This window comes from Parasteatoda tepidariorum, chromosome 5, assembly GCF_043381705.1.
Source record: "Parasteatoda tepidariorum isolate YZ-2023 chromosome 5, CAS_Ptep_4.0, whole genome shotgun sequence".
NCBI classification, from domain to species: domain Eukaryota; kingdom Metazoa; phylum Arthropoda; class Arachnida; order Araneae; family Theridiidae; genus Parasteatoda; species Parasteatoda tepidariorum.
Window position 1 is genome coordinate 16652799 of NC_092208.1, and position 72089 is coordinate 16724887.

The 72089-nt window shown below is 30.1% G+C and overlaps 1 protein-coding gene across 4 annotated transcripts; it reads left to right on the top strand.

Annotated features, from left to right (window-relative positions):
* The first annotated feature begins 13655 nt into the window (after window positions 1-13655).
* Window positions 13656-57219, top strand: LOC107456960 (suppressor of cytokine signaling 2). Of its 4 annotated transcripts, none has more exons than XM_043044823.2 (2): window positions 13656-14132; window positions 52004-57219. In XM_043044823.2, the coding sequence occupies exon 2, from the start codon at window positions 52094-52096 to the stop codon at window positions 52922-52924; it is 831 nt and encodes a 276-aa protein (XP_042900757.1). In that variant the 5' UTR covers window positions 13656-14132; window positions 52004-52093; the 3' UTR covers window positions 52925-57219. The 4 variants fall into 4 exon arrangements, with proteins under 4 accessions (XP_042900757.1, XP_015930448.1, XP_015930449.1 ...); XM_016074962.3 differs by lacking the exon at window positions 13656-14132 and adding an exon at window positions 41577-41733; XM_016074963.3 differs by lacking the exon at window positions 13656-14132 and adding an exon at window positions 49049-49201.
* Window positions 57220-72089: the final 14870 nt, after the last annotated feature.

Consider the following 72089-nt stretch of genomic DNA (forward strand, 5'->3'; position numbering starts at 1 on the left):
CTGAAACATGTAGTTATAAATTACTTACTCAATACCACAAATCGTAACATTTTATTATTTCCAGTTTTGTGGAAGAATTCAATGAAGTTATTCAATTCAATGAAGCTAAAATTCAATGAAGCTAAAATTCAATGAAGTAAAAATTCAATGAAGCTAAAAATTATTATGTAGTTTTAAATTGATTATTCAATACCAGAAATCGTAACATTTTATTACTTCAAGTTTAAAGAAGAATTCAATGAAGTTATTCAATGAAGCTAAAATTCAATGAAGCAGGAATTCGATGAAGCTAAAAATTATCACTTGCTATTTCTCGTTATCCAATAAAACGACTCCTTTATTTTTACCTTTTTTGAAAGGTATTGTGCTATCTAATAATAACATATAATCCAAAATTTGTAAAGTATTAAAAATATATACATCAACAAAACACAAATTAAATATTTAACCTAAAATCCAAAATTGCGAGAGTAAAAGCCTATTAACTACCTTCTTTCACTGCAGTTTTTTAATTACGAAAAAGCGAAAGCAAGCAAACGATAATTCGCTAGGAAAATTTTTGCAGCGTTATATTTTTACGATGAAACTTTGGAGACGTAAAAGCGAATAAACTTTGCTTCGGGATAATTTATTACTGAGGAAAAAAGAAATATCTTTACTCTTCCAAAAATAAAAAATTTATATTTATTTTAGGCTTATATAAAGAAAGGTGCAGGTAATTAAGATATTTTCCCAGCGGGAATTAATTTACTTCGAAAAAAAATTTGCCGGAAATTCTTAATTTTCATTTACCTACTCCATGCTGAGGTATCAAATATCTTCTTTCTTTTTTCGTTATTATTAGCTTGAGAAATCCCCCCCCCCCACCGGAAACATGCGAAATAAGACCTCTCAAATTGATCATCTCTTCGTATCTTGTGACTTCTTTTTTCCCCCCATTCACCCCCTCCTGAAACTAGATTTTAGCTGAGAACATCTGCATTTTCGTGTCTAGTTTTCTCTCAGGGGTCTTGCATAATTGTTTCTGAAAGAATAAAAAGCATTAAGTTTTAATGCATTTTTTAATTATTCATTCAAGGTTTCTAACTTCAGAGCCCGTTCATACGAAAAAATCGTTATAAAATTATACTAAACTAGTGAAAGAAATGTTTTTTAATTAGAAAATGAACTTAACCATAACACACTAAATACAACTTTATTAAATTTTCAAGAGTTTGTGGTCGGACCTCTATTTAACGAAGTCGCTAAATTCTGAAAATAAGTTCGTTATATGGAAAATTCGTTAAATGGAAAATTACCTTTTGAAATACTTAAGCAACACGAAACAGGTTTTAAATTAATAAACAATAGACATAATTAAAATAGCGATTGGTACACCTTTATCTTGTAAATTAGTATTATTTATTTATTTATTTTATAAATCTTAACCATGAAAGAAATCTGCATGGAAAGCAAGAATAGAGTAATCATTATCGAGTACAGGCTACCTACATTTTCAACTAAAAAAAAGCTACATTTAAGTATAAAGTTATAGCTGCATTTATCATAAAAGTAATTTTAAACATACATTACCGCAAGCATACCGCATTACCGCAGTTTAATTACTACTGATAAAAAAATTCGTTCATTTTGTTGGAGTTTTTGGTTTGAAATGCAGAGGAAAGAGGGAAAAGGATCTTACTGTTTTCTCTAAAAGTTGAGTAACTACGAAAAACAATTCAAGATCATTTCCCCCATAAAATGCGTCAACAAATTTAAAATGTTCCGAAATGTTTTGGAAAATATAAGGAAAGTGGATCTCAAAGAAAAGTTCGTTAAATAGAAAATTCACTTCGCTATTTGGAAGCTATTTTACGAAGAAATTAAGAGAAAGTTCTTGGTTTCTCGAAAAAGATCGCTAAATAGAGAAATTCGTAAAATGGAAGTTCGTTAAATAGAGGTCCGACTGTATTTCACCCTGAATAATTTTTCTGCTATTGATCGGATCTTTTACACACTATGAACTAAATCTTAAAGTGTTCGAAGGGTTGATCTCATTTTCTACATAATTACAGCTAATTCTTCATTAAGTTGATTTGTTAAGTCGTGAGATTCAGATTTTCTAACATCAAAATATGTAGGACAATATGGATCTATAACTGGACAATATGGTCCCAAAAGTATAGTCAGGACAGTGATCCAAAGTTTAACCCCTTTAATATTAATATTCTTTTTTTCGTTTTCTTATATAACATTTTAATTAAATCAAAACAATTTTGCATCCAATAATAAATTTTTATCCCGAAGTAATTCTACGAAAGAAAGTAATTCTGATAATGACACTCATGGACAAAAAAATTAGCGCACCAAGAAGGAATCGTCAAAATGTAACAAAATTTTACATACGTAATGACTACTTTGATATAAGTAAATGATTAGAAAATCCAAGATTATCGTTTTTCTTTGATTTTCTAATAATTTACTTATATCAAAGTAGTCATTACGTATGTAAAATTTCGTTTCATTTTGACGACTCCTTCTTGGTGCGTTGTCTATGAGTGTATTTATTATTTTTATTACTTTATTTTTATCGAAAAAGTTTGAATTGTAAGGTACACAAGTTTTCACACCACTTTGAATTAGGTAATTTTGAAAATGACGAAATACCGAATTTGGACGATTCGAATAGTGTCTGACTAATGAATTTTCAAAGAAATCGTATTTTTAAGTTTTCAATTTCTCAAGAACTAGCCGACCCATTTCATTGACATTTTCTATTTTGACATTTAAAAATATAGCATCGCTTTCTCCGCATTGCATTCGCAAGGATACTAGAGACTCGTAGAAGATGATTTCCATTTTTTTCCTCTTGTTTCTCAAACTTGTTGGTTAATTGGAAAATTATGACTTAACAACTTTAGCAATGTTTTGAGCCTTTTAAAAAAAATAATAAACATAGAAGCATCTTTTTTTTCCCACACGAATTCGACAAGAAAAAAAGATAAGCATCGTTTATACGACGCCGAAGGGACCACCGAAAAACGTCGTATAAACGATAACGTCGTATAATCGATTTTTACTTCTAAAACTGAAACTAACTCTCTTTTCAGTTAATTTTAATGTTTAACGTGTTGATTTACATAAATTTCTAAATTAGACAAAGCAAAACAAACAAATAACCAAAGAATAGAAATTGCAGTGAGCAATTTGAATGTATGATACCTTTAATTATATTTTCTTGCTATTTGTCTCTACAATGCTTTGAATAGCGAGTTGAACTTACTGCTTTCTATGATGCAATTTTAGATTTCTAATCATGGCCAAATCTAATGGCTGAAGCGCACTTGTGCAATTTGCAGGAAAAAGGAGAGCTTTTACATTTTCCGAAATAATTAGTATCGATGGGTGCGCTGGACATTGGTCGATGAATAGCAAAATTTTTCGTTTTTGCCTCTTCATAACATTGTCTAGTTTTTTCAGTCATCTAGTAAAAATTACGGTCGTCATCCAAGCATTCTTGTTGGCACTCTTTTCTGTATCATTCATGTTGGCAAATTCCGCCCTTTTTTAAAATACACAAGAAAAAATAAAAAATTAAATAAACGTGAACAAAATCTAAAAACCGACGTATAACCGATTTTGTGCGTCGTATAAACGATATATTTTTACATTAAAATGAATAGGAATGATTTGGGACCACACTAAAACGTCGTATAAATGTAAACGTCGTATAAGTGATCGTCGTATAAACGATGCTCCACTGTATTCACATCTGCCACTACTTCATTGAAGAATAATGGATAATGTACATTAAACAAATATACGACGACCTTGCAAAAGAATGAGAGCAATCATTAATTAAAGTAACGTACACATTTACGATATACAAAGCAACAAAGCAGTATTATTACTTCATAAATAAATATAAAAAAAGTGATTAATAAATAATTTGTAAAAAAAATAACTAACTGATTCATCAATACATCATCCTTTCTTATGCGTCGAATTTATTTTATTTTTTATTTTATAACTGTCGTTGAACAGCCAACCCAATACTATTAATGTTAGGCTCCGTAGCCTTGTAATTTTGAGCCCAATCCAGAAAACAAGGGAACTCTTGAATCGAGTATTCGGAGAAACTTACCTTCGTAGAGGACTTTTTTGATGGAGCTAACCCGCATTTGCGTTACATGGAGAGGAAGACCACGAGAACATCCCACGGTTAGCCCGACGGCAAGGGGACTCGAACCTATGATCCGTCTACCACTGAGGATATTTCACGTCAGCACTGTGGTTGGTGCATGCTGGAAGCGGAATTCGTATCGACTGGGATTCGAACCCGGTTCGCCTCATTGGAAGGCGAATGCTCTATCCCCTGAGCCATCGCGGCTCCCTCGAATTTATTTTATTTTATTTCATATTCGTCGTTGAACAGCCGACTCAATTTTTGGGTTTACGTCTACTAATGTTCAACTCCGTAGCCATGTAATTTTGAACCAATCCGGAAGACAAGGAAACTCCTGGATCAATAAACCAGAGGTATGGATTTGTTATGGGAACATGGAGGACTTTGCGATCCGGCAGATTTAGCGTGCATCAGTCACCATTTACTACACGGAGAGTCTTCGGCCGGCGGGGATCGAACCCACGAACTCTTGAACATGGGCCCAGCGCCCTACCGACCAGGTTATCTTGGCCTCTTCGAATTTATTGGCTGTTCGGAAAATATTTTTTGCTACATTTGGTAAAATAATGAAGTGCCATCACCTAACACAAAAAAAAGCTTTATTTTCAGTCCCGCCCTACATAAATACTATAACAAGTAAATAAGAAAGAAAAGAATCTAATGAAAAAAAAAGCAAAATAGAAAGAAAAGAAAAGAAGCTAATGAAATGAAGAATGATACTTTATGCAACACAAATATATGCGGCGAATTTTTTTTTAATAAAAGGGTAATCATTATTTTTTTTAAAAATTTAACTAACAAGGTTTCGCCCCATTATCTCTTTATGCATAAATAAAAAAATCTTCAATTAATAGTTTGTAAATGGAAATAACTGATTTATCGATACATTTTTCCTTATGTCTCAAAATTGTTGGCTATTTGGAATATTGTGAAAATATTTTGCACTACATTCGGGCAAATAATGAAACTCCATCTAAGACAGAAATGTCTTTTTCTTCAGTTTTTTTTTCCCACACACAAATACCGTAGCTAATCTATATTTGTCACTACTTAAATGAAGAATGATGCTTTGTGCAACTTGGCACACAAAATACACGAGGAGTAATTATTATATAAAAAATATATATATAAAGTAACAAGATTACGCACCATTATCTCTTTATGTATAAATAAAAAATATCATTAATAAATACTTCGTAAACAATAACTAAATGATGAACAAATGCATTATTCGTTACATCACGAACTTGTTGGTTAATTGGAAAATAGTGACTAACAATTTTGTCAATGTTTCGTGCTGTATGTGGCAAAATGGAGAGCTGTCAAACTCAAAAATAACTTATATTCAGTTGGATTTTTTTTTTCTTCGCGTAAATACCACAACAAGAAATCAAAAAGGAAAACACTTCCATATCTGCCACAACTTGAATGAAGAATGATGCTTTATGCAGCATGACAAATATACGACGAATTTTCAACACGCATTGAAAGAAATTCATTTTTTTTTCCTTCTTTCTATGAATGGGAAATTTTATATGCGAGTGGAGGACAATTGAAGTTTACGAAACAGACATTCAAAAGCTATTTACTAGGCATTTAGGTCACCAGTTGACTGCGGGATAGAAAACTTTCAAGGATGTGGTGATGATTCGTCACGAACGACTTTTCATTATTTACTGTATGCATTTATATATTTCATAAATATCCGTAGAAATCTTGAGAAATCTGTAATTTATATTGGTAATCGCGGAAAGAAAAAGTATAGTGGTTTAACAATTGCGCCTAGTAATCTTCTGCTTATGATAAATTCCGTAATTAATTCGTCATCCTTGTTTTTATTTTGTGTGTTATTGAAATCAATGATTATTAATTATGAATGATTGGTGATTTAATAAGAGAAATAACCGCTCCAGTGATGCTCAGAGGAGTGCGACTGTCCAAAGCGTAAAACTAAAAACAACAAGCGTGCTACCCTTCAGTTCCAAGCTACATCCCTATGAGAATTGGATTACGGCCTTTCGTTGTAGATTTATTAAGGTCGAAAATAAACCGTTGTCCCATCTCTCATAGTATATTTAATTTCTTGGGGGGAGGGAATGCCTTGTCCGGTATGCTTTACATTTAGGTATTGTCTGGTATTTCTTACATTAGTTTTATTAAGTAATTTGCCATTGCTCGATATTTACTTTGTTTTATAAGTATAAAGATCATTGCCTGATATTTTCTAAGCTGAAAGTTTTTTTGAATCTTAAATGTGTGAAATTTGTAGCTCCATTCGGGCAAAATAAATAAATAATTTCAGTTACTGAACAAAAACGAATGAATCGAATAATATAAATACAAATTGAGGCTAAGTTGAAGCGTCGAAATACTTTTAAATATTTTTTTATTACTAAGAAAGGTAATATTTTATTTTCGATTTTCCAATTCCGTTCCCGGAAATAAATTCTGTCTGCTCTATTTTTCACATGAAAAATGTCAACATGCATCCCTACTTTTCTCGATCTGAAAAAGATACGGATAAGTTTGCTCCTATAGGGAGGAGGATCAGAGTTGAAGGACTAAGCCAGTGTTTCTTAAAGTTATGACTTTTGCGTACCCTTTCTCAATTTTTCGTAACGCTGTGTACCACTCATAAAAAAATGAATGTATTTTTTACTATAAAAAAATTGCATAAAAGTTAAAAATCACAACTGGCTGTTGACACCACTCATTATTAACTGTTAACTCTGCAAAAAATAGTCAATACAAAAATACGTAATCTTAAATTTTCATGGCTAGCTTTGTTTTTAAATAAAATTTTAAAATTTTCGTTTGTTGCTAGATATTTCGCATAAGAACGCGTACCCCCACTAAACGCGTACCACACTTTGGGAAACACTGGACTAAGCGATGCACACTTCTCAATCTGCTATCTGGCAAACCGGAGATACGATGCTCCTGAAAAAAATGAAAAAATAAGTAAAAATAGTAATCTCTGGTGTAATCAAAGAAAAATTATAGAATCAAAGAAATTATAGAATTTCGTAATTGTTTTAGCAGTATTAAAAACAATGACTATTGGGAATTATTTTGGATTTAATGGAAGAAACCCTGTGCCAGTGGCATGTTGAGGTACGTGGGTGCCAGTGGGCCTAAAAACAACCCTTACTTCCATTCAATGTGAAGCGAGATTCTAAGCATCGTGATTGGATCTTTCGTCTACGTCAGTGATTTATCGCTAACTTCTTTACTTGATATTTTTAAAACTAAACAAGTTTGTACAACAGCCGTTTTAAACTTGAAGTGGCAGTAGAAAAACATAACCCTCATTGATCTATGAAATTGATTCGATTTTGATGATCATCGAATGCATGAGTCATTAAGAAGCTTTATCAATCCAATTTATTCGATTTCATTGGAAGAAAAAATTAATAAAGTTTTTTTTAAAATTTATTTAAGGGGTGAATAAAATAGTTTGAAGCTGAAATTTATCGAATAAAATTACTATTTTATTCATTCATCTTGCGATGCGGTTCTCACAATGAATAAATATGCATTTTAAGACTGATGTATTTTACATCTTTTGCTCTCTTTTAGAGAATCTAAATAAAAATTAAAGAATTTAAATAAAAAATTTACTGTAAGTTCAACTTTGTACTGCGCAGTTTAATAGTTCGAAAGTTCGAAAGTATTTTCGTATTTTTTTACCTCACTATGTAGTTTATGTTCATTACGTCGGACTGCTAAAGTGATTCCGTGCAATGGCCTTTTTTCTTATTAAGAGGTGTTTAATCAACCGTCAAAGGAATGAATACGGAGAGGAGAAATTCTAAATATGCTTTTAATCTTTTTATTTCATTGATAAACTGATGTTGCATATTTCCTCGCCTAGGCAATATCTTTCGAAACAAAGCATGCAAAATAAAAGGCCGTGTCAATCAACCATAATTTGAGATATAAAGGGTGCGCTATTTTATGTTCTCTTTTCTTTTCGGATAAAATGATAGCAATACGATTCCGGCATCAATAATTTTCAAAAGTGTGTTCAGTAATATACATTTGTCCATTTTTAAATATTAGATTTTTTTTTCTGTGTGTAATTTACGTTAAGATACATCATCAAAATCGATTTTCATCAGTAAATTTTATAAAATCTAAAAGAAAAAGGAGGAAAGAAAAGAAATGCACAGCTTTAAATTATCCATTTATAGTGATTGAACGCATAATTTTATTACTTTACATTTTTGAGGGAAAAAAATCTCATTGAAGTTTTAATCCATCGCTAAAAATAGTTATCCATTGACGAACTCAACTGTCGACGAGGCAGTACATGGAAATTTTAAATATGCTTGTAATCATTTTTTATTTAATTTTTACAGATAAATTGATTTTGAATACTCACTCTCCTTGGCAGCATTTCTCGAAAAATTAAAATGGGAGAATGAAATCATTTTGTTAGGGAATATCGGAGATTTCCCTAACAAAAAGCTGATTTTTCGACAAAATTATAGCAATACAAGTAAATAAAAATGACTAAAAGCTTGTTAGCATTTGCTTCTGGTCCATAATCCTTAAACGATTACAAGAGTCTCCGCCTCGTGGCTCCACACTGATAAATTTCAAACTCAGTTCCTAAAAAAATTTAGAGAGAACAAACATGAGAATGATTGTCACTAACTGCGTTGGAACGTTGCTAATATTAGACGAGTTATCTAAGCAAGACATTATTTTTCTCTCCTGATAGCAATTAGTTTTCAGTTAGAAATATATATATATAATTAAATTATTAAATAAATTTGAGTAACAAATTTAATTTGAATAATTAATTGTAAAATTTGAATAACAAATTTTTCAATCTAGATATAATTAATTATCTTTGCAATTCACATTTAGTAGGAAGATCTTCCTCTTCAGTGGAACGACAGACCTGTGTGGGCCCTCGTCTTCTTGAGAAGTCTTTTACTAGCGTCTCTCCATGTGACGAATGTCCTCCATTATTTGGTTTTCAGAATGTCGATGTCTTTTTCGAAACAATATATCCAAGCAAATCAAGGTGGGTCACTTCGCCTGGCTCCTGTTAGCTTGACTAGAAATAATTTCAAATCTTTCTGCATTTAAACTAAAGATCTATCGCCTTTTATCCTTAAGATTTTGAAGTGTTTCACGACATCAGGTTCTTTAAAGATTTTATATAATTCCAAATTTGTTCGCTTTCATCATAAGCCGTTCACCTGAGTTCCACAAATACTTTTTACGACTTTGTTAAATAAAGTAAAAATTCGCTAATTCTATTTCATTACTTTAATTATACATATATGCTCTTTACTTGAGTAAACAAATACTTCTTAAAAATTTTGAATATTTGTTTCTTCTAATAGATTTTGGAAAAATTTGACTCTTATTTTGTTGTTTGAAAAAAGTTTCAAATGATTTTCTCAATGCAAAAAATAATAAAAAATTAGCAAATTGTCCTCCATTATGTTAACCATAGATATGCTTTTAATGTGGCATGGTTTAAATAGTGTCATGGTCAAGAAAGTGTCTTGTGCTTAAAAAATACCCTAGATGTGGAGAAATAAATACCCATAATTTTTAAGAAGCTTTTGTTTAGTCCATACCAGGCCACGTTACGAGCGTATATATGATTAAAAGAATGGAGGACACTTTGTGAATTTTTTGCAATGAGAAAATCATTTAAAACTTTTTTCAGATTACAACGTCAGCGTCATTTTTTTTTTTTTTTGCGAATTTTTTAAATTTTTTTTGAATTAGAAAAACATTTGAAACTTTTTCAGATTACAATATGAGCGTAAGTTATTTCAAAAATACCCATAGGTGTCAAGAAATAAGTACTCAAATTTTTTAAAAAGGATTTGTTTACTCCAATCAATACTACATTAAGAGCATATTTATAGTTAACACATTGAAGGACACTTGGTGAAATTTTTAAAAATTTTTTGCAACAAGAAATTTATTCGAAACATGTTTCAAATTATAAAGTGAGCGTCATTTTTTTTTTCAAAAATGCCCATATGTGTCAAGAAATAAATATTTCAAAAATTTTAAGAAGAATCTGTTTGCTCCAAACAATAATGTGTTAAGAGCATATGTATAATTGACAATAAAGATAACAATTCGAGAATTTTTTATAATTTTTTGCAATGAGGAACTCATTTGAAACTTGATTAAGATTAAAAAATGAGCTTCGATTCTTTCAAGAATATCGACATATGTCAAAAAATATGAACTCAAAAGTTTTAAGAAGAGATTTTTAGTACAAACAATGCTACGTTAAGAGCATACATATAAAAATGAAGGAGGACAATTTGCAAATTTTTTGTAACTTTTCCCAATGAAAACTTCATTTGAAACTTGTTTCAGATTACAAAGTAAGAGTCAAATTTTTCAAAAATACCCATATATGTGAAGAAATAAATACTAAAAAGTTTTTAAGAAGCGTTTGTTTAATCTAGCTAGACCATGCGAGGTTAAGAGCATATACATGGTTAACATAATGGAGGACACTAGGCGAATTTTTACGAAACTTGCGAACTTTGCGAAACTTGCTTCAGGTTAAGAAGTTAGCTTCAAAATTTTTAAACATACACATAGTTGTGATGAAATAAATACCCAAAATTTTTAAGAAACATTTGTTTTGTCCAAGCCCTGCTACGTCATCCCTACAAAGAGATTATCAGTAGGATTGAACTCTCATCCATACTGAGGAAGTGGGGTGTAGTGCTCATTCTATAATAAGAGAAGTCATCAACCCTAAAAGTGGGGTGTAGCGCTCATTTTCCCCCTACTGGATGAGGCCCCTTAATGATGTTAGTAATTACAATTCACTTTATTTATAATTATTATTATTTATTATTATTATTATTTTATTTAATGAACTTAATATGACTGTTTCGATGAAAAGGACTCAGGAAGACCTTAATGGGAGGGAAAGATTTGTTGAAATATGAAAACGACTTTAAATGAATTTCCAATAAATTTCATTCCTGAATAAAAATAATGGCCTCTTTATTTACGATTAAACAGAAATCTTTGATGAATGCTTAAGAGAAATATTTAACATATATTCGACGAATCCTCAGTGAATTTTCGAATCACTAGTTAAAATAACAACTCCTGAAATTCTTACATATGAAAATAAAGTTTTGTTTGACTATATCAAACGATAATCTTTCAAATATTTTGAGAATTTTGTCTACACCAGTGTCACATTTACACTTAATGTAATGTGACAATTTTAATTTCTAATTTTACTTAACCTTTAATTTTTCTGTAAACGTTATTCTTTTTTTCAATNTGTGTAATTTAAATAAATGTCTATAATTATAGGCTATAAAACTTTCACGTAAGAGGTTTATTCATGATCTAAAATAGAAAGGGGAAAATGAAGATTGAGGTCATCGAACCATTTTCTAGTCGTTCGTTCGATTCATAACAAAATCAAGCAACTAAAGAAACTGATGATCATTCTTGGAACTCTTTTTCTATTATTAAGAAGTAAATAATTTTACCATTATGAAAAAATGCTTTTGCAAAATGAGACTCATTAATTCATCTGTTTAATAAAATATTCTAAAGGGTTCTATTCGAGGTCGGTTATTGAACACGGAAAAAGTCTGTTCCTGATTAGGCTTTTATCCAAAATGAAATCTCCAATGAAAATTGTCGTTTGCTGTGCAAGAAATTTAATTTATAATTGGAACAAAAAATTACGGTTACAAATAAAATATCAAAATAAAAAATATTAAAAAACATTAGGAAAATACTTTTTTTTAATGATGTCTTTTAAAATTTCTGGATTTCTTTAAATAAAATAAATGCAACTTGAATTTCATATATTTATTATTGAGATTTTTACGTTAAAAACAACGATTAGTGAACTGTTTTTAAGTTTGCGTTAAAAATCGTTTGCTTATATTTTAATAACTTTAAAGACAAAGCTTTCAGTACAGGGAAATTAAAATCATTTATATTTAAATTCCTTTGAATGTATTATAATCAAAAAAGACATTCGAAAAGGAATTTTATATTTCTGTGATTGACTGTTGTTTTTATTTAGAAATATAAAAAGGAAAGACGTTCTTATTTGATTGTAAAAAAAGTTTTTGCTCTAATGCTTTAATTTTTTTTTAAAGTTTAAGTAATTCTTCTCCAATATTTAGTAGAAACTTTAGACTTAAAAACAGAGTTATTTAAAAAACTCATTTTTAAATTCTACATTAAATTAAGTATGAAAAATATCGTCTGAAGTGAAACGTATAAAATAGAAAGGGGAAAATGAAGATTGAGGTCATCGATGTAAATTTAAAAAAAATGAGCTCTACCATTTTATTACAAAAAATTTTTTTTCTTTTATATAGTTGTAGCATATAAAATCTGTACTTCCCTGCCATTGAATATAAAAAATTTGTTCTTTCCTATCATGGTAGTACATAAAAACTTTACTTTCCCATCATTCTAACGATTAGACTGTTATCTTCCCAGAATCCCGACCATTGCCTCTTCTTTTTTAACCATTACAGTTAATAATAAATAAATAAAAATAAAACCGCTTTTTTTCCTTGCAGAGTATGAAATCTGCACTTTTCTACATACTTTATTCAGTCGAGTTTAGTGTCAGTGTAGTATCTTTAGTTCGACGCAACTTTTCTTATATTTTCCAGTGACATTATTTTTCGAAAAATCTTTATTTTAAGCAATTTTTATCCCTATTTCATTGCAGTTACAGAGCCGTCTGTTAACCGGCATACCTGTTTTCAATGGGATTAATTTTTTTTTTTATACATAATCCAAATCTGCAATAAAAATCGAAGAATTCGATTTAATTTTATTTGTTTATCTACTTGCATGCACGCGTCGGAAATTTTTGAAAAACAAAAAGAAATTCAGCAATTTATTTAATAAATAAACCGAATGTTTTTTGCGTCAAATTTTAATTTTTAACCTTAAAATTCTAAAAATAAAAATGAAAAAATCGTATTATAATTATGCTTTTATTAAAGTTATTTTATTTTAAGCACTATAAAAGGAGATCTATAAAGTTTTATTATTATTTATAAAAATTAAAAATAAATTTTTTTTGGGGGTATATATATTAATTAATCATAACGTTGAATTTAAAAATACAGCTATTTCACTAATTTAAGACTAGGTTAATAACAATTGCACATCATTATCTAAACTAAAATGAATAATTGTAATTATTTCAAATAATTTTTTTAAAATTAAGTTTTGAAAAAAAATTATTTTTAACCCTTAGGATTTCCAGGGGTTACGTGTGCACCTTTTCGACACACTCGCGGTTCATTTTAGCCGCCATCTATCTTTCTTTTTATATAGGGAAAAAATGAGAGGAAAAAATGAGAGGAAAAAATGTTTTTAGAGAAAAATTAAAGAAGCGCCAAAACTGAGATAAATTTTCCGCGATAGCAACCTTCAACAATCTTTTTCGTCTGCTTCTCCAACTTTACTGTTGTGGTAAACCCATATGCCTTTTCGAGTGCGCCTAACCGAACGGACAAAACGAACGAGACGCATGCTGATAGTGGAACTTGTCGTAAATGAAAACTAGCTGCGGAGGGTTTCTGAGAAATAAGACAACCGGCTTTTCTGAGTAAAATCTCAGCGAGTAGAATCATTGGAAGTGATGAAAGCAACCGTAGTGTAGTTTTTATATTACGTATGTACAGCATTAAATGTTCCTCACTTTTGTTACTTTAGCGGCAGTGGCGAGACAAGCTAGTTTTCAGACTTGAAGGCGCTTTCGGATTGGACTGTGATAAAAACTTCTTTAGTTTTATTTCAGAATTTCATTATTGGCAATATCTTAAAAATCGTCTGCTAGATCGTCGTTTGTGACAGTGAGAATTCTTTATTGAAAAAAAAATATTTTTTTTTTCTTCTCTTTTTGTTTCACATATTTGCGATGTGGAATTTGGATTACACCAGCTTTTTATTCCTTTAATGGGTAAGTTGAATTTATTTGGCACAATATCTTATTCGTTTTTTCTATTAATGTTATATGTTTTCAGCTCAACGTAGTTGTGTGAAAATGCTTTTAAATTATTTTTGTTTCCCAAGTTTTTTTTAAAATTTTTATACATGATGCTGAAATTACCGGTTTAATAAAGAAAAGGGGGGATTGGACTCAGATTACATGAAAATATATGAATAAATTTGCCATAGAACATTTTATTTGTTGATTCGAAACTCATGTAAACAAATTTAAATAATAAATTTCTAATACTTTCTAATTACATAAAATACTGTTATTTTAAGTAATAACAGTATTTTATGTAATTAGAAATTACATTTTAAAATCTTTTGTGTCGAAAATATATTTTTTCACTTAAAAAGGAACAAAAATGATACAAGATACATTTGTTATATTGTATGAAAGTATAATAATAAAAAAAAAATGAATTTTCTGTTGTTAATAACTAACAGTTAAAAAAAATGCACCTAGCATTTGTTTAGTATACTGGGTCTTATGAAAAAAACTAGAATAAAAAATATTTTCTTTTACTTATAATAATAAATTTTATACCAGCTACTATAATTCTGCTGCAATATATATTTAAAGCTCTCCTTTTCTTTGGTATGTATTTATGTTTCTTTATGGTAAATAATTAGATAAATTTTGATAAACTATTGCCAAATTTTCGTTACTTGTTCTGATGGTTTTCTTTTTTTGGAATACAGGAAGTTTCTTTTTACCATTGAAAACAAACTTTCCCATATTATTTTTATTTTATAACCGTCCTTGAACAGCAGATCTAATTTTTTTGGGTTTACGATTACTAATGTTCAACTCCGTAGCCTTGTAATTTTGAACTCAATCTAGAAGACAAGGGAACCTTGGATCAAGTAATGGAGGAAATTTGCCTTAGTGGAGGACTTTTTGAGGGAACTAACCCGCATTTGCGTTACATGGAGAGGAAAACCACGAAGACATCCCGCAGTTAGCCTGGGGGCTCTAACCCATGATTCATCAACCACTGAGGATATTTTATGTCAGTGCGAGCCGGGTGCGGAATTCATATCGACAAGCCATGGCTGGGATTCGAACCTGGTTTATCGCATTGGAACGCGCACGCATTATACCCTGAGCTGCCACTGCTCCTATCAATATTATTACAATATTTGATCTATGAGAAAGTGTTGGAGTAAAAATTTCAAGGTTTTCAATTTTATTTTTCACTCTTGTAGAATTTTGTTTACGCCTATTGGCGTCAATGCGCCGTCCTAATACCATCAGTGTAGGCATGCAGCAAGTCTGTTTTTAAATATATAAATACAATACTTTATCTTAAATTAATAATTTTATTATGTCATTTTATTTTCATGAATATTATAAGAAATGAAAAGTTCTTCATATTATGTTTATTGCATTTTTGGGATTTTCATTTCATCCCAATGGAAATTGTAAAGGAAATTTTAAACTAAATTATTAAATCTTTGGGCAATGTAATGATAAGCCACATTGGTTATATTGGCCAATGACCTTTACCTATAGACTTTATTTAAACACACGTAATTTGGAGTGGCTTAAACAAATACTGAGATAACTGCTAATTTGAATTGTTTTAAGTTTAGCTTAGTATTTAAGTTTTCTAATTTACTTTTGATACGACTTCGAAATTATCAAAATTTGAATAAAAGATGGAATTGGAACATTGGTAGGAATAAGAAATTCTATGAAAATTAATGCGACTTGAATAATCCATGTTCAAATCAGCAAGGGTCATTCTTCATTCTAGACTTTTGTTAAAGGTCGTGTTTTTGTGAATTTTTGAAAAATCATCTTATAATTTCCTGAATATAATTACCGAAGGATCGATTAATTTCTGCCAAGGTCCTGTCCTGTTTTTAAGAATAAGTGAAACTATGTGGAAAAACAAGGAATTCCGTATCTTTCAAGGAGTTGTGGTTGTAAAAGAATGAATTTAACCTGTTATCGACTCTGTTTTTAAAGCGAAAAATTTTGTGAAGGGGCCATTTTTAAAATAAGAAATATTATAAACGGTCTATTTTTAGTTAAAATAATTTGTGATCCGCTACTGTTAACGGATCATGTGGCCATCTTGTGTTATTAATGAACCTATGTTTCTCTTAAATAATCCCTATTTTGTGTAAATTTTAATCTTAATTTATGATAAAGATTCTAAAAATACATGTAAAAGATGTTTTTTACGGAACGTCCTATTTGTATTTACACCAATTTTTCTCCATGTGACCTAAACTTAATTTATGATCATTTGCGCCGAAACAATGTTTTTTTTTAATTTCAAATAAATTTGATATTATGTAGAAAAAACAATCCTTCAATCTTCAAAACAAGCTGTGACATTTAGGATGGACGTCAGTTTGGATTAAATGTCAGACACAAGAGCTTTGTATTTCCAGAATAATTTGAAAATTCCTGAATAATTTGTATGGCATGTTAAATGATTAAAATTTCTCCTAAAATTTACCCCATCGCCGAATTTTATTTGGATCTTGCATCAATTATCTCAATATGAACTAAATTTATAGATATTAAATCACTGATAGCTTTTTTTTTTCGTTCTTCCTTTTTCGTTTCTTTTAATTTCAAATACATTTTAAATTTTTTTTTAAGTTGTTGTAGAGTTTTTGCTGGAATTAGTTGTAATAGTGTGAAATCACTATCTTCATAATAAGTGTGACATTTAGAATTGACGTCATTCTAGATTAAACGAGTTCATTGCCAGACTCAGAAGCTTAAAGTTGATGATAGACGGGTTCGTTTCGTGTTACAGTTATTTGTTTTATAGTGGCATTCATTGATAGATATTACATTTCACAATTTTATCGTCTTTTTTTTTACAGATAAAAATCGAACATCAATTCATAAATCACTAATTGAGAAGAGATAAAAATGAACCGTTACATGGATCTTTAAATGATTCCCTACTTATTGAAAGATTTTGCATTTTATCTCTCTTTCTTTTTTGAGCTTATATGTAAAATATATGTGTATACTTTTTATAGATTTGATGTCATATATCTATTTAAGTCCGACAAAGAATAAAATGGGCAGGCCACGTTATCAGAATGGACGAAGATCGTACCACAAAAAGAGTTTTCAATGCCAGACCAGTTGGCACAAGAAAAAGAGGCAGGCCGAATTTGAGATGTATAGATGGCCTAGAGCAGGGGTGGCGAACCTTTATACACCAACGCGCCATTTTCTCTAAAAAAATTTGGTTAATGAGGTCATAGACGTGCCGTCAAATAATTTTGACTTCGTGATTATTGAGAAAATAATAATAGTAAATATTATCAACTCAAAACTCTTTATTTACATTGAAAAAAAAAAACATTTTGCAATATCTCAGTTATACGCGTAATTCAACTTTCAAGTAACATTAGTGTGACTTCTGTTGATGCAGATTAGATGACAAATAACTTATATTAGGTTGTAAGATGTTAGTTTAAGCAGGACTGTTAATTTTTTTTTCGCTAGTTATTTATTGTTAGCTTGTTTTTTATGGTTATTAATTGTTTTTTTAGCATTAATTTTTAGTTTATTTTTGTTAATATTGTTTATTTTTTGTGAATTTTAATTTAATTGTTACATGTGCTTATCGGTGGAGTGCCCAAAATATTGTGTCGAGTGCCATAAATGGCACGCGTGCCATTAGTTCGCCATCCCTGGCCTAGAGAAAGACTTTTTGGTCTTAAAAACTGAAAATTGGGAAACACTAGCAAAAAAAAGGTTAGCCTGGAAAAAACTTCTTGAGAAGGCCCATACAGGGCTGTTGAGCCATTGATGATGATATATTTAAGTCATTTAATTTAAACTGTTAAAATCACTGAATCCTAACTACGTATAATTAGCTCTAAACAGGATAATAGTTTTACCTGTTTAACAGGTTACTATGTTAACGATGAAGATGTTTTACCTGTTAAACAGGATAATAGTTTTTTCCTAGTGCGTAGATATAGTTAACAATAGTTCGCTATTGTTTCACTACTTTGAATGTATTTTTCGCGAACACTAATGTCCAAATTTAAAACGGGAAGTGGTTAGGTCGACTTATAATAAAGAAATAGTCCGCCAAGAATTATACTTTAATTTTGGGCGAAGAACGATTTTAAACTATTTTATGGCTCTGAAGTCTTAACAATTTTTTGCGTTATGATGGCTTATAAAATTTAAAATTAGAAATTATTATATCTCTTGGCGAAAGTGCTTCGAATAAAACCTTTATAAAAATGATTAACTTTCAAAAAATCTGAATGAAAAGGAAAATGTGAAATTCCCTGAAAATATATATGATTTGTTTAAAGATTAAATTCCTTTTTTTTTTCCTCGATATTTTCAAATGAAATTTAAAATCTCGACTCTTTTTAAAGAATCTAAGATAACTTAAACGCATGGCTAGAATTAATCTCGCTTTCGTCACTTCTTTTGGCGGAAAGCAATAATTTTTTTTTCATATCAAATACGAGGAAATAACTTCAGATGAGGTTTTTGCGAATTGCTGGAGTTGTCTTCTATTCCTAGAAAGTCGTCAATCCGCCGTATTCGCAGATGCGCAAACAACAATTTCTGGCGATATTTATATACTTTTTCTGACGAATATTTTTTTTTTCACTATATCGTTCAATACACTGATATGTTTTTAATGTTTGCTTGATTTACTGCAATGCGGAAAAAGGGAGGAGAAATCTGAAATGTAAAAAAATGATTTTTACATTTCAGATGTTTACAATTTCTCTATTTAATTTTTTAATGCAACGCCTTCGAGTAATTGCATACTGTGCATTTTATTTTTTACTTTTACCGTTTTAATATGTGTTCCTAGAAGTCTTCGAAGGCTTTTATCACATTAAAAAACGTTTTTATGCGAATAAAATGCTATTTTCGTGCTGTGAGATTCGTGAAACAGTTATTCATGGCAAGTTTAACCAATCTTTTGCCAGCGCCGTCTGTGCTAAATAAGAAAATGACATAAAATGCTTAAGTTGTAATGGTGAAAAGCGTTTGTGATCTAATTTTTTAACATTTGAAAAGTTACTCCAACGCTGCATTATCTGAGTTATTAAAAAATTGCAAAGGGAACTATTTATTGATTTCGATAATTTTCCTCTTGGTGGAAAAATCTAAGTTGGCGTTTTTTGTAAAAAGTTTAATTTGATCAATTGGTATGTAACCATAGAAACCATGCATAAACACTCGTATTTAATAATTAAGAAAAAACAATTCTTTTTTAAATATTTATGATTAAAAAGACGCTGTCGTAACTTACAAAAATGTGGACACACAGCTATGAAATGAAATTTTATCTAAGAATCATTTAGGATATTATGGCAGATTATTTCCTAAGTGAGGGAAATTTCTTTATTCTTCTCTTCAACGAAACTAAGATTGGTTTCGAAAAAAACCTTGAGAAAGACTTAAGTTCTTGCGCTGGTCTAATATGTTGCTTTCCACACTTTTCAGCAACTTTTAAACTGCTTCATTCTAAGTTGAATGAACTTAAATGGAAATTCGACTCTCCAGGCACCGTGACTGTGCAACTGACCCGATATTCATTGTTTTTGTTTGTTTGTTTTTTTCGAATGGCATATCACGTTTTATCACCCATTTTTTCTTTGGAAGAAAAATTTTATCTTGGGAGATTGTGGATTTTTTTTTAAAGTTCAAGGCAGAACTGAAAAAATAAAAAAGGGTAAACATATTTTCTGTAAATAATACTGTTTTTTTCCCCTTGATTTATTTTTTTCATTTTTTAATTAAAATGGTTTCTTTATTTGTGATGGTCCTAGAACTACTAGAAAAAAAGCGGAGGAATAAATTCTTTAAAGAGAGAGAAAGAAAGCAACACATTTTTGCTAAAAATTTAAAATAAAAAAGCTGGTCAAATGTAGATTTTGTAAATAGGACAGCTCAATGTAGAATATCGCCGTTTTAAAGCATCCTAGAACTAACCCTAACTGTAATTTAGAGACAAAAAATTCGCACACATTAAATCTGTTCAATATTGATACATGACTCGTTGGTTCATTTGCCGGATACAACTAAAATTTGATTTAAACCGCTAAAAAATAATTATTAGTGGGACCAATATTTAGTGTAAAGAATATGTTTTTTTTTTCTTCTTTCGTTTTTCGTGTTTTCGTCTGATTTTATTGCTAAAAAATAGCATATTTCATCTTAATTTTGAACATTAAAAATTTATCGTATTGTAATTTTGCATTCAATTCGCTTTGTATACTTTTTTTAACCAAATAAATAATTAATCAAGACTCATAAATTGACCAATGAAAATCTGTGCTGATTAGTAATATCTTTTAAGTCATTGATTTTTTTTTTCTTCCCTTGATCGTTGATGAACAGTTTTTCCATGTGATGGGTTTAAGGAAATTAATATTCACCTTCTTATCCTCCGAAACATTAAATTAACTCCTAAATCTAGTAATTTCTTATGTATTTTAATAATATGTATCCTCACAAAAGGAATTGAATGCAGTTAATTATTTGTTGCAATTAATTATATTCCTAAACTTTCAAATGTCCAACATCTTTTTAAACCTATGTTATGTATTCGAAGGAAAGGAATTAAATTCAGTTAATTGTTTGTTGCCATTTTGCTATTTGTAATTTCCAACGCATAAATATTAATAGAGACATTTATTGCATTTTTCCTCTTAAATTTCAGCTTTAAATAATTATGATTGCGTAAATTTACAGATAAAAGAGTGCCGCAAAAATCATTTATTTCAAGAGGGATTATGTTTATGAAACTATAAAAAATTAAGTAATCATTCCATTGATTTCAAAGCCTTTCTGTTCTTCAAATTTTATTTACTAAGAATCTGTTTATTATTTTAATGATTTCGAAAAAATTTGTCTGCTTAAATGTAAAAAATTCTTTGATATGTATTGTTGCAATACATGGGTTTACAACGTTTGATTTATGTTTGCTGCAGTCAGTGCTGAATTCTTCAGTGCAAAATACAGCTTGTTTTATTACTCTTGTAAGTTAAATTGGTCTGTTTTTACTTTCAAACAACAATATATTGTTAATAAATGTATTTATTGAAGGAAAAGATTAAAAAAACGTCTGATATAATCAGTACTTGCAAGCAGTGTTATGCTTATTATAAATGCAGTAATTGAAAAAAGTGTTTATTCATAAGTTCATTATAGCGCACATTGAGTTTTATTCGTAAATGCATTATAGATCTTAATTTAAAAAACATAATTCGTTATTCATTGCATTACTTCTAAAAATATTATATTTAATTGCAGCGCCTTGTTCGTACATCAATACATTAAGGTACAATACCTTCGAGCAATATTTTATTAGTGGTTGCAGTTTCATTTTAAGAACGATGCGACATCCTGCTTACCTTTGGTACGACATCATTTGATACGAAACGTTCTTATAATATTTAGCACGAAGCCTGCAAACATTATTTAATTCTCGGCATGATGTTTAGTTGGAACAATATCTTAAAACTTAATTTGGATTTTAAAATGTTAATTTATTAAATTTTGTTGATCATAAATTTATGTTGATGTTAAAATCATCTTGTTAGTTTTCCTTGATATTTATTCTGCTTCAAATTTAAAAAAAGAAAAAAAATGTTCCTTTTTCTGTCTGTGACAGTTTAAGATGGATAGCACGAAGCACTATGTTTTCTAGTGTGTGTCTATCCTCAGAAAGAATAAAAATAAATTCAAAAATAAACACAAGCTGTTTCTAGAGAAAAAGTAATGCTATGCGTTTCCATAAATAAAAAGAAGCTCCATTTTTCCCTGCAAACGAACAAGATTGTTCGCAACGTTCTTCGAATTTCTTTCAATGACACTATTTTCGTCTTTTTATACTGCTATTCTTACTACTCAAATCATTAAAACTCATTCTAAGAAGAACCTTCAAACATCAAGTGGTTGTCTTTTTTTTCTTCTCCCAATTCTTACGAAAGTAATTTCGAATTTCTCATAATATCTCTTTGATTAGTTATTTTCTTTTACAAAATGCATTCCTGCTACCTGGGGAGAGTCCCTATTATTAAACTTGGTAATTTTATTCTAACTTAAGAATTTAATTGCTAGTCGCTTTTGGAAATGGCGTCACGTCATGTCACGTAATCTAGATGCTCGTGGTAATTAATGACCCGGATGTTTCTCTCGCACTTGAGTTGTGAATAATTATTTACTTAAACTGTTTTAAAATTCTAATTTTAAGTGACGTTAAATTAAAATTCTCGCAGGTAAGTCTGCGTGACTATTTTTGAACTTTAAGAATTTTGCTTGATGAATAGTTATTAGGGTTTAATGAAGTTTCTGAAAACGTACTGTGCGCCAAATAAACAAATAATAATAATAATAAATAAAATTTTGAAAAAACGGACCACCCTGAATAACTTTTGATCTAATGATCGGATCTTCACGATCTAGGACTCATTCTTAATGTTTCGAGGTGTGCTAATTAATTAATGCAGACGATATTTTAACTTACGAAATCAGGCTTATAAAAGTACTTTCCCTGAATGAACATACCCTTTTTTTTTTCAACGGATTAGGATTTCTGACCTCCAAAATATGGGGGTTAGCCGCAATCTGTGAAGTATGGTCTCCATAGTTCTTTCAGGAGGACGATCTAAAGTTTGGGCCCTTAATGTTAATTTTACTTTCTGCTTATTTCAGCCTATCTCGAGAACTTTTTAAGTGAAAGGAAAAAATTTTACACACAATTATAAAGATTGTTTAACCAAAGATAATTCCATGACAATTATAACTTGTAGTTAATATTTATTGTTTTTTATTATTTTATTAAATACTGTACATCTTGTTTTACAGATATTATTCATTATTTTCTTTTCCATATAATTTTAGTAGGTTGTGGCATTCTTAGTGCTAATTATGATTTGAAACAATACTTCTCATGTATTTATTTATTTTTATTTTATTTTGTTTTTTTTTTTTTTGCTTTCTGGTGCCGAGTTCCTATGGGCCAAAAAAGGTCTGGAATTATTTTTTTCCCTTTATTTTTTAATTTATTTATTTATTTTTTGAAAGATTGCAAATTTTGTTAGAAAATATAGTAATTTCAATAGCTTAAATCTGGAAAAATCTTGTATCTAATCAGAAAAATAATCAATCTTAGAATCGTGGCTAATGGAGTAGTGAAGTTAAGAGTAAGATTAGTACTTGTTCCTCAGTTTTTAGATTTAAAAAAAGAATCTAAAAATTGAGAAAAATGCAGTAATAAATTTCTTACTCATAACCACAACTCGTATCATTTTATTGCTTCAATGTTTTGAGGAAACATTTATAGAGGTTCTTAGAATTATTAAGCACTCTTTCGCCTAATTTAATAAAGCGACCTCTTTATTTTCTACTTTTATTGGAAAGCATTACGCTGTATATTAATACTATATCATCAAAAGTTTGTTTAGTGCAAAACAATATCGAGAAAACACAAATTAAAAATTTAACGTAATATCCAAGATGGTGAGGTAGAGGCCTCTTGAAATATTCATCAATCTCTCCCTTTTTTTTAAAAAAAATTACATTTAAAATGCTTGATTAAATTCATGGCTAATAAAAAAATTTAACCTTAATTATTTTACGAGTATTTACCTAATCCTTCTTTTTTAAGAACCTGTTTTTCCCATGGGAAAACTTTTTCTCTAACCTAACTATTTCTAATTGATCAGGTACTGAACCTATGGCAACGGTTGAAAAACTTCTAAATTGCGGAAATGACCTGAATTCGGAGAATTCTATTGGAGAAAGAAGAAGAAAAAAAATCACGTTAAATATTTATATGCTTTTAATGACGAAATGGCCTGGCTATATTTGACTTGTTCCCAAAAGTAGCCTTTTTTATTGATTGAATTGATCGTTCCATTTTTGATGCGTATAGATATATAAAAATAGTCCCCCTCTTAATATAGTCATTGATATTTTATTTTATCCGAATAGCTCTTCTTTAGATACTGGATGGGGGAGTAAGATTATTTTCTTGAATATTCGCTATTCGAAGATGTAGAACGCAAATATTATCGACTTTTTTATTCCATTACTATTTTTTTCCTTGGTAGCAAATTTCTTAATTTAAGGGGGATGGGCAGAGAGACAGTGTATGTCACATTTCAAGTGGCTTTCACTTCTGGATAAGTTATAATTTTAAACTATATACACCATCTTGCCGTGAAGAATTGTCTTGGCTTTAGAATGGTCAAATAATTTAAATATTTTATAAGTTATTTATATTTTAAAAAGCGCCTATTTTATTTTATTTTATTTTATAACCGTCGTTTGAACATCCAACCCAATTTTATGGGTTTACGACTACTAATGTTCAACTCCGTATTCTTGTAATCTTGAACCCAATCCAGAAAACAAGGGAACTCCTGGATCGAGTATTGGGAGAAATTTACTTTCGTGGAGGCCTTTTTGATGGAGCTAACCCGCATTTGCGTTACATGGAGAGGAAGACCACGAGAACCTCCCACGGTTAGCCTGACGGCGAAGGGACTCTAACCAATGGTCCGTCTACCACTGAGGATATTTCACGTCAGCGCAGTGGTCGGTGCAAGCCGGATGCGGAATTCGTATCGACTGCGATTCGAACCCGGTTCGCCTCATTGGAAGGCGAACGCTTTATCCCCTGAGCCATCGTGGAGAGATTTTAAGATGCAAATAATCAAAATCAATGAATAATTCACAAGTTTTGCAAATTTTTATGAGCTCAGATATTACAGAGCTGAGGTCATTTACTGTGACGTTGGTGGTTTCGAAAAGCAGCCTTAAAAGAGGACTCTACATATTTAGAAATAAAAGCTATTTTAGAATAAAAAGCATACTTAGAATTGTCTCTCCCCGTCTTCACCCCTTCTTCATCTTGGATTTTAGGTAAAATTTTTATTATAATTTCTCCATGTTTATGATTGATTGAAATTTGACAGCACAATTTCTGTAAAAGAAGGCGGAAAAATAAAGTCGTATAGGGAAAAATAGCACTTAATAACTAAAAAATTCAATTGATTTTCCCTAAGCGTGTAAAGCAGTGAAATTATGGGATTAGATTTTGGATCGGACTATATATTCTTGGATCTTTTTGAAAATTATTGTTATTTAAATTTATGATAACCGATTTTTATGATGCTAAAAGAAATCTCTAAACTTTTCTACTCCATCTTTACCCCTTTGACGGAAAAGTAGTTTGCTAGACTGATCATATATATCATTATTCTTATTTATTTTTCATTCGATTTGTTGTTCCTGTGCCCCAGTGCTCAAGCTTAATATTGAAATTGAATGATGTTGTCGTATACAACTCTTATTTACTTTATTTGTTTATTTTTATTATTAAAGCTACATAATTTCTTAAAGATTTAATGTAAAGTTCTAAAGAAGTGGGGTTTTTTTTGTCTTTCTTAATGATTTAAATACATTAAATGATTTAAATACATTAAATGATATTTAAGAAATTATAAAAAATACTTGTATTCAAATAATTAATTGAAGAATTTATTTACTGATGGTAAAACAGCACATTATTTTGCACAAGCTAATACAAAATCTCGTATTTCAAAAACGCATTTTAACAGGGCTAAAGAGAATACAAGGGCTAGTTCACTCCGCTCTTAGAGCTGAAGCTACGATTTCCCTCCTCATGACGTCACTGTGTCTACAGATCTCGGAGATCGCAAGCAAAGATATGATAACTTTGCATCTTTCTCTTGTAAAAATAAGTTAGACTTTTTCTGGTTATTAGCCTTCAAACTTTACGTAATTAACACATTATTTCCGTTCATAAACATAGTTCANTTTACTTTATTTGTTTATTTTTATTATTAAAGCTACATAATTTCTTAAAGATTTAATGTAAAGTTCTAAAGAAGTGTTTTTTTTTTTTTGTCTTTCTTAATGATTTAAATACATTAATTGATATTTAAGAAATTATAAAAATACTTGTATTCAAATAAATAATTGAAAAGTTTATTTACTGATGGTAAAACAGCACATTATTTTGCACTAACTAATACAAAATCTCGTATTTCAAAAACGCATTTCAAGCTGCTTCCATTTTCTCAAAAACGCATTTTAAGTTGTGTCCATTTTCTCAATAACGCCTTTCAAGCTATGTCAATTTCCCCCAAAACGCATTTTTAGCTGTGCTTTCTTTTCTTATTAATTTAATGATATTACATTTTTTTATTTTATTCAAGAACAAAATGATTCTTCGTGCACCACTGAAAAAGTACAACGCAAGGCTTAATGATATTACTTGACTTAGGAATATTTTCGATCGTCGACTTTTAGGGGAAAATTAAATTCTGGAAAAACGTATTGAATTCTTAATATATAATGAAAAATCATCGCCCTATTTCAGTTTTTTCATATAAGATCACGTGTATATTAAAAATACGTTAACAAAAAAAAATCGTCATGCCTGTAAAAGGAAATAGCTTTTTCTTTTTTGATACCTTTTAAATCAAAACTATATTTTAAGAAGAAATGTTTTTCTTTTCCTTTGTTACTTATTATTCTGGCTTTAAAAATAATAAAAAAGAAAGGAGCCATTTGACATTTAATTGTGCTTCAGTACACCCACATCCACAAAGACCGAAATTCGAACAAATACTCCCACAATACGACCTATAAAGCAAACGATATATTATTTATACTTCCATTTTATGAGTAGAATTTGTTCTAGGAAGTAACGATGAATATTTGGGAATGGAGATAGAGTGGGGGAGGGTAGTCGTCACCAGCAAATTCACTCAACCATTGAATGATGTGGTCAGAGTGGGGGTGGAAAAAAAAAAACCAAAATAAACAGAGATGTAACTGAAGAAGATACGAGTTCTTTCTTAAAAGTTCTTTTTTTTCTTCCTTTTTTTCTGCATTAAAAAGTTTTCATATTTTTCTGCATTTATTGTAGATTACTCTTATTATTTCTTGTATCTGGAAAAGTAGACACATTTTATAAATTCCTACTATTTGCAATCTTAAAAATAAAATAAATTATTTGAAATTATTTGTATTTACATGGTTTGGTTGTTGATACCACACTCTAACAATACGAGAAATACATTTTTCATTGAATACATATTATAAAATCGACATGCACATTATATTATTTATTGAACATATAATATAAAACGTAAAATAGATATGGACACTGTACAGAGAAGCCGTAGCGTGCGATTTGTTTTTCAAAAACTCTCTCTCATTGTTGCCACCGCCACAAAATTAAAGGGTTTAAGAAGAAAAAAAACTGTTAACAGTTTGAATAAAAATCATTGCAATGTCAATATTAAACTTAATAGAATGCATTCTATTGTACTTTACACACAGAAACATTCAGAGTTCCGAAATAAAGAATTCTAAATGTTTCTTTTTTTAAAAATTTTTATTGTATTTTAATAACAATAGAGAGCATCAATAGTAAAAATATAAGTATAGCAGTAGTGGGATTATAATCTTACATATTTTACGTTTTTTTTAATTGAAGGAAAAAAAAAACAATGTACAATAGTAAAATATTAGTATAAAAGTTACATTAATACATGGCTACATAATATACATATTGGAAACAGTAGCATTTTGAAATTGGATTTATTATGCTGTAATAAATCTTATGTATACTGTATTGGCACAAAATATTTTTAGCAGATTGAAATAAAAAAGAAATTTTTTTTATCGTATTAATTTACATGAACAAATATTCTCGTTCATCGAGTATCGCTGGACATTTTGACAGGTACTCAAAATTTATGAAGCTGGCCGGCGTCTAAAATGGAAATATCCCGCAAAACTTCCTCTTATTAAATTTAAACTTCTAACGGCAGTTTAATTTTAACCCTAATCTGCATGGGAGTTTTTCTATACAAAATAAATCAAACAGAGAGCAAAATCATCAGGAGAAAATCGAATTTTTGTCTTTTTAAAATGAACATAAGATGAAAAAACTGATATAAAATATTTCTTTAATCTGTTGATTTTGAAAGTTTAATCTTAGCCATAAAATGTAATGTCACGTTTCTTGTCCCCACTTCTCACGGACTGTCATTATCTCAAAAAACCCCCTCATTGCCAAACTATTTAAAATGTATTGCATTTTAGTTTAAACTGGTATTACTGCTTGAATTAAAATTAATACAAAACCAATTTTTAACACAGAATGGTATTTATGATATATGCAAAAGGTATTCACGATTTTTTGTGAAATATCCTGTTTTCGAGAAATTGTGAGGCGTGATATCACATTTTGGTTAAAATAAAAACATATTAAACCGCAGATTAGATTAAATGTTTTTATCTTATTTGTTTTTTTATTTATTACTTTTTATATTAAAATAAGTACTTCGAATCATTAATGTAATACAATAGATAATTTAAGTACAAAAATAAAATTGGGTGCATGATTTATGACATGCGGCAATGGAGGTTACGATAATGTATGACATGGTGACAAAAGGGAGAAGGGCCACAAATATATATATATAAAAAAAAGTGTGACATCATTAATGGGTTACCCAACCCAAAAAGGGTACATATCCCACAATGCAAAGAATGTAAGCTTCGAATTTTTTCATTTTAAACTCACTTTTTAACCAGATTTAACAAAGCGTATTTTCATTCTATCTCATTCTCTGACCTTATCTGCAGTTGAAGTTAAGTTCCTGTTTGATTCAACTTTGATGGTGACTAATCCATTCATTCATGCATCCGAACTACGAAGAGCATGCGATGAACACGCCTTCCTTTTCATGACCTCACAAGTGGAACATGGCGATATATTCAAAACTATCGATATTTCTTTTCTTTTTTTTTAACATCGCCAATACGATATTTTAAAAAAAGTGTTAAGATAAAACGAGAATATTGCAATATGGCAATAAATTTCGATTACGATTTTTTCGTGAATTTCATTTGAATAACGAAAGTATGTAAAGATATAGTATTAGAGTAAATTGAAAAAAAAAAATATATATATATATATATATTTTAATATTAATGTTTTCTGAATATAAAACACGAAGCTATAATTCCCTTATGTCAAAGGCGTGTCTAAGTCAAAGACTGAACTAGATCAGCCTTCCACTATCTCTCTATCAATTTCTGTCAGCACTATCCCCAGAATAACGCATTCTTAATGATTGCATCTGTAACTGATTGATCATTGATGGATTTCCAATGGACAGGTAATCAAGCGATGTCAGTTTAGAAATCTCTATGGCAATACTTTTAAAAAAAATTTATCCCTAATTTTTACGTCAGTTAGTAATTCTATAATATTTTTCTTTTTATGTGAAACGAAGCAAAAAATTACTTCTAACAACGTGACATAATTCAAATCCAATAGCTTAATAATTCTTTTTCACCATTTCAATTCCTGTAATCCTTTTATAAACATTACAGAAACTATAATTTTACACTCTACCATTTCCGATCACCGCAGAATCTTACACAATATACAATTTTATCAACATAACTTCTTATCTGACCGCACCTTTGTGGTCTAACTGCAGAAAATGAGATTCCTAGAAAGGCACAGCCCCCACAACCAACAGATGAATGCCCCACTCAGGAGCAGCTGTCATCTTTATACCTACAGATCAAGGTAAGCAGCAGATGGTGACTCCCTCCCCCCTCATTCACATTAAGTTCAAAGGGCGCCCCCTCCCCCCATCCCTAGGTGAACAGTAGACTGGTTTCAGATTATCACTAGAAACAGGCATGCAATTAAAACGTTCTAGGAAAAAATCTCTCTTTTTTTTCACTGAATTTCCTTCAGGTTTTTTTTCTCGGAACCTAGGGGGCTATACCTATATAATCGTTTTCACTTAATTTTGGAAGGTTTTCCCAAAATTTCAGGTATAATCGTGCAATGAACCTTTCTCATCTTCACATCCTTAAAACGAGCCCCTTTAATGATCAATTTATGTTCTGTTTGACTTTCGAAAGATATTATTATTAGTATTATTATTTTTGCCGTGTCGATTGTCGTTTTAAATTACAAAAAATGCATGAGCTTCACAATTAATTTTCTCTCCAATAATTATCAGAAACTAGTTACTTTATCATGATTAAGTTTGTGAAAATGTTTTTGAATTTTATTGAATTTATCTTCTTAAAAATAGAAACTTTAAACTATAGAAAAAATAATTTTTACTACCGCACAGATCCTATTTGTGATATATATATATATATATATTTTTTTTTGGAAAGTGATTAAAAATATTTCTTAAGTGCTTATTTTTTGTTGAAAAATCTTGCTACGGCACCCTGCTGTAATTTAATTTTTAAAATTCTTCTGGCGTATATAGCTAGGATAGATAAGCAATCCAAACCATAGTACGAGTCAGAACTATTCTTAAGAATGAAAAAAATATGTATTTATATTTCCGTTAATAGAAAATATTTAGAGATATAGAACAATAAGAAAACAAATAGTCTTTTCATATTCATATGTTGCAGAAGGGGAGGGACCGCGAGCAATTACAATCCAAATACAGGTTACTATAAATAGCAATTGACTTTCTTTGCCTGATAATAAACTTTTTAAAACATTCTTACAACGCATTTATAATGAGAAAACTAATCTAAATAATTCGTTGTTGATTGTTTTAGTTTACAAAAGTAATTCATTTCGTAGATAGTATTGGAAATTATATAAAGCTAAATTGGATATTAATAAATTTTTTACAAAACTTCAAAGTACAATAGAATTTAGAATAAAAATGTGTTTGCAAAGAAAACTTTAAAAAAAATTTGCATTTAATAAAATTCGAAATATGTAAATCACAAGCCTTTCAAAAATCGCTCCTATGTAGGACTCGTTTAAATATAAAAAATATCATGTACTTTAAATGTCTACTTTCAATTTAAGTTTCTGTGAAATCTTGAAATGTGATAAATAAAAGAAAAACTTAAACTAAAAACATGAATAAGTAAATGAGAATCATTGCACTGTATGCAAAAAATATCCCATTTCTATGTATTTTTTCATTTTTTACATAAAAATGTAAATGACTGTAAATTATAATTCATCCGTAAAGGTAGAAATTCGTGAAGAAATAAATTGAGTGTAACAAAATTTCTTTCGATTAAGTCATATATGTACAGCCCCTCGAAACACAGAAATGGGGAGAGGGGAGTTCAATACCCACAAAATATGGAACATATTCTTGTTCTAAGAAAGAAGCCCCTTGTGGCACACAGGGTGGGGAAAAAGGAGAAAAACTTTTCATTCTATCTGTTATTTCTACGAATTCCTCTGTCCTGATTTGTTCTGCTGCGTTTATGACTGAAGACGTTTTTGACTGAAAATATACATTTTTTTCTGGATAAGGCGAAAGATTATTAAGGTGTATTGTATCATGTTGTGGATATTTCTAAGAAAATAAAAATAAATTTAATTTTTGTTGAAACAGCCAGCCGAGGGATATTGTTTTTACCCGTTATGCTTTAACGATCTTCAACTGAAAGAACGAGTGATACTTTTTAAACGTCATTTCGTGGAATAATCTGAGCCATTTTGCCAGGTTTATTTCTGCATCTTTCATGAAAAAATAAATAAGTAAATAAAATAAATATGAGCTCTTTTATGAGTATACTTGTTCTGTTTATTTTATTCTTGCAGTAGTTACATAGTATTTTATGAGAAAAGTTTTAAGTTTTATTTTCTTCGTATTTTTTCAAACAGTTTGATTTTTCCAGATTTTTATATCGTGTAAATTTAATACAAAAAATCACTTTTCTTCACTATTGTTTAGTTTGTTTATTTACGCACTTGATACATTGTGTTTTAGTAAAATTAATATTTTAGGTTTGTTTTTCATATTTTATCAGAAACTTTATTTTGAATTATCGTCTGAATTTATAAATATAGCATTAGTTTGGTTTACGAACTTGTCTAGATCTCAAATTTCTCATCCAGTTAAAGTTAACTCTTCTTTTATTTGTCACTGCAGTATTGACTTGCTATTCGTTCGACTCTGCAAACGACCTTATAAATTAATACTACGATGTAACATGTTTTACATTATATATTCTGTATGCGATTTTTTAAACGTGTTGTAATGTAATTAATATTGGTTCCACGTGCAATTTTTTTGAATAGTGTGTGAATATGAAAGAATCTTTTACTGTTTCCTCAAACAGTTTTTGTAGACTTGGCAATTATTATAGACTTTTCATTCATTTATGAATGTTCCAAATTCATTTATGAATTCCCAAACAAAGTTCCAAACATGCAATTTAATTACCTGCAATTCATCAACTTTCCTAATCAGAATATTTTTCCATTGTCAGAAATATTTTATGAGAGATGTTTCCAAAAAATTAATCAAGCATTTTCATAGTTTAAAATAAATATATTATAAAGATTGTTGATATTTTATAGTTATTATTTTATTAATTAGTAAAATATAAAATTTGTCATAATTTTAAAAGAATAGCATTAAGTATTATTTTTATTTGTTTGTTATTAGTATTATTATTATCTCAGCAATCTCCGTTTTTGATAATGCTCCATTATTTTTCTTTTTCTCAAACTGTGATTTCCTCATAACATATTAAAATCCGATAATTATGTCAAAAGTTATTTGAGGTTCTGGTTTTGTTTCCTTTCATTGTACTAGCCCTGTACTAATTTTATAAAACACAAATTTGAACTACGTATGGTATGTTAAATTATTGGGAAACTCAAAAATAAAACTTTTTTAAAATTTTATTATTCTAAATCTAATTGATCAGTTTTTAAATTTTGAATTTTAGCATATAATAAAACGAAATTATTAATGCAATAAGAAGTACACCTATCAACGTATATTTTTTTTCGATTACTATTAAATTATATCATAAAAAATTAGTTGTGAAAAAGTTTTTGATAGTTATTATCTGTGAATTATCGAGTTTTATTTTTGTATGCAAACTTTCTATCGCTGTTATGCCTAAAGTAGTGTGACCATATTTTCCAGATTACAACTATCCCATATATTTCGTAGGTAAAAAATCAGAATTCGTCAAAAGTAAGTTTCTATCTTTTCTAAGAGAAAGTACTTTTTATGTCCAATTTTATTATACAGAATATCGTCTGAAGAAATTAATTAGCATATTTAGGTTCTCTTAAACCATTGAGAATGCATTTAACTGCGTATAAATCCCATCATTAGATCAGAAGTTATAAAGATTTTCTCATTTTTCATTTTGCTTTTTATATTTAACTTTTCTTTAAATATTAATCTCCCCACTTGCATAAAATAAAATAATGGAATCACATTGCTATAAATAAAACGATGCGTTCCTCATTTATATTAGTGAGGCCGATTCGTCAGCGGGAAAAAAATAAAATTCTAATTTGGCGACAACACCCATTTTTTTCCCGCCTCCTTTCAATGAATCTGGAAATCTACGTAATATATCCTCCAATTCTTCATTTCTGAGAAACCTTATGCAATGATTCCAATCTTATAAATAGTTCTGCCTTGAGAAGAATAAGGGAAGCAAAATAAGTGTACTACCCAGAATTGTCCGAGAAAACTATTTTTTATTTTTATATTTTTTCATCTGGCATCGGAAGTCTAATGAAACAAACAAGATTTTTGCACCTCTCTCCGTACTACAACTGTTGGCCGTTTGCCATGAAAAAACATCGTCGTAATTGTATTTCAAGCTGTTCCGGGAACAATTTTGTTTTCATTCAACTTTTTCGCTTAACTATGGGCGTTACGTTCATAACGTTACTTGTGCATTTTATTTAACAAAAACTCTATTTATATTCAGTCTGCTATTCATAGTCTAAGAGATCGATGCTTTTTTTTATTTGACATACCGAAAATCCTTTTAAACTTTTAGTCAAAATTTATTACCAAAAAAATTTTTCTTAAAAAAATACGAAGTAAATTGGAGCAGATTAAAAATTTACCGTTTTCCTTAAATAATAATAAAAAAAAAAGAACATTAATACATAGTGACATTTCAAAAATTGTGGAACTGCAAGAGAGAAAAACTGAATAAAAAAGCTTTGGGCCGTATGCAGGTTGCCAATTCATTAAACACTTTCAAATATGCAGAAAATTAATGATTTTAAAATACCAAAAAGCAATATTTTTTTACCTGTATTTTGTTAATAAATTTTTATTTCAGACATCTTCGTAACCATATAACAATTGTAACTTTTTTTGCATTTCATTTTATTTATTTAATTATTTTTTTCCAATACGCTGTCTCTTGAAGTGACAGCGTGTCGTTTGAAATGAATTAATTTTAAAGAAACCCCAAAGAAAAAAATTTATAAAAAGTAATTTCCCCCAAAAAATGATTAATTCACAGAAAATTTTTTAATTGTGAAATACATAAAGCCAGGTTTACCATAGGTACCAAAAATCCACCCCGTGGAACATCCAATTTTCAAGATTTACCCGCAATTAATATTAACGAATCGGTAAGGAGAAACTTTCTCTAGGGTTTTTACTCATTTAATTTAGTTCCGTCACTGTAAACCGCGTCTTTTTTTTTTTTTCCTTGTAGAAAATCCTGTGTACTAGGGAATATTAACTTCAGTTCGGTAAGAAAAACTAATGGAATTTTGCTTTTTTTTAAGTAAAACTAAGATATATTTTTGCTTGTCTTTAGCTTTCAAGTATTCCACTTGACATTCCCCTGCCAGATGCCGGAGCGGCTGTTGTGATCTTTATCTGAATTAGTTTTTGTAAAAATATTAAAATAAATAAATAAATAATAAAAAAAAATGCTACTTTAACAATAAATATTGATAGTGGCATACCAGTATTTAAGATTGCTAATAACATTATTGTAATCGCATTTTTTAATTTATTAAATGTTTACACGTTAGTTCTTTGGCTGATAAATATGATTAATTAATACCAACTTTTTACTGATTAATCCAAAAAAAATTTCTTTAAAATAAATTATAACATATCGACCAATTATATGATCGGCTTGCTTGCGATAGTCCTCAAATGTTACCGTTTCCTAATAAGACAAGTTACGACAAAAACAAAGTTAAGGTGACAGAATTATATCTTCGGAATTGATGTCTTCCGACCCTTCGATCCAATAATTCAAAATTTTTTTGTAGTTTAGGCGGATTTAGTTCTACAATTTACAAGTATTCTTGCTTAAGCAACCAACGTTCCGGCGTTAAACAGTCAACCCAATTCTGAGATTATGACTATCAATGTTCAACACCATAGCTTTGTAATTTTGAACCCAATCCGGAAGATAACTGAACTCCTGGATCAAGAATGGGGGCAAACTAGTTTACGTGGAAAAAATTTTTTGATGAAACTAACCCGCATTTGCGTTACATGGAGAGGAAAACCACAAAACCTCCCACTTAGCCCGGCGGCAAGGAGTTTCTAACCCATGATCCGTCTACCACTGAGAATATTTTATGTCAGCATTGTGGTCTGTGTGAGCTTGGAGCAGAGTTCGTCAACGCAGAGCAGCCAACGCAGAGATTCAAATCTGGGTCACCTCAATGAGAGGCGAAGCTGTATTCCCTGAGCCACTCCGGCTTTGCNGTTTACACGTTAGTTCTTTTGCTGATATACTGATTAATCCAAAAAAAAAATTTCTTTAAAATAAATTATAACATATCGACAAATTATATGATCGGCTTGCTTGCGATAGTCTTCAAATGTTACCGTTTCCTAATAAGACAAGTTACGACGAAAACAAAGTTAAGGTGACAGAATTATATCTTCGGAATTGATATCTTCCGACCCTTTCGATCCAATGATTCAAAATTTTTTGTAGTTTAGGCGGATTTAGTTCTACAATTTACAAGTATTCTTGCTTAAGCAACCAACGTTCCGGCGTTAAACAGTCAACCCAATTCTGAGATTATGACTATCAATATTCAACACCATAGCTTTGTAATTTTGAACCCAATCCAGAAGATAACTGAACTCCTGGATCAAGAATGGGGGCAAACTAGTTTACGTGGAAAATTTTTTTGATGAAACTAACCCGCATTTGCGTTACATGGAGAGGAAAACCACAAAACCTCCCACTTAGCCCGGCGGCAAGGAGTTTCTAACCCATGATCCGTCTACCACTGAGAATATTTTATGTCAGCATTGTGGTCTGTGTGAGCTTGGAGCAGAGTTCGTCAACGCAGAGCAGCCAACGCAGAGATTCAAATCTGGGTCACCTCAATGGGAGGCGAAGCTGTATTCCCTGAGCCACTGCGGCTTTGCCGAAAAAATTTAACTCTTTTTACGCTACCGCAAACCGAACAATAAAATCTATGATTTATTATTATTATTTTTAGTTTATGAAACTTTTGTCCGGTTGCGGTGGCAATAGATATTGCAGTCTTCTTTCCTTAGGATGATAATTCTGTAGACAACTTTGCCGCACTACCGCTAAAGATTTTAAATACTTCTGCTTTTTCAGCTCTCCCTCTCTTATGTAACATCTTCTGGGCGCACTTAATCTTTTTCATTAGTACAAGTTAGTGAACATCAAAATGTCTATCTCGATACTCTCGAAATACCATGAAGCAAACGATAAGTTCGACTTGGAATTTTTGTAGACATGGATTCCTGTAAGAACATGTTTTTCGGATATGTTAAGGGAAAGGAAAAGAAAGAAGAAAAAAAATCCAAGGACTTCCAGGGTTTCTGACCTTCCAGGAATGTGGGATGCTGTTGTTCTACTTCCTATAGTATGAGAGGAACAAAAGCAAAAACCATGTCCCCCAAGCACTGACGACACTGTTTTGCGGGAACTGAACTGATTTCCAGGAAGACACTATTCTATGCACTCTCCCTGGAACTTCACTGCCCATTTTCTCAAGGGGGGTGGAGCGTCATGCTGACCTTTTGAAAGGTTAGGCACACATAGAGTGATAGTCCATCAATCTCACTTTCTTAAAAGAGAAAAGATTGTAGAAGATTAGCTTTTTCCCAGAAGCCAAAAGGTGGTAAAAGTGCGAATTCATTAGTACATAATAAATACTCTTAAATGTTTCCCTCATGTTTGAATTTGAATAGTGATATATTCCAGATTTATGTCAATATCATCCGATTTTTTTTTTTCTTTCTCTGGGACTTTCTTATTTTTCTAATGCGATTAGGTTGCTAGTTGAGATATTAAATGAGTGGTTGTTGAGTTCTGGTTTGCTACAGTGTGGCGAAAGTTTATGAATCATCCGTTGATATTGGCGATTTTCATCTAAAGTATACTTATTACATCTAAGGTATATAGAATTAATTCCGTGCAAAAAATAAGTAATAATAAATAAAATAAATAAATAATAATTTATTTTAATATTGAAATAGAATGAGGAATTTTTAGGAGTAAAATTTTTTACACCAAAAAGTAGTTTGAAATAACAAAATTCACATTTAAAGAGGTTTAATTACGTTTTTTTTTTGTTCGATTTCTTAACACAAAGTATTGTCTAAACTATTTACTAAGCATATTTAAGGTTAAGTCTTAGAACCTAAGTCTTAGTTATAAATTATTTTCATTATTTATTAATATAAATGACTAATTTAAAAAACTGAGTCACAAATTTTTTTTAGACCAAGTTTTTATTTATTAATTTATTTTTATGATTATCTTGTAAATTGAAAAGCATTTCAATGCAGTATTTTGAAAGACAATGAAGCTGTATGCATATTTATGAATAGTTTAAAAACAAGCAATATCTCATTATATCACGAGATCATTATAAAAAATTCTAAACTCGTAACTATGCTAATGGGCATTGTTTTTCTTCGGGGCAATAATCATTCTCTTGTGGTTAAAGGCAAGACCTGTAATGTTTGTGGAATTTATCATTTTCAAAATCCACTGAATTGGGAAATCTTCTATCTTTGTAAAAGTCGGAGTGACTGATAACATTGAAAAGTCCTTTGCTTAATATAGCGTTTATTATTTTTGTTTGGAAAATATGAAAGGAAAACTAAAAAAATGAACGAAATATATCTCTTTTTAAAATCACATAGCTTTGTTAAAATTTAGTTGTTTATTTATTAATTTATTTTGCATTTTTCTTGCTTTATTGTAATTATAAAAATTCAACTTTGGAAATAACCTTCGCATTTAGACATAATATCAATATTTAGGTATTTTATATCAAATATTGATTTTTATTTGGCAAAAAAAGGCAATTAATTTCAATTGTAGCTGCGAAATATAAGATAATAGTTAAACAAACTAGCCCGTTGTCGATGCCTTAAACGTATGGATAGAAAACATTTAAGCGAAATATTGTATTTAAAATGAAAGAAAATAATAAAAGAATTAGTTTTGAAAAAATAGTTTTAAAAGAAAAAGAAGAAAATTATCTTTATCGATGTAAAAACCGAAATAAATGATTTTTTAAATTATCATACCTTTTATTCGACTTGGCGTAGAAAACTCAAACGATTTTATAAAAATAAAAGTTCATAGTTTTATTTTGCATAAAAAAAACAGAACGAAATTTTAGATTGTCAGGTACTTTAAGTCACCAAATAACGTATAAGAATTTCAAATCTGTTTCTTTCAATTCCTTTTTTCAATCAAAAATTATATATTTTTTTCTTGTTTATTTGGTATGTGTAGTGATATCTTTCGCTGTGTTTAGATGGAAATTTAAACGTGTCCATTTGTATCTTATTCGGAAAACTTGAAAAACCTTCCAAGGTACTGCTTGTGTTATTTATAAAATTCTCAGATATCTTTATGGGAATAAATTTGTTTATTTAAAATTGTTTTAATTGGAGAAAAAATCATGTTTTTGTTTGATACCTGTCTATATCTTTTTAGCAGTGTCTAAGCATAAATTAAAATGTGTTCATTTGTATCTTATTCAAAAAATATAACAAACGACTTCAGGTTTTGCTTGTGGTACTTTTTAAGTTGCCAAATAACGTTATCGGAATTTAAATCAGTTTCTTTCAAACTCTCTTCAATTGGTAAAATATAGTTGTTTTGTTGATGCCTGCAGTGAAATCTTTTCCACAGTGCCTAACCCGAAATCGAAACATGCTTATTTGTATCTTATTCAGTAAATTTAACGAACGACTCAAAGAACAGCGCTTTTTAATAATTAAAAAACTTCATATGATTTTATTAAATCCGTACCTTTCAAACAAAAATATCAGTAAGTCTTTTTTCTTCTTAATTCTAAAAAAAAAATTGTTTATTCAATATGTGCAGTGATATCTTTTTCGCTGTACTAAGGCGGAAATAAAAACATGTATGGTATCCAGAAAACTAAACAAGCGACCTACGCTCTCTGAAATAGCTAATAGATTAAGTATACCTTTCTCAGAATGCTTCCTTTTGTGTACATCCAATTAAGAATAAGATTTCACCGGAAGAGCAAGAAGGCTTTCGCTTTCCTAATTAGGTTGAACTTACTGTACAACATAGGCCAGGTCTGTAGGCGTTCTAGTAGTGAAAAGATGTTTTCATTGAAAGCCTCTAAAAAGTGGCGCGGAAGTAGTAGTGTAAGAGCAGCTATTACCAAATTGGGTTTCCTGGAAAAGTTAAAGGGGTTTCGAGAGTTAGGATGTATGTTTTAACTAGGAACTTTTAATTACAGTTGGATCCAATCACAATAATCCATTGCTTATTTCAAATTTTGATTCCTTTTATGAACTTCTTTAAAGAAAAACATTGATGAAAAGGAAATGGTTAATTTTTTTAATAAATAAAATTTTTCTAATTGCAAAACATTGAATTATGAACAAAAGTCATACATTTATAAAAATTTTCATTATTGTTTTCAATATTGATGAAAAAGTGTTGGTTAATTTTTTTAATAAATATAGTTTTTTTAATAAATATAATTTTTCTAATTATAATACATTGAATAAATTATGAAAAAATCATGTATTTATAAAAATTTTCATTATTATTTCCCATCGCGCTTTTCATATAATAAAAATAACGAAATTTGGTAATAAAAAAAATATGTTTTCCTAATGACGATTTTCAACGTTTACAACAGCTCTTTTTAGATCTCATTGGCAAAAAAAAAAGGGGGGGGGAAACATATTGCTGCTAATTTTATTCATTTTTAGTTACGAACATAAATTATACCAAAAAATTTTTTTATATCGAGACTAGATTTAGCTCCGTGACTTTGAATTTAACTGTCGAACATAAAAACTGACTCAAGTTTATTCCTCTTTCCTTTTATTAAGTGTTTCTAAAATAATGTCTTTTTATTGGTTGATACGTTTGCAATTGTCTTTGTTTACGTTGTTCCGCCGAAGGAAAGTTAATTATTTTGAGTTCCATTGCTGAAAAGAAAAATTTGGGAATCGCTTGTGTAGACACCCCTGTGTCCTCTAATAATGAATTAAAACTTCATTTAACCAAGTTTTTTACAACTTAAAATCTATATTTCTAAAAAGATGTGTATGTCAAAAAATTATCCTGTTTCGATTGAAAACTAACGCTTAATAATGAGTTATTTTACCGTAATTATTTTTAGGTACATATCATTATAACAACCCTTATTAGGAATGAATCTTGATATAGAGAGTGAATGAAGGAAGAAGGGAAGAGAACAAATGAATTAGAGAAGGGGTGGTTCAGAGAAATGACGTTATTAGTGAATTAGCAAATAGTCAAAAGTTAAAGTCAAATTTTCTCTATTTCCAACTGCTTAAATCTCTTTGGAATTGCTTTGACACTCAAATCAGTTGGCTGTCGATAAGAAATATATTGTTTTATCTTACTATAAATTAAGTGAACAATAATATGAATTAAAAAAAATTATGATACTTCTGCTTCAGTTAATTCAACAGTTTTCTTTGATTTTATTTTTTGTTTATGCTCAACATAACGATAATAATAATTTAAATTATTAATTCCATGCTATTAAAAAATGTCAACTCTATATGTATGGTTGTCAATTTTCTTATACATATTTCAGCCTTTAAATCTGTTTTATTTATTATTATTTTTTTTTAGGGTAACACAAAATCGAATCAAATTTCTAGATTTACATTTATATATAAATCATTACTTTACATTTATAGTTGAACGTCGATGAAGAATTTAGCGTGTTATCTTTATTTAAATAAAATATGGTATGGCTTTAAATTTTACGATTCTTTTTTTTTTCTCCTATGCCCACCCATAATCTGTATAAATTATTAGTAAATCTTATTAACTCTATAATTCTTATAAATTCTAAAAATTATTATTAAATCACCAGTATTAAATCTGTATAAATTTATATACATATATATTTTTAGTGTATCTGTATCACAAAAAACTTAAAACTAACCATCGAATCAAGTTTCTCACAGAAAAAGTTTCTTGAAAATGCGACCACCCTAAATTTCGAAGAAACATTCTCAATGCCTACCTCAACCATAACAAAGTAAATCAGGTATTCTAAAGTGAGGTAATTTCCGAAAATTGAACAAAAAGAACCCCCATCTCCCTTGCCTAGACTGGTTCTCATTCCCAAGGGGGTCACGTGGGTATGTCCGCAGTCAGCTGTGAGCATGACGAGTCGGGTTTACTATATTCTCATTCCGTTTCCCCACGTGTCTGCAGACGATACCTCTCTCTCGAACGCATGGTAAGTTTTAGAACTTGAATTTATGTTCCAAAATTGCAAATTAATGTTGTATTGCAATTATTTTATTTATCATAAAAATCAGTATTGAGTACTATTGATATTATCTCATATTTTAATCGAATTAATATTCGTTTACGGTTCCTTTAGCTTCTTTTTTTTAATATTATTTATTTCTTTATCTGTCCGAAACTTTTTATTGTGGCTATTATGCTAATTGCAAAGAGTAATCATGAATTTTCAATCAATCTTGCAATACCGCTAACATCGTCTGCTAGGGTCTAGGGATCTATAAATTATTAACTTGTGTAATTATTGCCCACGTGTTCTTGATTTATGTTCACATAGTGTCAATTAATGTTCCATTCTTTTGTTCTTTATTTCTTTTATCTTAAATTATCTGTTTTCAGCTATATTTATTTTATATCATTAAATTTGAATAGAATGAATCTATCTTATAATCATTCTTTTTGTATCGTTTGCTATGTTACCAACAGCTTCGTTGCAATAAATTATTAAGTTACTTATTATGCTTTTTAATGTCACATATTTGTTTTGTACTTTACCTTTCAATTTCTCAATTTTTTTATTTCTTTGATGTTGTTACTAAGTACAAGACTGAGCTTGGGTTTTCAGTCGAACTTACCTCTGATACCGGTACATAATCTCACTCCAATGTATGAGGAATGTTTTGTTTATCAAGATCACTTCGCTTTTATCGCATTTTATAGTGATTGTCGTACCAATAAAACAAATTTATGTGTCATCGCACTGTTTTGATGTGTAAAGTTAAATGTTTTCTTTATCGTATAATTGCTCACGTGCTCTTAATTTATTTTAACATCTTGTTAATGTTAAACTTTTCTTGCTTTGAATTATATGCAATATTGATTTTATTAAATATGTTATTAATTAATATAATATTAGTATCTTCTCTCACGGTACCTGTAACAGTCGCCGTAGATTGTTTTAAAATTTTTACTTATTAAATTTTATAGTGAATTGCGAATTTAAAGTATTTTTATTTAAATTCTTCATTTTTTTTCTTCTCTTTTCAATATGGATTTTTGGATTATCTTTCTAATCTCACTGATTTGTTTACGCTACTTTGATATTTTAAAGCTATTTGTTTTCTTTATGCCTAATTGCCCTCGTGTTTTTAATCTATGTTTTTATTCTGAATTTTTCTACTATACAATTCTGTTAAAGATTAATTAAATTAGTATTTATTTGTTTTATTGCGGTATTTGCTTTGCGTTACGCATTGAAAAATTATAAATCTATATAAATAAACAGAATGTTTGCATCTATGTGCGTGTTTGATCGCAATTTTGAACCTATCTGCACCAAACTTGGTGTAAATACATTCGACGTCACGGTAGCTTAGTTTTAATTTTCTATTAATTATATTGGAAGATTATATAAGATTTTTAAAAAAAAGAAAGAAATATAGCAATTTCTATAGATTCAAAATATTTACCAATATTCAAGTGTTAAAATGAATTTAAACAACATTCTATACTCAAACCCAGGGTTGGGGTTTTGGACAGGACACATGGGTTTTACTGTTCTAAACTGACTAAAACGGTCTTAATGTGTCCAAAGGTAAAAATTCTATACGTGTAACATTGTACACATAATAATTACATATAAATATTTGATACTTTTTATACAATTTGCTCAAACTTATTGAAAGAAAATAATATAACAGGAAAAGATTTATAGCTTTCGACTATCCACAATTCATTGAGCAACAAAAGTGAATACCTTATCCCTTAAATATGATGTATATGCTTTTAATACTGATAAATTATGTTTTTGCAGAAGGATAAAGAATGCAATATTAAAAATAATAATAAACTTTTTTAATGCAACAAAAAATTGTCTTCATTTTGTTTCTTGTTCAAAAATTAACATTCACAATGCTTTTTTTAAATTATGACATAATTTGAGCAAAAGGGTTTTAGACAGTTTAAGACAAAGGGGTTTTGAACAAGACCGATTAAACCGTGGATTACTCCATTCTGTCCTAAACTTTGTCAACTCTGTCAAACCAATTACCAAGTTTAAATTTAATAGTTTTATTAGACTTCGAAAAATCTTGTGCGCACGATGAAAAATTTTAATTTGAGGATAATGGATTTAAGGACAAATCTTTGAATAAATAACTTTTAAAAAAAACTTGAGTTTGCGTATGGTTCCAATATAGAAAATGAGTGTGTTATTTTCTGCTGTAAGTGAGTGGGTTTAATTATTTATGTTGAAACATTGAAAGATTTTTCGTATCATCTTATACTTGTCTATTTTTTCAGAATTAAACATGCTGTAACAAATTTTTTTTCCTTCAAAAAATTTAACATTTTGTTATGAAAAACTCTAGACTCCTTAATTATTGTCTTACTGTCACTATCTATAATTTATAGATTAATCTCGTATCCTGTTGTAGTATCTTGATTTCGTGTTGTATTTGTTTATAAAATCCATTTATTGAAAATGACAATTTTTAATTTAATATGTAAGCATGACTAAATAATTGACCAAAGGAAAATAAGTAAATATAATACTAGACAATATATTAGTTTTTATTTTGAGAATGACTAACACTAATCGATATTTAAAATTTATTTTTCTTGCTAGGGGCTGTTCATATATGTAACGTAAGCATTAAACAGTAATTGAGATAGGATTGTTTTTTGCTGATAAAGGGGGTGGAGTGTGAGACATTAATATAAAAGGAAAAGAAACACAATATAATTTCAAAATATATGGAAAATTTTTAAACTTGAAATAAAAGTTGAAAAAAAAAATATTCTAGGAAAGTTTCAAACACAGAACAAAACAAAAAAAAAAGATTCCCAAGGAGTATTTTCAAAATTTTATAAAATTAAGTGAAACACATTTTTTTTTTATGAAAATTTATATTATTTATTTTAATTTAATTTTACAATTAGAGTACTGCACTAAAAACCCAAGTTAAATAAAAGAACAAAAGGAATAGCGACTCATAGTAAACACGAGAAGGAGTTCGGGATTTGTTTATTTTTGTAGATAAGGTGGAGTCCCAAATTACGAAATATATGGTTACGTAATGTTTGTACAACCCCCTGTTGGTAGTTTAATGAGTAAAATATTTTTGAAACATGTTTAAAAAAGAGAATATGCGCTTTCTGGATATTTCTTATTTCATAATTATTTTTTATCATCTTTATTGTTACATCTACTACCAATAATTCATATTTATTTAAATCTTGTGAATTTAATTAGTGTGCTTTTGATTTTCCCCGAAATGCTAAACCTAATGGAAGATAAAAATACCCATTCCATTAAAGTTACAAGAATACCTATTTATTCCCGCTAAGAATGTATCCGAATGGTTAAATAACGAATAGAGATTTCTGCGAAAACTCAACAACCTGACCCTTTACGAACACCGAGTTTCCAGAACTCGCCCAACACAGAGAGAACATCCTAGGGCGTTATAGAAATATCGGAATTCTATCAGCACGATTCTCAGAAAGTATTAAAAACCAACTCTCTAATGCTACAGCACTCTTGCGCGTCGACCAGGGAAAAAAAAGCCAGGCAGAGTAAATATTTTTTTTCCACTCCATTCTATTTTTTGTTGCCTTTCATTGACCGTTTCTGGTAATTCTTCAATTCAGTAGCTTTTGGCGTATTTATATCACTCTTGGCGCCGTGTCGTGTTATTGATTTTATATTTTGGATTCAGTGAACCCCAATAATGTATATTTTTATATAACCGCTTTACATCATTTATTTTCTAAGTAAATTTATCACACATTACTTAATCACCAGGGGTATTATCTTTTTTTATCTGCTTTAAAAATAAAGAAGTTCTTAGAAATTTTAGTGCGAAGGAGAACAAGACGTGTAAGTACAACTTGTTTTTGGCACATGTCAAAAACAAACTATCTTTGAAGTACTTAAGGGAATGGATTTTTGGGTAAAACTCTTACTTTTTACCAGTCAAGATCTGATGATGCAAGATATACTACGCGGAGATATTCTGTTTAATTGGTTAATAATGATATTCGTGATGTTGACTGGGAAATTACTGTAAAAACAATTCGAGTTTTGAAAATTAAGTTTTTCTATTTTGTTACATTTCTCTAGTGCCTTTTATATTTGTCTACAATAAAGTAAGAAGAAAAATTAGTCTTGATCAAAATTTAATTTTCATTTTAAAAGTATTGAAATGTTTATTGCAACCCTTGCTTTTGATCAGAATCCAAATTTTTTCTTTGACTCTTTGTGAGCAAAACCAACTAAAATAGGCTCAGTAGTCCTGCATAAAGTATGTCCAGAGTTAGACCTACAGGTTTCATTCCCATCAGGCTAACCCAACACCTCCCAGAAGAAAGAAGGCCTCAGATCAATCTAGCAGTCCGACGTAACGGACATAAACTGCGCGGTGGATGAATTATAAGAAAGTTGTCACTACTTTCGGGCTACTAGGCTGCGCGGAAGTGGTAAATGCGAAAGATGTCATTACGTTTGGACTACTAAATGATCATATTTCTGGTTTATGGTAACCCGTGCTGATTCTAGAAAGTATTGGCTAACCGGGATAAGATTTAAAACTATAATCGTTCTGACAATAAAACTGCCGCAATAGCATTCGAAACATGTAAAATACAAAGCTCTAACACTATCAGAATTTGAGTATTGAAGCGCCCAGGCTTTATTACTATTTTAACAAAATAATACCAATACATTTCTAGAATCGACATTTTTTGACAGGTAGTTTAGTATTATACATTTGACCGTTTTTAAATTTTTGAAAAGCATCTTTCTTCTTATTGAAACTATATCAATAACAATAATATCGATAATATTACATTAATATTATTTAAATCTATTTTTTTCCATTTTAAATATAGGAGTTAGTTTTGATAAGTCCAAAAATAAATAATTGAACGGTATTATACAATCCATCCAAAAAAATATTAATGTCCCAATTTTATTGCTTTATACATTTTAAATAGTATAATTAAATACATAATATGGCGAGTTCTACTCAAATTATGCATTTTATTCAAGAACCTTTTTTTGAAATTTGATAGATCTTTTCAACCTGATCGTAGTCGAATTCCTGGTAGAAAAAGAAAGGCACTTTTTATATTGCCGAAGAAGAATAAAGGGTGGTCGTATTCACCTATCACAAAATAACCGCCAGCATTGTTCATATGTTTGAATCATTTGGGGGATACTAAGAAAAACTACGAACGATGCTTTCGTAAAAGTTGAGTTAGCAGACTGGAAATCCATAAATCTAATCCGTGCCACTGACACATAAAACTCCTTGGATGAAGACTATCTGGTCTTGCATCTTACTTCTCTTTTTTCTAAAATCCATATTATTTGGCTTGACGTAAATGATTGAAATAGTGTATCATTCATTCTCTCGTCTTTGTCGCCGGGGTAAGTAATTTAATTTATTTGCAAACAGGCTCTAAAAATTAAAAATAAAATGATCAATAAATAGAGAACTGTGTCATAATTAACGTGTCGTACTTTTTATAGCTCAGATCAATGGTTGAGAACGGTCTATTATTTTACGTCTTGTTAAAATCATCACAATTTATTTAAATTTTAATGACTAATTTATAAAAATAACATGAAATAGGAAAAAATTTAAAAAATATGTCCAAAAAATAAGTTGATCACCAAAACATCTCATGTGATCAACTTACGCAGATTTAATTTTCATTAATTATTAAATAAATAAATTTTTAAAAAAAAAACAGCTTTCATATGAACAGAACTGATATCCTTATTCTGTCGGAGACCCTTAATTTATTTATAATAAATACCAAAATCCCTAGTACTCTAAGAATAATTTGTACTTATTTCATGTCGAATTTTAAATATACCTTATCTTAATCAAGGTAATGAAATGGCACCAAGTGTAATAAAAAATTCATTATCGAGCAAAACTTTTAATAATATTTATTTTGATTATTTTTTTTCCAGAGCATAAGTATCTTTTAAACAGCCAATTTTTTTTATTAATGTAATCGAAAAATAACTATCTGTAACATGATACAGTAGTTTTGCAATTTCATTGAAATAAAAAGTTAACCGTTACGTTAATTGAGAAAGAGAGAAATAATAGAAATATTTGCATTCGTTGTTTAATATCAATTAATTTTTTTCAAATTTAATAAAAATTAATTGATTTGTTTCTCTAGAGAAAAGTAATACAAATAATTAAATGCGAATATAAATTTAAGAAACAAATGGAAATTAAAACATTAAGAAGCATGTAATTAATGTACGTAACAAACTTGGATAGAAATTTATGTTTTAGTATTGGCTGATGATATTTGCTAACGCTATGAACGCTAAAATAGAAATTCAAAAAACTGATGCATCAAAATTTATTTTTGAATATTTTTTTCTAGTATGTAACTTACCATATAAAAATGCGAAATTTATAAAAATTTCAATTTAGAGTTTTTTGGTCACTTACATTGATTTTTCAATTGCACAACAGTGTGGCTTTTCTCCCTATTTTGCGCCATTTTCAGAATTAGCATAGAGGGCGCTGGCTAAGGCATAGCTTGAGCTCAGTTATGAATAACTGTTTCGAACTTACAACAGTTATGTAAATATGTTGCACATTATTCGCAAAAAATCTTTCTTTCCTATGTCGACAGAGCTTTCGAAAAACTGTTCGAAGAATCGATGGAAATTCGACCACTGAAGTACGAAAATAAAATTCTTGCTGACTTTGTATTAGAAGTTAATAGTTTTAAATCGCAGAAAAAAACACCCTTTATTACAACAAAATATTTGATTATGACTTTTCAAAATCGTTTTCTTATTTTCAATTTTAAACATTTGTTGTTGAATCTAATCCAAATCACAGGAATAGACGGTATATTCAAAAGCTTTTTTTTTCTTCAGTTCTTATAAAAAATGTACAAAAATACAAAGTCAAGCAGTCAACGTCATGTTAGCGTTATTCCAATTCGAGAGAATACCACTAGAGAACTATTTTTTGCATGTGATCGCTTTAGCAAACATGACGGAATTATTCACACTAAAAACATTCTAATGCAATCGTTTTCTGTACGCCACTCGAAAATATTGTGTCACTTATTCAAAACCGCAAAACAGAATTGAGCCTGTCCCATTTCTCGTTATTGATATTTATTACTCTGGAAAAAAAACGTCTGAGATAAAAACGCCATTGTTATCATATACTGATAGGGATAACATTTATTTATTTCCCGAATTTCTCCGATAAGCATTTACTGTTTCTGGTAATTGTTCCTCCCAAATAATCTACGTTTTTCCCTGGAAAAACGAGACTTTCGATTAGGAATATCGGCGCACCAATAATAACATCTTATTAGTAAGTTTCATTTCCTTCTGTTCATTGACTTGCAATTGCGCCCTAAGTGACTAGTTCTGTATCGTTTGACATTACTAATTGAATTCGCATGTAAGTTTTAAATGCTATATTTATATCTCTATTTATTGTTGTTTGTAATCGAATATTGTAACTCTGTTGAACTAATTTCTGATTTATAATTTAAATAAATTACTAAGCAGCCGTTTTAAAAATTTTGTAGTTATACATAGGAATTTTATTTTTGACTGATAAATTAAAAGCAGTCGTTTTTTGTATTTAAATGCCTGAGTTGTTTTTGTCATCTATTTCGTCGAAGATTAATGATTTGTTGTTATGACAAAAAATTATTAGCAGTATAGTAATTGTAAAAAGCGTAGTTCATTAAAAAAACTTTAATCACAATAATAAAAAAATTAAACTCAATTAATTTTTTATATAAAATTGATAATCTTTTTTTAAAGATTGCCTACTATGAAATTTTGTTTAAAACTGATTTAAGTTTGATTGGAAAAAAAAAGTCGCCATAATAAAATAAAATTCTAATTAGATTGTAAGAAGTATTTTTTGATTTATAGTGTTTTGAAAATAATTTTCCATTTATTTTCATAATTAAATTGAATTTATAGGAATTAATAAATATTTTTTTTTGAATAAAATTGTGGGAATCATAGTTGTGGTTTTTATTAATGTGCTTTTCTTTACTTTCGCTTATATAAACCACAACACTACGTTTTTTTTTTTTTTTTTTTTTTTTTTTTTTTTTTTTTTTTTTTTTTTTTGATCGTTTTCATTACATAGAGAGAATATTAATAAAATATTCATTTTTAGGAATATGTTTGCATAGATATATAAATATATGCTTTCTTATTCTGTGAAACGCAATAATAGATTTCTAATAATTACATTTTTCTTCTATGTTTTCTTTGGAGGTCAGAACCATATTCTGATTTATTTTTATAATATATAGATAAGAAAGTAGATAAAAACTAGTGGGCTGTGCCCCCTGCTCGCTAACGCTCGCCAACCCCCAAAAATTGCTACGCAATCTTATATGGTTTGCTTCGCAAACCAAGCTCGCTTTGCTCGCTACTAACTTTGGTACATTGCAAATGCACAAAATTCTAAGAATTCAAAACAATCATTCAAATCCATATAACAACTTTTTTTTTTAAAAAAAAATTCATCTTTTTTGTAAATACTAAGTCATTAAAATAAATTTGAATACAAATAAATGACATGTAATGCGTTAAACCTATTAGAAATGTGCTATAGTATAAAATCTTAAGATAAAATTTCTAAAACTGATATCTCTTTAAAAAGATTAAAATTTTGGCTATAATTAAGTCTATTAAAAATTTAAATAAGAGAAATTGCAATGGAAAAACCCTGCATAAACAAAACATTGAATTTCGGAAGAAATCTCGTTTGGTGAGAATGCTCTCTCTTGTCAAAAAATACAAAATAAACTGACCTCAAATAAAACTCCAAGGACTTCGAATCAAATAATTAAGGAAACTACTATCACGTTTAATATAAAAGGAAGATTTATTAACTAAACAATAAAATTACAGCATCGCAGTTCCAAAAAACAAATCTCACACTCACTCAAAAAAACAATTTACATTCTAATTAGTCATCATAGCAACCACAAAACTCTTCTCGTTACCATCTATAAACTGATATATAATAAATAAATTATTTAACAAAAAATACGATGCGCATAAGCACATCACATAATATTCAGTTTCCGTTTTTAGAAGCGCTATATGTTGAGCCACCTATTCTAGATTTGGCATGTGACATTTTCAGCTGCAATCATTGGTTGATTTTCTAGCGTTGCCATTCGGGGAGTTGTAATGAGGCTTTTTTTTATAGCCGTGTAAGAGAAATATATATATAGATGTCTTGCTGGAACAAAAAAGATAATTAAAAATAGCACATTTTTTTAGTGTGAATTATTGCATTTTGTAGAGATGAATTTTTAAATTAATAAATTTAGAACGTTTCTATAATATAGTATAATGAAAAAAATCACATGGAATTACAGAGTACTTTTGTTTACACAATTATTGAATATTTCAATTTGTTTAATTTAAAGTAAATGATTAGTTTAGTTGGTTGAATGAATAGTTTTTATTTCATTCAAAAAATTTTATTTGTAAAGGAAGTAGTTATAATCCTTCTATTCGCAGTTATTTGGGGAAAAGAATTTTTTTTTTATATATATGGCGAATCGGTTGTGGTCGGTCGGAACTATATGATTTCGCGGCCCGGAAGGTTGTAGTATTAGTATGTTGTATCAGTATATATTTATTATTGAATTAACTTATAGCTTAGAGTATTTCTAATATTAATTTATTTAAAAATGTATGATTTAATCTAAGCTACAAGTTTTCAAAAAGTTGCTATAAAATGAAAAGGAATCGGTTACCGACTCTTAAGGTTTGAATTAAAAGGGGCTTCTAAGAATCACCGTTCTTAATTTACATTTTAAAACCAGTCAAAAAAATAAGTTATAAACTGAGGGCGGAATATTAGTAAGAAAAACAAGCGTTTTTAGACGAATCACTATCAAAGAAGGTTGGAATAAAAACGCTACAACCAGTTTCATGGCTCAATGAACCGCTGTTTTTATTGGGCCATCAAGCTGGTTACGGCATTTCTAATAACCGCCTTTCAACTTCTATTTCTCCAAATAATCAAACAGGTTTTAGCGATTTATATATATGTTAAAAGCAGTGGTTGCGAGAGCACTCTGTAAATGCGAAGATACATAAAATACGAATTAGAATATCAGATTTTATTTGAGTCTATTATTATCACTCCACAATATATTATTTTGCAATTGCGTGTTCTTTTATAAACTTATCTAAATCCATCTTTCCATTTCAGATAGTTTGTGGATGAAGGACTACTTAGGAGCCTCTTCTATCGACTCCTGTCTCCTAGTCACCGACAGTTGATTTATCTTGAACTACCGCCATGTTGACTACTAGTCTGTCAGTTCTAGATTCCGCCTTCAGCAGTCCCGCCGCTTCTTGTCCAGCCCTAGAGCAAGAGGAAGTCCTCAACCTTTTTCTGGTAGATCTGCCGGTCATCGAGTCTTCTTTGATCGGTGGGCCTTTCGTCTCCGTCAAAGACATCAACTGGGATCTGGTCTCTCCCAAAGGCTCCTCCTCCTCTCGTTGCAAAAAGACCAAACAGACCCTCAAGTCTGCGATGAATCACGCCATCGAGCCTGAAGAAGACCTTAAGAAGCTCATCAACAACGAGACCAAACTGAGACTTAGCGGATATTACTACGGCAATCTAAGCTGGGTGGACGCTTCACATATTCTGAAAAAGACCAAAGTCGGGACGTTCCTGGTGCGCGATTCCGAACATTGCAACTATCTTTACGCCTTGTCTGTTCAGACCAGACGAGGACCAACAAGCTGTCGGATAGAATATGAAAACGGTTGCTTCAGATTGGACTCGTCCGATGATCTATCCGACAAAATGCCACGGTTTGACAGTGTCACAGACCTTATAGACCATTACGTTCATTTGACGCAGAACTTGCCACAAAAACCTACCACTAAAAACTTGTCACCAGTGTGGCTAGATATGGACGAAGAAAACAGCAGAGACGTTCCCGTACAAATATACAAGCCTTTGTACAAGAACGTGCGCAGCTTACAGCATATGTGTAGGGTCAATTTAGTGAAATTGCAAAAAGAGGGATCTCTTCGGACAAATGTTAAAAATAGTGCATGTGATATGCTACCCACAATGTTAAAGAACTATTTAAAAGAATATCCTTACAGCCAATGACATCATAAGAAATTTAGTTTAATTTAATAATTTTCATGTAATATGAGAGAAAATAAATGTGCACGCAATTTATCCCGATAATATTTTCAAAGAAACTGTTCTGTATAGTTGTGTTAAATAACATCGGAAAAAGTCTAAAATATTTTTTGTTTTTCAACTATACTAATTTTTCCTCCTAATTTTTATACACTTTTTTATTACGCAAGTGCAACAAAAAACGAATTTTAATAAATGCCATTTGATTTTACAGTGTAATTTTGTACAGTGACTACTGAATGATTGTACAACTTTCGATTATAAATCGTTCCTAAATATTCTGCTTCCCATGATTCATTAAGTGGCCTATTTAGAAATAAAAATTTTTGTTTGAAAACTTCAAGTGTTCATGATTGACTGTCAAATTTCCAAAAGTGCCATTAACTGTCCAAAATCTATCCGTAAATTGTCCTTATTTCCTGGTCATCCATAACTAAGTTTGGTAAAAAATATCTTTTTATCTTTTTTTTTGGAGATGTGAGCAAAAAATTATTAGTTAAAATATGATTATTTAAACTGCTATGAAATGCGGGTAGGTTCATTGTTTCATATCTGCATTATTCTAAATTAAAGAATGAATTAAAACTAATTGATTTTATTCCTTCTGTCTTAAACTATTCAAGATAATTGCTGCGAACAATGCTTAATAGTTTCAAAAAACTGTAACAGAAAATAAAATATCAATAGCTTAAATTAAAATGGAATCTCATATAATATAATTTTAAAAATTCATGACAAATCTAGTTTTAGTCATTCAAAAAAAAAAGGAAAATCAAAATTTAAATTCAAAGTTTTATAAATATTTGATTTAGATTTGATGAATTCAGCTATTTAATTGTAATTATATAATCTTAAAAATATAATTAATTGTGAGTTAATATATGACATTGAACTTTTAATTTTACTCTAATTGTTTTTTCTTTATTAAACATTCAAATTTAAGCATTAGTATAAAAAGTCAAAATAATTGTTTTAATTTACAGTATAGTTATAGTGTTTTAGCTATTTTCACTGTTATAGGTTTTGGACACTATAACACACTTTTGAACAGTAAATTTCCTCTTGTATTGTTTAATAACCCTACTCTGGGTTCATTGTATTGCTATTAATTTAAACTGTTTTGTTAAAAACAGAGCTTAAATGTTTTCCCTAACCTGTATTCAATTTTTTTTCTAAGGGACCAAAGGATGAATCAGGAATAAATTTGTTTGTAAAATTACTAAAATTATATTTTATAACACTATGTGCAACCAAATTAACCAACAGTGCAACTAAATTTGGTCTTCATATGCTTGAGTCGAGGAGATATGAAATTCATAACTTCAAAGTGATTGATTAACATCTTGAATCTTTTCTTACTATTTAAAACAGTACTTCAGTTTAATTTCTAATGGTTCACAAGTTTGGTTGAGTAATTATTACACTCGCTAGTTAGCTAGTAGTTTGGATTTTTACCAGTATTTATTATATTTATATCGGCAGAAATTTTACCATAATTTCTTTAATTATTAACAAACATTTTTCTTTTTAAAAGATTATTACCATTTGTTTTACATACAATAGTAACTATAACTTATTTGGATAAATGATGAAATCCTTGCATAACGAAGTTTTAAGAAAGCTTAAATTATTTTTGCTCTTTCATCTATTATGCCACAATTAATAAATATTGTAAAATATGAAATAAATATTATTTCTCGATTTATAATTTTTCGTTAAATCAGACTCGTTATAGAAAGCTTTCAGTGTTGTTACAATGTGAAGTGTTATTAAAGAGAATATTTTATTAAAGTTAACATTAAAGTTGGGAAATATCTTAAAGTCTATCAAATTTCAGGTTTTAAAAAAATGTCAAAATTGTCTGCGTCACGCATAAAAAGTTACATTCTAAATCTTACTGAACTAATCCTAATAGAGTCTTAGAACACTATATTTCACTAAAATTCAAAACTGGACATGCCATTCTTTATATTTTTAAAATCGTTTTTTAAAAAAATGCTATTTTTTAAAATCGTTCTTTTATAAATGTTATTCTTTTCACTTTAAATTAAAAAACAGCTCTACATAACATATCATAACGTTTTATGAATTGCAAATATTATTTATCCACACTGTTTTACAAGTTCAGCATCGTTTGCATTCATATATAATTAATATAAAATAGCAATGTTTGGAAACTAAAATGATTCTAAAACTGAATAATCTTTATTATTTTAAACTTGTGTTGCAGAATTTTTTTTTGTAGACAACAACCGTATCAAGTTTTTGTATAGCCTTAAAAGTAAAAGAACCAGTTGCGCCTAAGATTAAAGAAAAAAAAAACTCTGTTCCAAATAAATAAAATATATTCAAAGAACGTTTTGTGTTTCAAATCCGGCTATGAATATGTTACGTTCACATTTAATGCATCATCAAAAAAAGAATTGGTCTGATTCGAACAATGCTACCATACCTAGAATTTTATAGTACCGGAATAATAAAAACTGAGATGAGACTACCGACCAATTTTTTGCATTTGGAATGGTCTGCTGAATTTCTTTTGCTGAAAAGACTTCTAAGAAAACGATCTTTTGTTTCTAACAATGAGAGCGAGTAGGTCAGCACTCTGATAGAATAAGGTCAACTTCGATTTCTTAGAACTCTCTTTCTCAGCTTCTTTATGTGTGTACTTCAGATCACGTTTTTTCCCAGTTTCGTGTTGCCATTCCAAAGAAATGCTATTTTAGAAGTCATTTCGTTAGAATTTTTCTTTTAGAATTCGTATGTGCAGTGGAAAAATAACAATAAATAGCAATGTAATTTTTTATGGTGCATTGTCTGTAGAGTGTTTTTAGGATTATTTTTCTGGTTTAATATTAAACGTAATATTAATTATATTTCGTTTCGAAATTACCAATTTTATCGTTCGTACATTTCACATCAAAATACAAACGATAAAATTTTTTTCTTCTTATTAGTATTTTTAATGAAATTTCTAAGAAATCCTAAAATGTCCTCAATCTTAATTAATATATTACTTTTGTCAACTATTAGAATTTTTTTTTTCAAATTGAAAACTAGTTTTATATGAAAGGAGAAAATATTGTCTGTTTAGATTTATACTTATTTTTGTCATAATTTAAGCATTTATGGTTGTCTTAAAATGCAGACATTTTTTTAATACTGGAAATTTATTTTAATATGAAGGGGTTGTAAGCAATGGAGTAACAAGTCATGATATTTTTTCATCAAATGTCCTTAATATTGTTTCCGGATTGATGCTTCGCAAGATTTCGAAATTTACTCTAGGTGGCTAACTTAATTAAAAAGCTACATCCGTGTAACATATCAATATTCTTTTATTTAACTTGGACTCAACCTTTTTTCAAACAGGTAGTTAAAATACTCTTTATCATTTTAAATAAAGGTAATTTAATTCTGTAAAAATATTAATGTGGTTGACCGTTGTTATTTTGTTTGCTTATTTAACTCATACATCAACATTCTATTAAGTGTCTTCCCATTTCTAAATATCCTTATTTGCTTTTTAACGCAAATCAATAACACATCGTACAAAAGATGTTAAAATATCAATTATTCTTATCGATGTTAATGATTAAATTTTAAACACTTCATTTGACTATACTACACTTGATGTTCTCCAAACACCGCCCTTGTTATGTATATTTTTAGAATTATGTTTATAATATAGACAGATATTTGACGATGATATTCCGAATTTAAGAATATAATGAATTTTCATCGTAAAAAATTTCAAAAACAAAATTGTTCTCAAAATTTTAAATGTTTTTGCTTCCTTTATTTTTCTAACAAGCAGTAATTAATGGAACAAGCGTAATTTATTTATTATCTGTTAGTTAATCGTGTACATTCCTTACAATGTGCAGTTCATTTTTGATAAGGATTCTAAAAATACATATGAAAGGCGGTGGTATGATCATTCTTTGCTGTAATAAATTGATTCATGCAAACTTATATCAATTCATGTTATTACTTTTTTGGCTTAATTAAAAAGTGATGTAAAGTATGTGATTCGTTGTAAATATATGTTGTGTAAAAAAAGAAAAAGTCGTGCGCCACATTACAGCATTATTGTGATGTACTGGGCAATATTATGCACAGAGCTGTGGTATTTATTTTTAAGTCTGACCAACGAGATGCATGCAATTGTTCATTGTTGGTGTACAGTTGACCTTAATGTCTGTTTGGCTTTTGAAGACAAACTTTCAAAATAGCCAAAATAAAATTATTTATATTTATCTTTTCGTGTGTTTATTTGAACTAAAACTAAACAATAATACATAAATGTAGGTAGTTTGAATTCTATTCATTTTAATTATCGCATTAATTTTTTTAGCATGTCAATGTCAATTAATATTTTAATATTAATATGTTTAAAGTTGTCAATTTGTAATAAATCCATGATATTCTACAACTGTGTAATTCACTTTTTCTTTCTGATTTCAACCGTTTCTGAGGTAGGAATGCTAAATCCGTAATTTTGTTTACCATAAGGTGTTGTAAGGGTGTCCTATTAGGCATGGGATAGTAACTTTACTATACCTAGTCACCAATTTTATAACTTAAGCTGGACCGTTTCGAAAGTTAGGAGTGTGGACACGATCTTCAGTGTATAACACCTTGTTAACACTTTGAGTAAAAACACGCAGTCGGGAAGCTATTGATACTTGCATTATCATACAACACACATAACATATTATTACTAATATTTGAGTTAAGGCTGTTTTTCGAAGTCTTCGTCGTCATAAGAAATGATGCTTTTTTGCGAATAATATGCAATTTTCTTAATTGCTGTGAGTTTTCAACAATTACTCATGGCTGTTAGGACAAGTTCAGCCTATCTAAAGCTACATGCTGTCTATGCTTGTTCTGAAAATGGCGCAAAACATCAATATGGAGAAAAGCCACAGTTTTATGGAAATGAAAAGTGCTTGGGGTATTTTTTTTTTTTTTTTAAAAAAAACTTCTCCCAATGCTGCATTATTTGGGCTCATAAAAATTTGCAAATACTGAGAATAATGTAGTGATTTTGATAATTTCCATCAAGGTGGAAAAACGTCGCCAAATTAGCGATTTTTAAAAGAGTTTAATGACTTTTTAATAATTAAAGTTATTCGTCCGGTCTAAAGCCCAGATATTTCTTCATCATTCTGCTTCTATGTGAACAATTTTTTTTTTATTTTCCTGTGCGACAGAGCTCCGAAAAATCATGTTAATTTGGTATGCGGAAAACAATCGGAGTTTTGATTGATGATCACGTTCCCATTGACGATAATATCGTCATCGCTGACAGAAAACGATTTAAATTTGCATTCAGTACAGAGCACCAATCAATTTTTTAGTATTCTAATCAATCGGAGTGTGGTCGCTATTTTAATTGGCAATAAATTCTCTTTGGTGATAATATCGCTAGTAATTTCTGCTTCGAATTGATTGAAAATGGCATTGTAAGCAGGCACAGAGGTTTGAGTGCTCTGGCTGTTTGCGAAGTAGACGGAATTTAGATTGTAAGATTTCATCGTTAAACTCAAGACAGCACGGCAAAAAAATTTCGATAATACGATAGACACAAATTTGCATAAATTACTCTGTCTAGATGATGCATGAAGTGCTTAGATTTGCTTACTAAGTAATTAAAATGTCATACTACAATTTTGTAATAACCATTTTATTTTAGATGTCATTAATCTGATTGAAGTTTGAATAAAGATGACTTGATAAAGGACATATTAAATATTTTCCCAGCTGTTCATCACTTTCTTCAGTTTCGTAAATAGAAAATTTCGAAAAATTTACGATTCTTGGCAAATGAACTTGGGGTTTTTGAGGGAGGATGGAAAATATAAAAATATATTATCAATCAATTTCATTAACTTTTTTAAAATAAACAAATGATGGATATTTACTTTGCATGGCAGTATTTTTTAAAACACGTAAAATATAATGTAGTCGCCCAATTACAATGGGAGATATAAAGCGAACCTTATTTTAGACTTTTATCGGAATTTTTTTCGATAAAATTAGTACAGTGGTTCCCAATATTTTTCAGCGACGGAACCCTAAACGATCGAGCTTATTTTGGTGGAACTTGTGACTTTCAAAAATAATTTTATTTCTTGACTATGACTTTCAAAAAACGTTCATTAGTAGGTGTTAATATGAAAACGAAAGAAAAAAAAACTTTAAATTAATTCAGAAACCTTTAATGTAAATCAAATGTTTTTATTGTTTTGTCAATAAATCTAAAAATTCGGTTTTATGTTAAGGAGTTGAATTCGCATGTCTGAGAGGCTGCGTTTTTGCAGAATAAATTAAGCCGAGTATTTTTGCCGTTTAAGTAGAAATTGAATTTTTGAAAAAAGAACTTCTAAAATGTGAGACAGGGTATAAAAAAAATTTTATTCTTGAATTTTGAATTAATTTCCATGTGAAATGCTGATGCAATAATTTGTAAATGTACACTGGTGGACAAAATTAAGAGATGGAAGACATTTTCCCAAATATCTCAAAAAATACTGAATATAAATAAATGAAATTAGGTATGGATATAGCTTATTCCATGATAATAAAGTATGCAAAACAAAAGTGAAAGTGCCATTCACTGGCAAGACCTATTGCCAATAAAACCAATGTAGTCTGAACTTAAGGATAAAAGTGAGGCTTGTACAGTGTGTGTTGCCTCTAGTATGGTCACCCCTGACAGACAGACAGCATGCACAACGAGTATGCATGCTGTTAATAAGGGAGTTAAGGAGGACTTGTGGAAGACCCTCTCATTCTTCCACCAGAGCAATTTTTAACTCCAGAATGGTTCTGGGGGAGGTTGGCGCATCGCAATAGCTCTCCCAAGAGCATCCTAAGCATGCTCAATAGGATTCAGGTCAGGGGATTTGGCTGGTCGATTCATTCGCTGAATATCCTCGCTTTCCAGATACTCATCAACCATGAGAGCCCTATGTGGTTGCACATTGACGTCCATAAAAACGAACTGAGGGCTAACAGCGCCTCTGAAAAGAAGCACATAGGGCTCTAGGACCTCCTGCCTGTACCTCTGGGCATTCACGGAACCATTGTCCAACACATGGAGCGTTGTTCGGGTATCTTGCATGATCCCTGCCCAAACCATGAGTCCTCCACCAGCATAACGGTCCCTTTCGATAGTGTTGCTGGGATGGTATCGGGTTCCAGGTTCCTTCCATATCAATAACCGTACAGAATCAGATTGTAGACTGAATCTGGACTCATCGGTGAAGAGAACATTAGCCCATTGAAGCTGTGTCCAATTCTGATGTTGTCTTAATTTTGTCCACCAGTGTATATACATCGTTTAGCAATTTCTTCAATGTATTGTTATTGGAAGAAAAAATATGTGTTTTAAAACTTCCTCTTGCGATTTCACATAAATAATTTCATAAAAATAACCTAAATATTAAAAAAAAACAATGGATTATTGGTTTGATACAAATCTGTAACAGGTTTCAAACAATCATTATTGGTTTTAAAAAAATGTCTTAACTCACGGAGCTCCCGTTACTTTTCAATGGCGGAACGCCACTTGGGAAACGCTGGTTTAGTATACATTTAGGTGTTTTTAGATCATTGAGAAGTATCTTTGCTTTTCGTTATTTACGTCGAAAAAATATTTATTACTATTTAAATTGGTATATCCTATGTTTAAACAATGCTAAAAACAATTTTTTTTTTCAAAAAGCACATAAATGTACTGTTTATACATACCATAATTATCTCGAATTTAATCGCTTTTCATTTTTGAGAAGTAAAAAAAAAACATCCTTGGATATCCTTAAAAGTCACCAAGTGCTATTTCTCTAACTCTTAGAACGCAGCTTACGTATTTTTTCCCTTTATTTCAAACCATTTCCCTGTTATTAAATAATGCTTTATCATTGGAAGATTTCTAAGAAACAGTAACCAATAAAAGAGAAAAAAATCAGTTTGAAATCTCTTAATCTTGGATTTTAAGTAAAATTTTTGATTATCGTCTTTTTTTTAAATTTATTTATTTTAAATTACTTATTTTTATTTAATTTTTCGAGCTTCTATAGATTTTACTTTCTTAATAATTAAAAGCAATAAAATTATGCGATTTGTTGTTTTGAGAGAGTAATTTTAATATTCGTCTGTTTTTAGATTTCTCAAAGTTTAATTTTATTACTTAAACTAATGAAAACTGATTTGTATAATTACAGAGAAAAATATTTTTACAGTAAATTACACAAAAATTATTAAAAAAAAAATTTAAATCTAAAAACTAATAATGTATATCTATATCTATATATATATAGAGAGAGAGTCTTAAACTTCTGAAAAATACTGATTTGTGAATTGTGTTGGTATAATTTTATCAGAAAAAAAGTCTATAACAGCGGTTCCCAAATGGCGTTCTGTGAGCTGGGGCTATTTTTTTTAAACAGTAATGATTTTTTAAACAACCTGTAATAGGTTTGTATCAATCAATAATCCATAATTTAATATTAAGGTTATAATGAAATTATTTGTGTAGACTTGCAATAAAAAAGAAATAGTAATTTTAGCAACAACAACAAAAATTTCAATAAAAATATATTGAAAAAAATTCTAAAAAAATAAGAATTTGCAAATGATTATTTCTCATCGAGCTTAGAAATTCAAAATAAAATGAACAAATTCAAGAATAAAATTTTTTTTTCTCTGATAACCAGTGTTACAGTTTATAACAGTTTTTTTTTTTTCAATAATCTTAATTGAGATGATTTTATTCAATTTTTACTTATACAGCGAAAACGTAGCCGCTGCAGGCTAGCGAACTACCCGACATAAATCCAAGATTTATTGATGGTAGAATTAAAAAATTTCATTCGCATTAAATATCTCAGAATTAATTTTAATTATTTTTTTGTTCGCATATTTACACATGCTAATGAACCATTTTTAAGAGTAGGGGTCCAAAGGTCTAAATACCGCACACTTTATAACTCAAATTGTGATTAGGTGGCGATCTTGCATTTTACCCGCATCTAAATATATAGGCGAATAAAATAAAAATCCGCCATTAGTTTTTTTTTTTTTTTTTTGTTTGNTTTTTTTTTTTTTTTTTTTTTTTTTTTTTTTTTTTTTCTTTGAAAAATAAATATTAGTATTAAAAGCATTTTTAGAATTTTCCCTCTTTGTCTCCATCCCTTCAACATTGAAGTTCGGTCAAGAACTAAAAGAAAAGCATCTTAAGGTGATAAAACTCGATATAGTTACTTAAAAAATAAATAAATAATTTATATAAAAATTTCACCATTTTTTTTTATTCGTTCTTTGTGTTTCATTATACAGTCAAACCTCGATATCTCGAACTTGAAGGGAGAGGAGAAAAAATTCGAGATACCGAAAATTTGAATTATCGAAAATCGCATGTAATCGATGGTAGGATAAAGAAAAATGCTCTTTACATACCTGATTTACTATTCCATATTTATTCTAAAATCAATTTTTACACTTGAAAAGATTCAATTGTTGTTTGCTTTAGAGATGTGTCAGAAAGTTTATCTATAACAATGTCCAAGTGGACTATAGCTTTAAATGTCTCCTCTGACGTATTCGGCTGCCTCTCAGTAAATCTCCTTACAGTGTCCACTGCAGAAAGTGCTTGTTTGAGAATTGGTTATGATTATGAGAATTGATTTTCTAATCTCAAAATTTTTTTCGGAACATTTTTTTGTTTTCAGAAAAAAAATCTACACTATTTATGGGAAAAAATTCAAGTTATCGAGGAATTAGAAAGAAAAAAAATCTAGAAATCAAGTTTTATTTAACATTGAGTGTAAATGAAATTTGAAGGGAATTTTTTTTCCTTCGAGATATCGAAAAATTCGTGAAATCGAGGTTCGAGTTAACAAAATAAAGCTGGTAAAAGTTAGCTGTATTATAAAAATAATACGGATAAGAAATATAAGCTTCACAAAAATAAGTCTTTTAAAAATGTAATTAATCCTACAAAAATAAAACGAATCCTTAAAAAGGGTAACAACTAATAAACATAAATAAATAAAAACAACATAAATAACATAACATAAATAAATAAAAACACGACTGTTTGAAAAGGAGTGATTGATGATTTCGCTCTTCCACATGATTTTAAATTCCTCCTCGAAACGTCCTTTTTAAAGGATTTTTGTACCATTGGAGTTGAGTTTTTATTAAATTCTTTATTTGCGTACCGAGAAATGAAATCTTCTTTTAGATATCTTAAGGCAGAAATATCGATTTCTTATTTTTACTACGTTTTTAATAATAGGCTTACTTGAAAATGGAATATTGCTGTAGAAAGTTCGAATACTTTCAGGACTAAATAAGTGAAGAGTTAACCTCAAGCTTTTATATTTTGAAGGGGAAAAATTTTCCTCTTCGCCGAATGAAATTATTAATTTGACCGAATCATAAATTAACGCCTGCAATTATTCTTATATATTATTATTTAGAAGCATCAAGAGTGACTTCAATGAGTTATTGAAGTGATTAAGCAATAAATAATTCGAAAAAAAAAATTTCGATGGTGTCCAGATTAATGGACTATGGAGAAGGAGATTCAACCATGAACTTTACTGCCTTTTAAAGAACATGACATTGCTAAACATATCAAATCCAAAGGATTAAATTGGGCTGATCAGCTAATGCGGTCACGGGCTGAATGTACTCCCAAAAGGATTTTTATAACTTGTCCATCTGGGAATCGACCAAGGAGAAGATCCATATCCCGATGGTCCAATTCGGTAAATAAGGAATTCCGCGCACCGCATTGTAAAACTGGAGAACAGATCATCATGAAAGATAATGCTTGAGAAGGCCAGGGCCCACTCCGAGCTGTCACGTAAATGATGATGCTGAAACTATTAATAAGTTATAAATAACAAAGCTTTCAACTTTTCCTATTTCCATGGAAAATCTTACTTTTATATTTTAAAAGGTAGTAAAATTTATACTTTGCCATTTCATTCTTCGCTACATAGATTTAATTTTAAATGTCTTTTCTCATCATTGCACCCAATTAATTTAAACTCGTATATAAAATATCTGATAATCACTGTTGTCGTTTTAGGTACTAAAGAAACTTCAAAAAAAATTCTGCTTACAGACATTGCAAATTTTATTTCACTACCAATAGAATAAACGTTTCAAAAGAGCTGAATTTTCAACTGAAGCTGCATGCAATAAAATTTATCGCTCATAAACATTGTGTAAACTTTTTGTCAACAAACAGACACAAAAAGTTAAATAAAATAAAAATTTTGAAAACCGCGTGTTTCAAGCAGACTTAAATATAACAAAAAAAAATTTTTTTTTTTTCTTGCAAAACCTAAAATATAGGGGCAACGTCTTTCGAATTGATTCCCTCTCTGTCTTTCGTTTTTAACCTGACAAAGATAAAACTATTTTGTCCTCTTTAATCTACATTTTTGAAATTTACTTTGGGCCTGGATAGCCCGGTTGGTTGGGCACTAGGCCCATGTCCTGATCGTGGGTTCGATCCTCGTTGGCCGAAGACTCCTCGTGTAGTAAATGGTGACTGATGCACGTTAAATCTGTCGAGTCACAAAGTCCTCCATATTTCCATAACAAATCAAACCTCTGGGGGTACTGATCCAGGAGTTCCTTTTCTTCCGGATTGGTTCAAAATTACAAGGTTACTGATTTGAACATTAGTAGTCGTAAACCCAAAACTTGGTCGGCTGTTCAACGATGAATAAAGAAAAAGGAAGAAGAAAAAGTTACCTTGCCTCAAAATGAGGGTTTGAATCCCCGCGATGGCTAATCGATACGAATTCTGCACCTGGCTCGCAGCGACCACAGTTCTGACTTGAAATATCCTCATAGGTAGAATCATAAATTAGAGTCCCCTTGCCGTCAGGCTAACCGTGAGAGGTTCTCATGGTCTTCCTCTCAATGAAACGCAAATGCGAGTTGGTTCCATCAAAAAGTTCTCCACGAAGTTAAATTTCTCCCAATACTTGATCCAGGAGTTCCCTTGTACTCTGGATTGGGTTCGAAATTACGAGGCTACGTAGTTATACATTAGCAGTCGTAAACCCAAAAATTAGGTCGGCTGCTCAACAACTGCTATAAACTAAAATAAAATGTTGCTTTGCTTTATTATTCATTAACTTAATTAATCTATGTTTGATGATAAAATTCTAAAATAATTGAATTTTTTTTCGAAAATTTTTTTTTGGTTATTACTTTTTATTATTTTTTTCGGGTAACCAAACAGCTTTTGGGACTATCTAATAAGATAAAGACATATATAATGGTTATAAAAACATTCAATACACTTAACAGATGATATTAATTAAATAGGGTCAGCTCATCCTTCGTCTTGATTGACCGATAATAACACGAAAAATTGCAACATATCCTTTCAATCTTTTTATTAACTATTGTTTCAATCATTTTATCAAGTTCAATCGTTTCATCCTAACTTTCGTTTTATTGTTATTATTATTTGCAATTAAACTTTGATATTTCAACTACAGTTTCTTAATAGAAACAGAACTCATTAAAGCAACAATTTAAATTTTAAAGAAAAAATCGCAAAATGATCATTGAGCTTAACTACGTATTTCAAAAACCACTCTCTTCAAAACTGGAGATAATTGTAATTATTTGAAATATTTGCATTTTCCCCCATGTTTAATCCTCTCATTCATGTACAAAAAAATATATAAAACAGAGGAAAGTGTACAATAAAAGGGGAAAAAAACTCTAAACAAGGATATGGAAACTATTGAACAGGATGCACAAAGATTTTTGAAAAAAATTCGGAAAAACTGTAATGATAAAAATTATACATCATTAGTTGAGAAGAAGTTAAGATGATCACAATCAACTTGCATCTGGTTTGCAAAACAAAAATCCCCTCCGAAACTTGTTCTTTAATGATTTTGCAAGCATAGAATAACTTTTGACTCGCTGGTTCTTGTGCGAAGAGAAACATTTATAATGATGCCATTTTCATTTTTTAATCTCCCCCCTTGAAGTTTTTATTGTTATTATTAAATAGACTTTTCAACCGGTGAAGATCCGGTTGCTTGGCGACTTGGCAGAGATCATTGACTTCTTGCACGCCAAAAAATTATGTTACATACTGATTTCTTATTAAGTTTCTTTCCTTTTTTTAATTGTTTAAGGTAAAATAGAAATGCTAGAGAAAAATCAGTAAAATAAAAGCTAGAAAAAATACTAAAAAATTTTAAAAACAGAATTAAAAATAATTTAATATTCGTAATGTTTCGTAACATCTTTATTTATCGCAATTCAGGTAGAAATAAATACATTGTAAAATTTCAAAAACAATATTTGTTGCCTATAATTAAATTAATTTAAGTTAATTTATTAATTATTATTGATTTTGTTCCCCAGAATATTACGGAAAATGTAAGGTAAAGTGCGCAAAAAAAATAAACGGTTAACCGTGAATAATTTTTGATCTAATGACCGGATCATTTGATCTAATGACCGGATCCGAGGGGTCTGAGTAAACTAACCTTTTCTCGAGGGTATCGGATTTCTAAATTTCTGACCCCTAAATATAAGGGGTTGCCGCAAGCTCGAAATTATGGTCCCAATAGTTTGTTCAGAAGAGCTGTTCCAAGTTCAGACCCCTTAATTTTACTTTTTGCGTATTTTACCATATAGCGAGTACTTTTTAAGTTATTTTACTTACAACTAATAAAATATTTATTCAAAGATAATTTCTTGACCCCCGGTCAGCGGAACAGTACCGGGTACCGGTCCGTGGATTAAATGGTACCGGGCTGCCCATTTCATTGAAACTGTATTTAAATTCCTAGGTATATACCACTAATTAAAAATATCTCTGTTCCATTAAAATTTTATTTATTTTGAAAAAAGGGGCCCCCGAAGGTAGTGACATAAATTTTTTAATGTTTGTACTGCATCATTGTCTCCGATTACTCCCAGATGGAATAGTTTCATCAAAGAAACAAGCTCAGGGTTCTGATTGATTTAACGCTCTAGTAAGTTAACAATGATTTAAATCACTTTATATTTATTTTTTGGTGTAACTGTATCTTATTTTGAAGGCATGTTTAAATACAATTAAATAAAACTAATAAATCAAAATAATCTAAAATATAAACAATCAACGTTCATCCCCCCCCCCCAGTGGGCCAGGGTAAAATTATCTAACGTTGACAGGTTAGCGGTGATAAAAAGGTTGGGGAACACTGATTTAAAAGAAAGCAATTTTAAATGGCATTACACTAAATTTGAGTGAAATTGGTCGATAGTTCCTTGGAAATCGAATTTTGAGAAAGTCGTATTTTGGGGGGTCAGAAATCTGAATCAGTTAAACNATTTCGAAAAAAGGGGCCCCCGAAGGTTGTGACATAAATTTTTTAATGTTTGTACTGCATCATTGTCTCCGATTACCCCCAGACGGAATAGTTTCATCAAAGAAACAAGCTCAGGGTTCTGATTGATTTAACGTTCTAGTAAGTTAACATGTTAAATCACTTTATATTTATTTTTTGGAGTAACTGTATTTTATTTTGAAGGCATGTTTAAATACAATTAAATAAAATTAATAAATCAAAATGATCTAAAATATAAACGGTAAAATTATCTAACGTTGACAGGTTAGCGGTGATAAAAAGGTTGGGGAACACTGATTTAAAAGAAAGCAATTTTAAATGGCATTACACTAAATTTGAGTGAAATTGGTCGATAGTTCCTTGGAAATCGAATTTTGAGAAAGTCGTATTTTGGGGGGTCAGAAATCTGAATCAGAGAAACTACGTCTGATTTCGTAACTTGAAATATCGTCTTCACTTATTAAGCAGCAAATTTAAGGTAACCTTTTTCGAACCTATCAGACAGAGTCTTAGAACGTGATGATCAAATGATTGTGATCATTAGATCAGAAGTTATTTAGGGTGGTTTGTTTTTTCACTTTGAGCACTGTACATCATAATCGAAAAACGTGATTTGGGGCACAACCTTATAGAATCTAGATGGTTATGGTTAAGACGATTTTGAAATTTTTCAGTTTTTGGCCAGACAAAAAATACAAGTAATTTCCTCTGTTCAGTTTGTATGAAAAAAGTAGTTTTAACCTTTTGCCTTCCTTTGTATTTCTCTGCTTTGAGGAATAAAAACTGCAAGAGCTGGCTCAGGGGATTGAGTGTTCGCCTCCTCCTGTCGATGTGACCCGTGTTCGAATCGCACCGATGGCTGGTCGATACGAATTCTGCACCCGGCTCACGCCGACCACGGTTATGACGTGAAATATCCTCAGTGCTAGACGGATCCTAGGTTAGATTCCCCTTGTAGTCAGACTAACAGTGGGAGGTTTTCCTCTCCATGTACAGCAAATGCGGGTAAATTCCATTAAAAAGTCCTCCACGGAGGCAAATTTCCCGCAATACTTGATCCAGGAGTTCCCTTGTCTTCCGAATTGGATTCTAAATTATAAGGCTACGGAGTTGGACATTGGTAGTCGTAAACTCAAAATTGGGTCGGCTGTTCCACGACTATTATAAAATAAAATAAAATGAAATGAAATGAAATAAAATAAAATAAAATAAAATAAAATAAAATAAAATAAAATAAAATAAAATAAAATAAAATAAAATAAAATAAAATAAAATAAAATAAAATCTACAAGAATTGTTAACAATAAATGATGGAGAATATAAAAACGCTTGTTAGAACGGAATTAAAGTTAGTAAGAGGTTATCAGGAATCGAAGATTATCCAGCTTTCACGTTTACGTCTACATTTGCAGAATTTCGAATTTTTCGAGTGGCAACGCTTTCTTTTCTTTCCTTTTCCTTCTTTCCTTTTTCTTCTTTTTTTTCTCCTCTTTTTTTTTTTTATGAAACTTGCTTTTGTCAATACGACATTTAAAATGAAGTTGAAACGTTATTTCTAGCTTGAAAATCAGCGGCGAATATGAAAAAATAAATACATAAATTTTTGACGTATCAGCGATTTAGTTCTACTCAAGGTGCTCCCCAAGAGGTTGACGAGGACGGAAAGAGGGTCAAAAAATACATTGATTTGTTATAGGGATTTGCATGGCTTACTATAAAAAAATTACAACACGTTTCTTAAAAATACTTTTGCTTACGCAGATAGCTTTGCGATTCAGAACAAGCTTCGGAACTTCTTTCGGTAAAAAACCTTTGAAAATTATATAAAAAATAAAGAAAAAAATTCTATCACATAAGATGATAAACTATGTTATTTTGGAGCACTCTATAAAAATTGCTGATGCTGTGGCATAAATTAATTCCAACTTGTTTCTTAAAAATAAATATATTCATCCAGATCGTTTAGTGATTCTAGAAAAGAACATTTTTATTCTCTTGAACAACATTCGTTAGAAAAAAATCGCTTGGTATTAAAAAAATAAGGAAAAATTCCGTTTAAACGAAATGACGATCGATTTATTTTGGGACAGTTATTATAAACAAACGTTTCTGTGGAATAAAACAATTACAACATTTTTCTTAAGAATAACTATATTTACACACATTGTTTTGTGATTCTGAATAAGGATATTGGTATTCTCATAAACAACAATCGTTTGGGAAAAATCGTTAGATATAATACGAAAAAATAAAAAATAAAAACATTCCGGATTATGAGTTGGTATACTTCCTTCCGTTGTGAACCATAGTAAAAAACATCCGGAGTTGTAAAAAGAGAAAAAAGAAAAAAAATAGTTTCATTTCCTTTTCACTTTAATCTTAACTACCGGGCTTGTGCCAAAGATATGGCGGGCAGTGGAATTTCCTTTTCTCATTTCTTAAAGAACTAAAACGATTTTTGTTTCAATATGCAGTGCTATTATAAAAAATTATATCCCCCCATTAGCTGGGGCCATGAACAAAAGAGCAGGAACAAGAAAATTTGAACAAATAAATTAACAGCATCGATACCATCGAAAAGTTCATGAGATGATTCAAAGATTTTCGCCTCATAAGTCCACTCGCTTCCCAATATCTTGATGGTTCTATATGTCCATGCAGAGCTCCACAGGTATAGTTTGTCTATGGAACGAACTCCCCTAGCCACAAACTCTAAAGCCATCGGAAACAAGAAAAAGCAAATTTCAAAGAGGGGAGCTCTTTCGTCAACCGAGCTAAACATGCCTTTCAAATATTGACCCAACACCCCCACTTAAAATAGTTAAACCTCATAACTGCTCGCTGCGTCACGCGAATGACGAGGGGAGTTCTTTCCATAGACAGACTATACTCAGGTAGTATTTGTCCTTAGGCTCGTTTCTTTTGTCGCACAAGGGACATGCCGTAGTCGTAATGCCGCCCTTTTGTACAGCGCTATTTAGGACCTCCCTGCTGATGTTTTTCCTGTGTCTTGGTTTAATGATGGTTATTTAGGTATTAGTCACTTTTATTAGTAGTTTGGTTATTTAGTAACTTTTGTCAGTGATATGTGTCGTCGTGCAATAGAAAAATCAACGACGGCGACAAAATATTTAAAATTGAAATTTTATTATTTGTTTGGTATTTTAATTTTTTTATAATATGCTACTTATTGCAACAAAAAATATTTTTCATCAGTTTTTGAACATTTTATTATGGCGTGCATTATGTTAGCAATGGAACGAAAATAATTGTCGAACAGCTTTTCTCGAAATATTCTACTTGGTGGCATTCGTGATAATGGCTATACAGTACGGCCGGCCGGGATAGCCTGGTCGGTAGGGCGCTGGGCCCATATCCAAGAGGTCGTGGGTTCGATCAACGCAGGCCGAAGACTCCCCGTGTAGTAAATGGTGACTGATGCACGTTAAATCTGTCGAGTCTCAAAGTCCTCCATGTTCCCACAACAAATCAATACCTCTGGGGGTACCGATCCAGGAGTTTCCTTGTCTTCTGGATTGGTTCAAAATTACAAGGCTACGGCGTTGAACATTAGTAGTCGTAAACCCAAAAATTGGGTCGACTGTTCAACGGCGGTCATAAAATAAAATATACAGTACGGCCAGGGCCGGCATATCCTGGTTGGTAGGGCACTTGGCCTACGGAGTTGAACATTAGTAGTCGTAAACCCATAAAATTGGGACGGCTGTTCAACGACGGTTATAAAATATACAGTACAGCCGGCCGCTATGGCTCAGGGCAGTGTTCCCCAACCCCCGGTCCGCGGACCGGTGCCGGTCCGTGGATCAAATGGTACCGGGCCGCCCATTTCATTGAAACTAAATTTAAATTCCTAGGTTTATACCCAAAATTAAAAATATCTGTGTTCCATTAAAATTTTATTGATTTAAATAAAAGGCGCCCCCGAAGGTAGTGGCATAAATTTTTAATGTTTGCAATGTATCATTGTCTCCGATTATCCCCAGAAGGAACCGTCTCATTGCAAATAAACAAGCTTAGGGTTCTTATTGATTTAACGTTCTACTAAGTTAAAATGTTGAATCCATTTATATTTTTTTTTGGTGTAGCTGTATTTTATTTTGAAGGCATGCTTAAATACAATTAAATTAAAATTAATAAATCAAAATAATCTAAAATATAAGCAATTGACTCCCCCCCCCACCCCAGTGGGCCGCGGTAAAATTATCAAACGTTGACAGGTCCGCGGTAATAAAAAGGTTGGGGAACACTGGGATAGAGCATTCGCCTTCCAATGTGGCGAACCGGGTTCGAATCTCAGTCGATACGAATTCCGCATCCAGCTTGTTCAGACCACAGTGCTGACGTGAAATATCCTCAGTGGTGGACGGATCATGGGTTAGAGTCCCTTCGCCGTCAAGCTAACCGTGGGAGGTTCTCGTGGCCTTCCTCTCCGTGTAACGCAAATGCGGATTAGCTTCGTTAAAAAGTCCTCCACAAAGCCAAATTTCTCCCAATACTCGATCCAGGAGTTCCATTGTCTTCTGGAATGGTTTCAAAATTACAAGACTACGGAGTTGAACATTAGTAGTCGTAAACCCATAACATTGGATCGGCTGTTCAGCGGCGGTTATAAAATAAAATATACAGTACGTCCGGGATAGCCTGGTTGGTAGGGCACTGGACCCTGATCCGAGAGGTCGTGGGTTCGATCCCCGCCGGCAGGAGACTCC

What these genes read in the sequence shown, in the direction of transcription:
- LOC107456960 (XM_043044823.2), top strand. Translation starts at nt 52,094, where the DNA reads ATGTTGACTACTAGTCTGTCAGTTCTAGATTCCGCCTTCAGCAGTCCC.